The following is a 72,089-nucleotide window of genomic DNA, read 5'->3' on the forward strand; positions in this document are numbered from 1 at the left end:
TTCAAGTTTCACAACATCGTTCTGATAGGAAGGAGACCAGAATTGCACACAATTTTTCAACAATGGCCTAACCAATGACTTGTACAGCCTCAACATGACCTCCCAATTCCTGTACTCAATACTCTGATCAATAAAGGAAAGCATACCAAACACCTTCTTCACTATCCTATCTACCTGCAACTCCACTTTCAAGGAGCTATGAACCTGCACTCCAAGGTCTCTTTGTTCAGCAACACTCCCTAGGACCTTACCATTAAGTGTATAAGTCCTGCTAAGATTTGCTTTCCCAAAATGCAGCACCTCACATTTATCTAAATTAAACTCCATCTGCTACTTCTCAGCCCATCAGATATTGTGCCCAATCAGGTGAATTCAAAAACATTGAAAATAGAAAGACTGGCAGCATCTGTCAAAAGAACATACAAGTTACATTTCAGATGTCAAACCGCGATCAGAATTTTAGCCCCCTAATTCATCCTTCCAGCAGGGAAATTAAAAGGAGTTTAAGATGATTAGGGATTTCAAAATTGTCCAGTCGATCCTCTGACCTAGACTCCTGTCGGATTGGATCCTAAACTGGAACCACACAGTCACTGAATTTATCTTCAAATCCCTACATTATTCAAGCAATTTATTTGTCATATTTTATTCACTATCCTGAACTCTAATGGGTTGCATTTGGCCATTCATTTGAATTTTGCATAATTTATATAAAAGAAAACAGCTTCAGTATACTGTTTTGGGTTACATATAAATACTTAAGTGTTCTCTGTGCTATAAAGATAGACAATCATACATAATCTGTTCAATGTAATTACATATACTTACATGTTAATTTTGTTTTTTTCAAATAGAATTTGTGCAAGAATGCTATAATATACCATTAGAGCAGGTGTTATTTGAACCCATGTCACGAGGCTTAGAGGGAGGGGCACTACTATAACAACCTCTTATTGCCAGGCTAATTGCTTAAGAATTATCAGTGTTCCTGTAATTGAAATAAGGAATGTTAGTGAGTAAGGACAACTGCATCTGAGAATATGTTGTTAAATCAGAGAAGGTTCAATAAAGTTGTAACAAACAATAGAAACTTTCCATCATCAATAGTCATCGAAGCTTATGAATCATTGATTGATTGATTGATTTGATTGTTTTGTCACGTGTACCTTATTAGGTACAGTGAAAACCTTTGTTTACAAGCAGTACAGCCAGATCATAGAAAGCATCGACATATAGATCATGGTGAAAAAGCATTTGGACAGAGTGAGGCTTACAGTTTACACCACACAGGATGTGCACTAGGCAAGATCATCATTAACAAAATCAGTATTATTTGAAGTTACAGAATCCATTCAGCAATCTAATAATGGCAGGGAAGAAGCTGTTCTAGGACCTTCTGACGTGTTCATCTTCTGTATCTTCTGCCTGGCAGAATTGTCACAAAGGTGTAGAAGTGTACCATACCTTTACGTAAGTTAGAAGCTAGCAGAGCTACCTGACAGCACCAAGTGTTCTGAACAAGATAAAACTTTAGATCCAGCAGCTAATGTAGCTGGTTGCCTGAAGACAAAAGAAAAGCAAATTCAAATTAGGCCATTCAGTTTAAATTATAACCCAAAAAAAACCAAACTCCAACCAAGTATGAATTTAGTATATTGGCAATATTAAAAACTGATGACACAATCCTTTGGGGGTATAAGACCAAGAAAATGTTGAACAGTTGAGAGACAACTGCTAAGCCTCCAACATCTGCAAACTGTCCAGAGAATAGCTCTCTTAAAGGTACCTTTATCGATCAGTGACCTGTGAAGCAAAAATCCCTAAGAAGAAGAAAATCTACAGAGGAAGATACCAAGAAAAGATTCAAAAGCTGCCTGGTTTTGAAATATGAATTTTTGGGTAAATCTTAATCGGGGGTTTTATCAGACGAATGTTGTAAAAGGGGAAGGTAAAAGATAGGTTTGAGGAAGGAGTTGTAAATAGTTGTTAGTTAATTATTTTCTGTTATACTTTAAGAAATAAAGTTGTTAATTTTTACTTTAAAGAGTTCTTGGCCTCTTGAATTTTCGCAGATTGTTGCACAGGATAAATCTTTTCTGTGTTGCTGGTTAAATTACCCGGGAGCCTTACTCATGTCATAACAGAATGGAAACCAAGATTTTCAAAAGAAAAACATGGTAACATTTGTGGAAATCACACCACTTAGGAACTAGAACCAGGAATGAATGGTCAACAATAATTTTGAGATAGTCCACAAGGGAAAATCAAAGGATTTAAGAAACCTTTTGAATGATTCAACCCTCATAATATGAGACATGTCACTACAATATGAATGTGCACAGATGAGGCAAAATTGGAAAGGATTCAGAAAAGATTATCAAGATGTTGCCAGGAATGAAGGGTTTGAGATATAAAAGTAGCCTGGAAAGATTAGATTAGATTACTTACAGTGTGGAAACAGGCCCTTCAGCCCAACAAGTCCACACCGCCCCGCCGAAGCGCAACCCACCCATACCCCTAACCTAACGCTACGGACAATTTAGCACGGCCAATTCACCTGCCCTGCACATCTTTGGACTGTGGGAGGAAACCGGAGCACCTGGAGGAAACCCATGCAGACACAGAGAGAATGTGCAAACTCCACGCAGTCAGTCGCCTGAGGCAGGAATTGAACCCAGGTCTCTGGCGCTGTGAGGCAGCAGTGCTAACCACTGTGCCACCGTGCCGCCCACCTGGGTATTTTTTAACTTGAGTGTTGGAGGTTGAGTGGTAACCTTATTGAGGTTTATAAAATCATGACGGGCTCAGATAAGGTGAATGATAAGGGTCTTTTAAGTAGGGTGGGCAAGTTCAAAAATAGCAGGCATATTTTAAGCTGAGAGGGAAAAGATTTAAAAAAGGACGTGAGGGACTACTTTTTTGTTGCACAGAAGATGACTTGTGTGTGGAATGAGCTGCCAGAGAAAGTGATGGATGCAGGTAGAGTTACAACATTTAAAAGACATTTGGATAAGCACATGAATAGGAAAGATTTCGAAGGATATGGGCCAAATGCAAGCAGGTGGTTCAAGTTTAGTTTGGGAGCATGGTCAGTATGGGTTGGTTGGATGAAGGGTCTGTTTCCATGCTGTAGACTCTCTGACTCTTTCAGTGAACCTTACTTCTGTGTAAACCAGCATGAATCCAATTGTAGCAGCTGCAACAAAGGCACAATAATTATTCCATAAGAAATGAATGGTTTTTTTTTAGATGATGGGGATCTCTTCTGAGACAGAAGTTGCCTGTTCAAAAGGGACAAGTTTCACCTGAACTGGAGGGGGACTAATACCCTGCAGGAGATTTGCTGGTTCTATTCAGGAGCCTTTAAAGTAGTCGTGGGAGTTGGGGTGGTGGAGGGGGAATCTAAGTCGTCATGGAAATAGACAGATAGACGAGGATGATTCTGAAGTTAAAGAGATCAAGTTAATTAGAAAGGTTCAAGAGAGCAAGTTAATTAGAAAAGACAGGAAAGACCAATCAGAGAACAAGGTAACGCTGAAGAATTCAATTGCATTACTTCAATGTAAGGAGTCTTCCAGGTAAGGCAAATGAACTCAGAGTATGTATGGGGACATGGGACAGCATGACTATTTTAGAAACATGGCTGAGGGAGGGACAGGACTGGCAGCTCAATGTTCTGGAGTTTCAATGCTAGAGGAAGGATAGAAAGGGAAGCAAGAGAGGAGGCTGTATTGTGTTTTTGATGAGGGAAAACATTACTGCTGTAGTTAAAGAGATTATTTCCGAGGGATGGTCCAGAAAAGCCATATGGGTGGAACTCAGAAATAAGGAGGAGATGCTCACCTTGATGGGATTGTATAACAGCCCCCCTCCCAATTGTCAGGGGAAAACTGAGGAGCAAATATGTCAATAGATCTCAGATGTCTGTAAGAATAATAGGGTTGTACTACTAGGGAATTTTAACTTTCCAAATGCAGACTGGGATTACCATAATTTTAAATGCTTGAATGGTGAGGAATTTGTTATAAGTGTTCACAAAAGTTTTCTTTATCAATACGTACATGTACCCACCAGAGAAGGAGCAAATGTTAAGCTTCTCTTGGGAAATAAGGCAGGGCAAGTGACTGAAGTGTTACAGGGGAAGTACTTTGGCACCAGTGATCATAATTCTATTACTTTTAAAATAGTTATGGAAAATAATATGCATTGTATAAAAGTTAAAGTTCTTAATTGGAGTAAGACAAATTTTGACGGTATGAGACAGAGCTTTCAAAAATTGATTGAGGTAGACTATTCACAGGTAAAGGGACAACTGGCAAATGTGAGGCTTTCAAAAGTGAAATAATGAGAGTTCAGAGGCAGTGTGCTCCTGTTAGAGTGAAAGGTAAGACCAGTAACAATAAGGAACAATGGATGAATAAAGATATTGAGGCTCTGGTCAAAACTAAGAAGGAGACATATATTAGGTACAGACAACTGGGATCAAGTGAACCTCTTGAAGAGTATATGTGGTGCAGGACTATTCATAAGAGGGAAACCAGGAGAGCAAAAGGGGGATAGCAGATAGCCTTGGCAGATAAGTTCAAGGAAAATCCAAATAGATTCAACATTAAGAGCAAAAGAGTAACTATGGAGATAATAGGGTGCCTTAAAAATCAATAAGGTTATCTATGTATGGAACACAGGAGATGGAAGAGATATTAAATGAATATTTCAGGTCCATTTTCACTGTGGTAAAGGCATGGAGGATGGGGACCTGGGGAAATAAATATTGACGTCTTGAAAGCAGTGCACAGTACAGAAGAGGAGGTGCTGTTGGTCCTAAAAAACATAAAGGTGGATAGATTTCCAGAACCCGATCAAGTATATCAAGGACATTATAGGAAGCTAAGGAAGAAATTGCAGGGCCCCTAGTCAATATATTTGTATCATCTAATGTCACAGGTGAGATTTTGGTGGACTAGAGAGTGGGTAAGGTTGTGTCTTTAAGAAAGACTGTAAGGTGAAACTGGCAACTACAGATGGGTGAAGCTGTGGGTTGGTAAGTTTTTGGAAGGCACAGTGAAAGACAGAATTTATGTGTATTTAGAGATGCATGGACTAACTAAGGATAATCAGCATGGCTTTGTGCGTGAAAAGTCATGTCTCACAAATTGATTGAGCTTTTTGATGGCATAACCAAAAAGATTGATGATAGCAGAGCAGAAAACATATTTTACATGAACTTTAGTAAAGCTGTGACAAGGTTCTGCATGGCAGACTGATTAGTAAGGTTAGATCACATGGGATTCAGAGGGAGCTTGTCAATTGGGTACAAAATTGGCTTGATGGTAAGAGATAGAAGGTAATGGTTAACAGTTGTTTTTCAGACCGGAGACCTGTGGTCAGCAGTGTTCTGTAGAAATTGGTGCTGTGTCCATTGTTGTTTATCATTTATGTAAACGATTTGGATGAGAATGTCAGAGGCATCGTTAGTAAGTTTGTGGATGACCCCAAAATCGATGATATAGTTGACAGTGAAGAAGGTTATCTATGATAGCTTCGGCGGGTCGGTGTGGACTTGTTTAGCCGAAGGGCCTGTTTCCACACTGTAAGTAATCTAAATAATCTAATCTAAGTAATCTAATCTAATTACAAAGGGATCTTGATCAATTGGGCCAATGGGCTGAGAAGTGGAAGATGGAGTTTAATTTGGGTAAATGCGAGGTATTGCGTTTTGGTAAAATAGAATCATGGTGATGTACAGCACGTAAACAGACCCTTTGGTCCAACTTGTCCATGCCGACCAGATATCCGAAATTAATCAAGTCCCATTTGCCAGCATTTGGCCCTTACCCTCTATCCAAAAGCCTTTTAAATGTTATAGTCGTGTCAGCCTCCACCACTTCCTCTGGCAGCACATTCCATACATGCACCACTCTTTGTGTGAACAAGTTAGCCCTTAGGTCCCTTTTCAATCTTTCCCCTCTCACCCTAAACCTATGCCTCTAGTTCTGGACTCCCCTCCACCAAGGAAAAGACCCTGTCTATTTATCCTATCCATGCTCCTTGTGATTTTATAAATAACTATAAGGTTTAAGAAGGGCGATAAAGACAAGCCAGGGAACTATAGAACGATCAGCCTGACCTCGGTGGTGGGCAAGTTGTTGGAGGGAATCCTGAGGGACAGGATGTACATGTATTTGGAAAGGCAAGGACTGATTCAGGATAGTCAACATGGCTTTGTGCGTGGTAAATCATGTCTCACAAACTTGATTGAGTTTTTTGAAGAAGCAATGAAAAAGATTGATGAAGGCAGAGTGGTAGAGGTGATCTATATGGACTTGATTAGCAAGGTTAGATCTCATGGAATACAAGGAGACCTAGCCATTTGGATACAGAACTGGCTCAAAGGTAGAAGACAGAGGATGGTGGTGGAGGGTTGTTTTTCAGACTGGAGGCCTGTGACCAGTGGAGTGCCACAAGGATCAGTGCTGGGCCCTCTACTTTTTGTCATTTACATAAATGATTTGGATGCAAGCATAAGAGGTACAGTTAGTAACTTTGCAAGACACCAAATTAGAGGTGTAGTGGACAGTGAAGAGGGCTACCTCAGATTACAACAGGATCTGGACCAGATGGGCCAATGGGCTGAAAAGTAGCAGATGGAGTTTAATTCAGATAAATGTGAGGTGCTGCATTTTGGGAAAGCAAATCTTAGCAGGACTTATACACTTAATGGTAAGGTCCTAGGGAGTGTTGCTGAATAAAGAGACCTTGGAGTGCAGGTTCATAGCTCCTTGAAAGTGAAGTCACAGGTAGATAGTCTAGTGAAGAAGGTGTTTGGTATGCGCTCCTTTATTGATCAGAGTATTGAGTACAGGAGTTGGGAGGTCATGTTGCAGCTGTACAGGACATTGGTTAGGCCACTGTTGGAATATTGCGTGCAATTCTGGTCTCTTTCCTATCAGAAAGATGTTGTGAAACTTGAAAGGGTTCAGAAAAGATTTACAAGGATGTTGCCAGGGTTGGAGGATCTGCGCTACAGGGAGAAGCTGAACAGGCTGGGGCTGTTTTCCCTGGAGCATCAGAAGCTGAGGGGAGACCTTATAGAGGTTTACAAAATTATGAGGGGCATGAATATGATAAGTAAACAAAGTCTTTTCCCTGGGGTTGGGGAGTCCAGAACTAGAGGGCAAAGGTTTAGGGTGAGAGAGGAAAGATATAAAAGAGACCGAAGGGGCAACCTTTTCACGCAGAGGGTGGTACATGTATGGAATGAGCTGCCAGATGATGTGGTGGAGGCTGGTACAATTGCAACATTTAAGAGGCATTTGGTTAGGTATATGAATAGAAAGGGTTTGGAGGGATATGGGCCGGGTGCTGGCAGGTGGGACTAACTTGGGTTGAGATATCTGGTCAGCATGGACGGGTTGGACCGAAAGGTCCGTTTCCATGCTGTACATCTCTATGACTCTATGACTCTAAGGTCACTCCTCAGCCTCTGACGTTCCAGGGAAAACAGCCCCAGCCAAAATGAGCAAGGGCAGCACTTATGCAGTTAATGGTAGGGCCCTGGGTAGTATTGTTGGGAGACCTAGGGGTTCGTGTACATAGTTCTTTGAAAGTTGCATCACAGGTAGATAGGGTGGTTAAGAAGCCATTAAGCACACTTGTTTTCATTGCTCAGACAATTGAGTATAGGAGTTAAGACATCATGTTGAGGTTGGAGAGGACATTGGTGAGGTCACTTTCGGAGTACCATGTACAGTTCTGGTTGCCCTGCTATCGGAAGGATATTGTTAAATTGCGGAGAATTCAGAAAATATTTACCAAGATGTTGACAGGACTAGATTGTTTGAATTATAACGAGAGAATGGTTAGGCAAGGATATTTTTCACTGGAGTTTAGGAGGTCAAGGGGTGACCTTGCAGATGTTTATAAAATCATGAGGAGCACAGATAAAGTGAAGAGCATATATCTTCACCCTTGGGTAGTGGATATCAAAGCTAGAGGGCATATTTTTAAGGCAAGAGGAGAAAAATTTAAAATGGACCGAAGGAGCAACTTTATCACACAGAGGGTAGTTTGTACGTGTAATGAACTGCCAGAGAAAATGTAGATGCAGGTACATTTACAATATCTTAAAGACATTTGGATAGGAAAGGTTTAGAGAAATATGGGCCAAACACAAGCAAGTGAGACTAGTTTGGGAAATTTAGTCAGCATGGACAAGTTGGATCGAAGGGTCAGTTTCTGTGCTGTATGACTCTATGATTCTATGATTTCATTCTACAAATGAAACATGCCAATGTGCAACTCCAATGGAATGTTTGATTCCTAAACAAAAGATTAGCATTGGGCTGATTCTTACACTTTTTTGGCGTAAGTGTTAACTACCTTAGGTTTCAAGGAGGTTTCTCTCTCCAAATGTTCCAGTGAGCTTGTTGTATCTTCCCAAATCCACTTCATTAATGCCACTAAGATGTCCATCCCATCTGATTCTAACCCAATTCTCCCACTTGTCATACCCACAACGACTCGCCACTGTTGGGTTATCCAAAGATTGACTGCCAGTCCTAGTAACGTTGCCAACTTTTTGCTGTTTTGCACACGGGCAACCACTTTCAGTCAGGGACTGCCCTGCACATTCCTTGAGATTTTCCCTGAATGTGGCAGAGTAGGGGAAACTGGCACCTTGTTTTGTTCTGGTAGATGGGATAGTGACATTAAAGGATGTCCTCTCCCCTTAGATTGGCAGAGGAGGCCAGCCTGCTCTGGGTTTGCCAGCTGGGTTGGTACAGCCTCAGCCATCTTGAGGAATTCGAAACAATGTTTTAAAAAAAGTCCCACTCTCAAAGAACACACAATAACAAATTGGGATGAAACATCATGAGTATAATCTGATATCCATCGAACTTTCATGAAAGTCAGGAACCTGTAAATTAGATTACTAATTTGGCAAATCTACCTTGGTGATGTTTAACATGTATACACATACAGAAACATATGCACACATACACGCATGCATACACACGCATGCAAACATAGAGTCATAGAGTCCTTGCACGGGAGACAGGCCCTTCGGCCCAAATTGGTCTGTGCCGACCAAAACGTCATCCACACTAATCCCATTTCCCTGCACCTGGCCCCATATCCTTCTAAACCTTTCCTATCCATGTATTTGTCCAAATGCCTTTTAAATGTCATTAATGTACCTGTCTCAACCATTCCACTGGAAGCTCATTCCATATGCGTACCATCCTCTGTGTAAAAAAAAGTTCCCATCTATTCTTTCCCCTTTTACATTAAACTGGTGTCCTCTAGTCCTCAATTCCCCAACCCTGGTAAAAAGACAGTGCATTCATCCTATCCATGTCTCTCATGATCGTATACACTTCTTTAAAATCCCCTCCTCAGTGTCAGCCTGAAAGAAAAAAGTCCTAGCTTGTCCAACCTCTCCCTATAACTCAATCCCTTGACTCCTGGCAACATCATTGTAAATTTCTTCTTCATTCTTTCCAATTTAATAACATCTTTGCTACAGAAAGAAAGTTTCATACATACATATGCAAATGGAATTATTTTGAGATTCCAATGCAAGTCTGGTAGAACACATTTCCCTCACAAACATTTCAGTGACTCACATGCGAAATGTTTGCAGTTTTTGTGACTGATTATATTGTGTAAGTGTAATTTGCTGCATTGTGCAAAGGTACTTTGTTATTTTATAATATTTTCCTCTAATTAGCTATGTAAGGATTTCTTATAAAGCCACCTACACTGTAAAAAGCCAGCACAGTCATAGGTTTGATTCCTGGTATTTGTGTGTAATGGTGGTCTGATGAGAATTCTTGTGAAGAATGTGATCCTTATCTCTGTCTGGAGAACACACACCCTGTAAAAGATAAGGCTGCCCTTCCAGAGTGAGAACATTGTAAGGAACAAGTCTGGTGATAACAGGAAGTGATCACATTAAGATGATTACTGCCATTAAGAGAACACTCAGAAATTGGTCACACACCTACTAGCTAATCATTACAGCCAATACAGGGAAGGGCAACATATGAAACAGGGCTACAGGATCTTTTACATCCACTTGAGTAAACAGATAGGCTCATATTTAAAAACCATATGCAAAAATAAGACCACCCAGCATTCCCCTGCATCATCAGCCAGGATTTTGCACTCAGTCAGGGTTTGTATCCAGAACTGTCTGAGTTAGATGTACAAGCACTCCCAACTGGACTCTCCAAATGCAATTCTGTTTTCCAGCAGCAGCAGCAGCAGCTCGAAGGGCAGGAGCTTGGACCAGGAGCTTGTCGGGAGCAGTGAGTCATTGATTTGAACCTTTAAAAACTTGCCTCGAGAGCGGGAGTCCTCCATTTCTGTTTTTCAGCAGCAGCTCGAAGGGTGGGAGCGTGGACCAGGGGCCTGTCAGGAGTGGTGAGCCACTGATTTGAGCTTTTATGTTTGACATCAAAGAGCAGAGGTTTCTGGGAAAGGAGGGACTTTTTTTATTTCTGTCCAGCTATATAAGTAAGTGTTTTCTAAAACCAAGGCCCTACCTTTGTAGGGCCTCCACCTAACTACCTCCTCTAACCTTAAACATCATGGACACATCAGGTAAGCTTCTTTTCGTTTTTACTTTCTGATAAGGGAATGAGCAGGGATGGCAGTACAGGGAGAGGAATGTTCCTCCTGCATGATGTTTGAGGTGAGGGACACCACTAGTGTCCCATCCAAGTACATCTGCAGGAAGTGCACCCAACTCTCACTCCTCCAAGACCATGTTAGGGAACTGGACCGAGAGCTGGATGAACTTCAGATCATTCGGGACGTAGAGGCTGTGATAGATAAGAGTTACAGGGAAGCAGTTACTCCTAGGCACAAAGAAAGCTGGGTGACTGTTCAAAGGGGGAGCAACCAGTCAGTGGAGAGATCCCCTGTGGTCATTCCCCTGAAAAACATGTATACCATTCTGGATAATGTTGGTGGAGGGGGGGACATACCAGGGGCAAGCAGTGGGACCCAGGTCTCTTGCACAAAGCCTGTCTCTGTTGTACAGAAGGGGAGGAGAGAAAGGAGGAGAGTGTTAGTCATTGGGGACTCAATAGTTAGAGGGTCAGATAGAAGGTTTGTTGGGAACAATCAAGACTCATGGTTGGTGTGTTGCCTTCCAGGTGCCAGGGTCCATGATGTCTCGGATCGAATCTTTGGCATCCTGAAGGAAGAGGGTGACCAGCCTCAAGTCGTGGTCCGCATAGGTACCAACGACATCGGTAGAAAGAGGGATAGGGATGTAAGGCAGGATTTCAGGGAGCTAGGGTGGAAGCTGAGAGCTAAATCAAACAGAGTTGTTATCTCTGGTGTGTTACCCGTGCTACGTGATAGCGAGGCAAGGAATGGGGAGAGATATCAGCTGAACGTGTGGCTGCAAGGATGGTGCAGGAGGGAGGGTTTCAGGTACTTGGATAATTGGGGCTCATTCTGGGGAAGGTGGGACCTGTACAAACAGGACGGTTTTCACTTGAACCAGAGGGGTACTAATATTCTAGGTGGGAAATTAGCTGGTGCGATTCGGGTAGGTTTAAACCAGCTCAGCGGGGGGATGGGAGCCGGAGGTGTAGCTGCAATGCACAGGAGGATAAGAATAGGGAAGACAGGGACAGGATTTCAGGGTCACAGGATGTGCTGACAGACAGCAAGCTGGTTTAACATGTGTCTACTTCAACGCCAGAAGTATCCGAAATAAGATAGGTGAGCTTGCAGCCTGGATAGGTACCTGGGACTTCGATGTTGTGGTCATTTCAGAGACATGGATAGAGCAGGGTGAGGAATAGATGTTGTAGGTTCCAGGGTTTAGATCTTTCATTAAGAACAGGCAAGGCGGTAAGAGAGGGGAAGGTGTGGCCTTGTTAGTCAAGGATAGTATAATGGTGGCTGAAAGAACTTTTCACGAGGACTCATCTACTAAGGTAGTATGGGCTGAGATTAGAAACAGGAGAGGAGAGGTCACACTGCTTGGAGATTTTTATAGGCCTCCGCAGAGTTCCAGGGATGTGGAGGAGAGGATTGGCAAAATGATTCTGGGTAGGAGTGAAAGGAACAGGGTGGTCATAATGGGGGGCTTTAACTTCCCCAAGATTGACTGAAATGCTATAACTCTAGTACGTCAGATGGATCAGTTTTTGTCCAATGTGTGCAGGAGGGTTTCCTGACACAGTATGTCAAAGGGCCAACAAGAGGGGAGGCCACACTGGATCTGGTACTTGGTAATGAACCAGGCCAGGTGTTTGATTTAGTTGTAGATGAGCACTTTGGAGAGAGTGACCATAATTCAGTTACATTTAGCTTAGCCATGGAAAGGGAGAGGTACATGCCACAGGTCAAGAGTTATCTATGGGGAAAGGGCAATTATAATGCAAATAAGCAAGAATTAGGATGCATAAATGGGGCAGCAAAGTGCAGGGGATGGGGACAATGGAAATGTGGAGCTGGTTTAAGGAACAGATATTCTGTGTCTTTGATAGGTATGTCCCTGTCAGACAGGGAAGAAGTGATAAGATAAGGAAACCATGGTTTACTACAGAAATTGCATCTCTTGTTAAGCAAAAGATGGATGCTTATGTGTTGATGAGACAAGATGGTCCAGATGAGATGATGGAGAGTTACAGATTAGCTAGGAAGGATTTAAAGAGAGAGTTAAGAAGAGCAAAGAGAGGACATGAGCAGTTTTTAGCCGGTAGAATAAAGGAGAACCCTAAAGCTTTCTATGGGTATGTGAGGAATAAAAGGATGACTTGGGTAGGTATAAGGCCAGTCAAAGACAGAAGTGGGAAGTTGAGTGTGGAACCTGTGGAGATTGGAGAGGTGCTAAATGAACATTTCTCATTGGTTTTCACTCAGGAAAAGTAGAATATTGCAGAGGAGAAGAATGAGGTACGAGATATTAGACTAGAAAGGGTCGAGGTTAGTTACACACAGGTGTTATCAATTCTAGAAGGAGTGAAAGTAGATAAGTCCCCTGGGCCGGATGGGATTTGTCTGAGGATTCTCTAGGAAGCTAGGGAGGAGATAGCGGATCCTTTGACTTTGATATTTGGGTCATGATTGTCCACAGGTTTAATACCTGAGGACTGGAGGATTGCAAATGTTGTGCCCTTGTTTAAGAAGGGCAGTGGAGATGACCCATGCAATTATAGACTAGTGAGCCTTACTTCTGTTGCAGTAAAGGTTTTGGAAAGGATTCTAAGAGATAGGATTTATAATTATCTAGCAAGCAACAATTTGATTTCAGATAGTCAACATGGTTTCGTCAAGGGCTGGTCGTGTCTCACAAACCTCATTGAGTTTTTGAGAAGGCGACCAAGCATGCAGGTGAGGGTAGGGCAGTTGATGTGGTATAAATGGACTTCAGTAAAGCCTTAGATAAGGTTCCACTTGGTAGGCTGTTGGAGAAAATGAAGAGGCATGGAATTGAGGGTGATTTAGCTGTTTGGATTAGAAACTGGCTTTATGAAAGAAGGCAGCGAGTAGTGGTTGATGGAAAATATTCAGCCTGGAGTCTGGTTATTAGTAATGTGCCGCAAGGATCTGTTTTGGGACCACTGCTGTTTGTCATTTTTATAAATGACTTAGACGCAGGCAAAGGTGGATGGGTTAGTAAGTTTGCAGATGACACTAATGTCGGTGGAGTAGTGGACAGTGTGGAAGAATGTTGCAGGTTGCAGGGGGACTTGGATAAACTGCAGAATTAGGCTGAAAGGTGGCAAATGGAGTTCAATGAAGCTAAATGTGAGGTGATTCACTTTGGGAAGAATAACAGGAAGGCAGAGTACTGGGTCAATGGAAAGATTGTTGGTAGTGTGGATGTGCTGAGGGATCTTGGAGTCCATGTACATAGATCCCTGAAAGTTGCCACCCAGGTGAATAGTGCTGTTAAGAAGGCATACAGTATGTTAAGTTCATTGGTACAGGGACTGAGTTCCGGCGCCGCAATATCATGTTGCAACTGTACAAAATGTTCGTGTGGCTTCACTTGGAATATTGTGTCCAATTCTGGTCATCCCATTTCAGGCAGGATTGGAAAGATGCAGAGGAGATTTACCAGGATGTTGCCTGGTCTGGAGGGAAGGTCTTATGAGGAAAGTCTTAGAGACTTGGGTCAGTTCTCATTGGAAAGAAGAAGGCTAAGAGGAGATTTGTTAGAGGCATACACAATGATCAGAGGATTAAATAGGGTAGACAGTGAAAGTCTTTTTCCTAGGATGATGACGTCAGCTTGTACGAGAGGGCATAACTACAAATTGAGGGGTGTTAGATTTAAAACAGATGTCAGAGGCAGGTTCTTTACTCAAAGAGTGGTAAGGGCGTGGAATACCCTACCTGCCAATGTAGTTAACTCAGCCACATTAGGGATATTTAAACAATACTTGAGTAAGCACATGGATGATGATGGGATAGTGTAGGGGGACGAGCTGAGAATAGTTCACAGGTCGGCACAACATTGAGGGCCGAAGGGCCTGTTCTGTGCTGTATTGTTCTATGTTCTATGTTCTTCCCTTTGTTTTTGTGGGATGCAGGTGTCACTGGCTAGGTCATCATATAATGCCCATTCCTAATTGCCCTGTTAAGGTGCTGGTGAACTGTCTTCTTGAATTGCTACAGTCCGTGTAAAGTGGATACCCCCACAGTGCTGTTGGGTTCTAGAGTTTTAACCAAGTGACACTGAATGACTGGCAGCATTGTTCCAATCAGAATCTGTGTGACTTGGAGGGAAACTTGCAGATGGTTCACATTAAATTTTACAGCTAGTCAGAGCATAAAATCCTCTCCTGATAGTAAAATATCCTTAAATCTATTTTTTTAAAAAGCCAGAAGATTTCTTGTTTGTTATTTGGAGAAAACAGATTAAGATTGTAGTGTACAACTTTATGGAAAAGGGAGGAAATATTTCCTTGCATGTCTGAGGGAATTTTTCGATATTCTCTGCCTCCTCCACTTCTTGTTTCTGATGAGGAAAAGTGCAACTTAAAGTTCCATCAGTCATTTCACCAATAGCCACTAGGTGGTGCAGACAAATCAAGATTGGTACATGCATATTACTTTGGTTGTCCATGCAAAGAGCTAAACAGCTTCGACATAGAGATATGAGTTAAATGTCAAATAATGCAATATATGCCATTCATTAACATTTGAATGAAAATCAGTCCAGTGAGAAGAGTAAGTCATTGTCCAAGTTCTTCTGGTCTCCAGATCATTGGAGAATAGACACATGATCCAGTGGCACCCCACAGAAAACCTAATGCCCTCACATTGTGGAAATTGCCTTGGTAGTTTAAATTTCTGAGGGCAATTCTGCTCACTCTGACCCTCCAATAGCTTTTACAACTTGAGGTGGAATCAGACAGTTCCGAGTCACTTGTCCTGACGGTTACCTAAGACATCTTAAACAGAAAACTTTCCTGGGTACATCACAATCAACCATCACACCCCCAGCCCAATTACTCGCAGACCCCTCCCATGCATCTTCCTTAACCCCTTGATGGCTACCCCAGAACCCCTTAGTTTTTCCACTCTCCCACCCTCCTCAGTGACTCACCTAACTACCCTACTCACCTGGAACCGACTCACCTGGCACTCTATCCACTTGGCACCCTACCCACCTGCCATCCTACTCAACTGGCACTCTACCTAACATTCTACTCAGCTACCACCCTGCCCACCTGCCACCATACCTACTTCCCCACTCACTCATTCACACAGTCACCAACTCTCTCATCCACTCGCTGATCCATTCACTCACATACCCACTCACTGACTCACTGAGAAGCTTAGAAATGTTTCAACAATGACCAGAACAGGGTTACTGGTGCTGTGGAAAAGGGGTTATCTTCTCTGATGAGCCTCCTCCCTACTCTCTCTATCAATTCCTCCACTGACGGAGCTCTTCTGGACTTTTTAAATATTTGCAGGTATGCAGTTAGTTTTCTATCTCAACAATATTGAACATGGGGTTCCAACACACAAGAGAAGATATGGACAAATATTACTGGGCTTACTTAGATGCCTCATTCTAATTCAGAATACCAATCCAGCAGTCAAACCTTGATTCTCCATCTCATTGAAGCCAAGGTTGCATTTTTATTTATACTTTTTTATTTATTTTTGTCTGGTTTGATTTTTGCTGACTTTGAGTCACTCACTTTCTTAAATCCTCCATTTGGTCTGTGCATTTGAACAGGTAAAGTTTCAATCTTCAATCGCCTCTCTAAAGGCTTTACACTACTCCCCCTGAAGTCTTTCCTACAGACCTCTTTGAGCAATATCTTAGTCCTCTATCCGAAGAACTCCATTTCGGCACAGTGTTAATTTTTGTACCATGATGGTGTGAAGGACCTTTGCATATTTTACTATATTTGGGGCACTATGTCAATGTAAGTTGTTAGGTGGAAGTGGGTACTGCAAATGCTGGAGATTAGAGTGGTGCTGGACAAGCACGGCAGGTCAGGCAGCATCCAATGAGCAGGAAAATCGATGTGATGGGCATTTGCTGATGAAGGGCTTTTGCCCAAAATGTCGATTTTCCTGCTCCTCAGATGCTGCCTGACCTGCTGTGCTTTTCCAGCACCACTCTAATCAATGTAAGCTGTTGTTGAGGTTTGGAAAGGTCTGCTTTTGGCACTGCTGCCTCAGTGGTGGTAGCAATTCTAAAACATCAAGACCAGTTTATATAAAAACGCTGGGAAAAATGGACAAATATGGAATCTAGATACGGCAATTGGGAACTCCTCCCAATATCCCCTTTTCACAGGGGTGCACTGAGGACTCACCCGAGGCTGGGAAGGTGAGCAACTCAAAGAGAATTTACTCGAGTATGACAAGAGTATTCTAGAGTAGTCCAATAGTCCTTTCTAGCAGTAACACTAGTGTGTGCATCTTGACCCAGTGGGTAGCACTCATCATTGAGGCAAAAAAGGTTATGGAACAAGATTCAAGCCAAAGACTTGAAAGAATCTGGACTGACGCTCTAGCTCTGTACTGAGGGAATGCTGCATTTTTGAAGGTATAGTCTTTCAGATGGGACATTAAACTGAGGCACTGCAGGCTCTCAGGTGAATGTTAAAGATCCAGTGGTACCATTTCAAAGAGCAAGGGAGTTCTCCTTTATGATCTGATGAATATTTATCCTTCAACCAACATCGCAAAAACAGGATAACATCTGGTTATATTCATATTGCTCCATGTGGGAGCTTGCTATGCAGAAATTGACTGTGCCATTTCCTCCTGGCAATACCACAAAAGTGCTCCATTAGCAAGAAAGGGTGTTAGGATATTTGGAACTTGTGAAAGGGATGTCATGACTCAGTGGGATAGTGCACTGGAAATCAAGAAAGTCATATACCGAAATTTGCTGACGACACAAAGTTAGGCAGTGTATAGACAGTGTAGATAATTGAGGTATAACATTGCAAAGGGATTTTGATAGACTAGATGAATGGGTAAAATTGTGACTGATGGAGTTCAATGTAAATAAGTGTGAGGTTATACATTTTAAGCTGAAAACTGATAGATCAGGGTACTGTCTAAATGATATGAAGTTCAATACAATGAATGTCCAAAGAGATTTGGGGGTTTTGGTGCATAGATCTTTCAAATGCCACAAACGGATAATAATCAAGAAAACTAATGGAATGTTGGTCTGATTCAGAAGTTATGCTGCAGCTATACAAAACCCTGCTTCGACCCCAGGTGGAACTCTGTGAGGAGACCTGGGCATCACACCACAGACTAAAATTAAAAGAAAGCATTCACAAGTTTCCTGACAAGAAAATAACTGTTGTTGAGAACAAATTTTCTTTAACCAATGACTGTTGAGAAATATGAATTGCTTACTTACAATGCTGTGACTTCAATTCTCTCCTTCCCTCCTGCCTTGCTCTCACATTGCTTTAGGTCCAGGAGAAAGCAACATTGTATACAACTCTCTTGATTTCCAGCAAACATGATATTTAAAACTTGAACCATCCCTTTGCATAGTCTGCTTCGTTTAAACCAACATCTCTTCTTTTTCAGTCCTCTCCTTTTTGGCTTATAAAGGCAGTGAAAAGGGCAGCATGGTGACACCATGGCTCAGTGGCTAGCACTGCTGCCTCACAGTGCCCAGGGCATGAGTTCAATTCCAGCCTTGGGTGACTGTCTGTGTGGAGTTTGCATGTTCTCCCTGTGTCTGTGAGGGTTTGCTCTGGTTTCCTTCCACAATCCAAAGATGTCCAGGTTAAGTAAGTTGGCCATGCTAGATTGCCTGTAGTGTTTAGGGATGTATAGGTTAGCTGCATTAGTCAAGGGAAATGTAGAGTAATAGGGTAGGGGGAATGGGTCGAGGTGGGATACTCTTTGAAGGGTCGGTGTGGACTTGTTGCGCTTGTTTCCACACTGTAGGGATTCTATGTATTTCTTTACAGGAGCCAATAAATTCAAAACCATCTTTCCACCAATGTTTGTGTATAGCAAGCAGAGGAATATATTGTGGAATAGTGGTGCTGGAAGAGCACAGCAGTTCAGGCAGCATCCAAGTAGCTTCGAAATCGACGTTTCCGGCAAAAGCCCTTCATCAGGAATATGAAGGGCTTTTGCCCGAAACGTCGATTTCGAAGCTACTTGGATGCTGCCTGAACTGCTGTGCTCTTCCAGCACCACTAATCCAGAATCTGGTTTCCAGCATCTGCAGTCATTGTTTTTACCTAGAGGAATATATTGCCCTGCATGGAGAATTCATCACTGCACATTCAGTACCAATTCTAGTCACATGGTGTCGGCTGACTCCTTTTCTGATAACACTGCTGTAATTCTAGTCATACCACTAGGAAAATAATCAGATTTAACTATTCATATATTAGTCACAATATATGATGAGACTCAAACTGAGATGTATCTAAGGTTAAGATTTCTCTTAAGAGCATCCGAGCACAGCAACTGCAATTATTTAATCATGAACAAAGCAAAAGGTTTTATTTCAAACCATGATTCAATGGATACCGAATGAATTGATTAACAAGATCAATGGAATGGATAACTTTGGTTTTATTCTAGACTTCTGCCTCAATTCTTCTCTTTTTGGCTTCTCGTCGCTCCTCCTCCCAAACAACAAATCACTCGTTCTTCCAACAGCATCTGGTGGCTGCAATCTTAAACTTGCATGCCGTCATGTAAGAGTGAGAGATGGAAAGGACTTGCACCTCAAGATTTCATTAAAACTCTTTACAGTATATGGATTACCATTTGCCATTCTAGTGGCAATAGGAGCCAGGACAACAATCAATTTCCGCAGAACGACATCCCATACATTAACCAAGAGGCAGAGAGTAAGAATAAATTGATCTTTTTTTCCAAGTGACAGCCAGTGAATAGTGAGAAACTGTAGGAATCATTGCTACAAGTCCAGCTATTCACAATATACATATATTAATGATATAGATGAGGGAACTAAATGTAATATCTCCAAGTGGCACAAAACTGTGAGGAGGATATGGAGTTGCTTAGGTGTAATAGGACAAGTTGAGTGAGAGGGAAAACGCATGGCAAGTGATGCATAATGTGCTAAATGTGAGGTTGTCCACTTTGGGAGCAAAATCAGGAAGGCGTTTGTTATCTGAATGGCAATAAATTCACAGAGATGAATGTGCAACAAGATCTTCTTGTACAACAGCCACTGAAGGTAAATATGAAGACACTTAAGAAAGCAAATGGTCTTCATTACAAGAGGATTCGAATATAGGCGCAGTTTGGTCTCCCTATCTGAGGAAGAAAGTTCTTGTGATGGAGGAAATGCAGCAAAATTTTACCAGACTGATTCCTGCGACATCCAGACTGACATATGAGGAGACGTTGAATTGTTTAAGATGATAATCACTAGAGTTCAGAAGAAAGAGGGGGATCTCATTGAAAGCCCCCAAAAAAGACATTCAGACAGGTTAGATGCAAGAGGGATCCTTTTGATAGTGGGGAGTCTGGGACTAGGATTCATAGTTTAGGGATAAGCATTTAGGACTGAGATGAAGAGAAAATTCTTCACCCAGAGAGTGGTGAGCCTATTGAGTTTCCTATCACAGAAAACAGTCAGAGCCGAAGCATTGTATGATTTCAAGAAAGAGTTGCATGCACTTGAGATTAAAGGGATCTGCTACAATTCTTTGAGGATGTAATGAGCAGGTGAGACAAAGGAGAGCCAACGGATGTTATCTATCTGGACTTCAAGAAGGCCTTTGACAAGGTGCAGTACAAGAGGCTACTGAGTAAGATAAGTGCTCATGGTGTTCGAGGCAAGGTGCTAGCATGGATAGAAGCCTGGCTGTTTGGCAGAAAGCAAAGAGTGGGGATAAAGGGAAATCTATGGACTTCATTGCCACAAAAGGCTATGGAGGCCAGGTCATTTAGTATATTTAAGACTGAGATAGATAGGTTTTTGATCAAGGGTTACAAGGAGAAAGCGGGAGAATAGGGTTGAAAAATGTATTGGCCATGATTGAATGGCAGACTTGATTGGCTGAATGGCCTAATTTCTGCTCATGTGTCTTATGGTGTTCTGGCCTTATGAAAGGATATGGGAGAGATGATTGAGTTGGATGATTATAATGAATGGTGGAGCAGGTTTGAAGGGTCAAATGGCCTCCTCCTACTCCTATTGTATGTTTCTATATTTAACCTAAAAAGAGATTTGTAACCAAATTAGACTGATGGCAATGTTTGAGTCAAGAAAGTTAACAAAGTCATCAGTAAAAATCTCTATTTTCCTTCAAATAAATTTCAGCATATTCTATCACAGCCAATAGAAGTGTTTAAAGCGTATTCATTGTGGAAAGTAGGAAATCTGGCAGCCAATAAATGCTCAGCAAGCTTCCACAAGTAGCAATATCAGAATGATGAGAAAAGCTGTTTTTATGAGATGGATAGTGGGATAAATCTTGGACAGGACATTGTGAACACATCTGCCTCTTTGCATTCTGCCACTGAGTCCTTTTACACCTCCAATTAATGTGAGAACAACCTTGAATCAATGGCTCGCCTGCAAGAAAGCGTCTCCTACTGTGTTGCACTCCCTCAATATTGCATCAAAGAGCCTGGATTACATTTGATAAGGTTCCCCATGGTAGGCTAATTCATAAAGTCTGGAGATATGGGATACAGGGAGATTTGGCTATCTGGATTCAGAATTGGTTGGCTGACAGAAGGCAGAGAGTGGGTGTAGATGGAAGGTATTCTGCCTGGAGGTCAGTGTTGAGTGGTGTCCCTCAGGGCTCTGTTCTTGGGCCTCTGCTCTTTGTAGTTTTTATAAATGACGACTTGGATGAGGAGGTTGAGGGTTGGGTTAGTAGATTTGCAGATGGCAGGTGCTGTTGATAGTATCAAGGGCTATTGCAGGCTGCAGCATGATATAGACAGGATGCAGAGCTGGGCTGAGAAAGGGCAGATGGAGTTCAACCTGGATAAATGTGAAGTGATGCATTTTGGAAGGTTGAACTTAAATGCTGAATATAGGATTAAAGACAGGATTCTTGGCAGTGTGGAGGAACACAGGGATCTTGGTGTACAAACAGATAGATCCCTCAAAGTTGCCACCCAAGTGGATAGGGTTGTTAAAAAAGCATATGGTGTTTTGGCTTTCATTAACGGGGGATTGAGTTTAAGAGCTGTGAAGTTTTGCTGCAGCTCTACAAGTCCCTGGTGAGGCCACACTTGGAATATTGTGCCCAGTTCTGGTCGCCCTACTATAGGAAAGATACAGAGGCTTTGGAAAGGGTGCAAAGAAGGTTTACCAGGATGCTGCCTGGACTGGAGGGCTTGTCTTATGAAGAGAGGTTGACTAAGCTCAGACTTTTCTCTCTGGAGAGAAGGAGGAAGTGACCTGATCGAGGTATCCAAGATAATGAGAGGCATGGATAGAGTCAATAGCCAGAGACTTTTCCCCAGGGCAGGATTGACTGGCACAAGGGGTCATAGTTTTAAGATATTTGGAGAAAGGTATGGAGGAGACGTCAGAGATAGGTTCTTTACACAGAGAGTTGTGAATGCATGGAATGCGTTGCCAGCGATGGTGGTAGAAGCAGAGTCATTAAGGGCATTTAAGCAACTGCTGAACATGCACATGGACAGCAGTAAATTGAGGGGTATGTAGATTAGGTTATTTTATTTTACATTAGGATTAATCCTCGGCACAGCATTGTGGGCTGAAGGGCCTGTTCTGTGCTGTACTTTTCTATGTTCTATACTTTCTTGAGTCTCTCGAGAAGGACATGCATTGACAAATTTCTGATTCTAAGGTGAGAGTTCTATCTGTCCAGCCATGTAGCAACCACTGCATGTTGTTCACAGCATGGTGGCTCAGTGGTTAGCACTTCTGCCTCACAGTGCCAGGGACCTGGGTTCAATTCCCACCTCGGGCAACTGTCTGTGTGGAGTTTGCACATTCTCCCCACGTCTGCGTGGGTTTCCTCCCACAGTCCAAAGATGTGCAGGTCAGGTGAATTAGCTATGTAGTGTTAGGTGGATTAGCTAGGGGGGGAATGGGTCTGGGTGGGTTGCTCTTCGGAGGGTCAGTGTGGACTTGTTGGGCCAAAGGGCCTGTTTCCACACTGTAGGGAATCTAATCTAATCTATAAATTTTCAACTTGCATAATCTGGTTTCACTACCTCAGACTTACATGAACTGAATTGGTTTTGAAAAGGAAAAGTGTTGTCTAAAAGACTGGCCTCAGTAATCATGTGACCATGGCTTAAGCCAAGTGCCTTAAAACCAAAAAAGTCAGTCTGAATCGAAACTAACATGCTTCTGTCAAAGGAGATTGAAGCCCGTAGACCCAACCTACAATTCTTGTTTGATTTATACCTTTTCGAGAAGTTCACATGCTAGAGATCAAAAAACACCAGCAATTATCCAGCCTGAAAACAAGGAACACAGACATGAGAGTAAGCATGGCTTTTTTTCAGAAGCTACTTTTGGAAGAAGCAAGGAAAGAGGGATTTGTAATGGAATGAACTAAAAACATTGTTCTATGTGCATCTTGCCTTTAAGATAATTCAGTTTGACGGACTCCATATGATTTGTGTATTCAGTGTTACAACTTTTCCTCATAGTTCATCTGCTGCGGCAATGCAAGCTTTATACACACACATCAGTTGGTTTTCTGTAATGCCTGTTTCATACCTTGCCACGTGTTTTACTGTGGTTTGTAAACTAAACACAACATGAATCAATCTCTGATGATCAGATGATTATTAGTCCAATATCATTAACATGTTAATGCTCTCCCTCAGCTTCTCAAAAACAAAGCACATGGTGATAATGCAATCAGGTGAAGAACATCCAAACACAGAGTACTCAAAAATATCTGTAATCAATCTTATGTTAAAACGTAACACCTAAAGAGCAAACTAAAGAATTTAAACTGCAGATTCATTCATCTTTCTATATGTACTGGGCGCTCTTCCCTTTTTAACTTTGTCAGAACATAAGGACTAGGAGCAAGAGTATGCAATTCAGTCCTTTGAGCCTGCTCTGCAAGGGCTCATAGAGTCATAGAGATGTACAGCACTGAAACAGACCCTTTGGTCCATCTCATCCATTCCAACTGGATATCCCAAATTAATCTAGTCCCAATTGCCAGAACTTAGCCCATATGCCTCTAATCCCTTCCTATTCATATACCCATCCAGATGCCTTTTAAATGTTTAATTGCACCAGCCTCCAGCACTCCTTCTGACAGCTCCTTCCACACACGTACCACCCTCTGCAAGAAAGAGTAGCCTCGTCGGTCCCTTTTAAATTTTTCCCCTCTCACTCTAAAACTTAGCAATTTAACATGATCATGACTGATCTCAATCAGCCTCGACTTCACTTTCCTACCCACTTTCCATAACCCTTCAAATTAATGCTGACTAAAAATCTGTCTATTTGCTCCTTGAAATTATTTAGTGTCCCACCATCCACCACATTCTGGGGTCATAAATTCCACACAATCACGACCCTTTGGGGGAAGTATATTTGTCCACATCTCAGTTTTAAATCTGCTATGGCTTCTCCTAAAACTATTCTCGCATTTTAAATTGCCCCACGTGAGGAAGCATCCTCGCTGCATCGACTTTGTCAATCCCCTTTAGGGGATACTTCAATTAGATCGCCTCTCGTTCTTCAGAGTATATAGGCCTAAATTGCTCAATCTCTCTGCATAAGAAATATCTCTGGAACCAAACTAGTGAACCTCCTCTGAACTGCCTCCAATGCAACTATATCCCTCTTCAAGTCAGGTTACCAAACGTTTACACAATATTCCATTTGTGGTTTCACTAATGCTTTTTACAGTTGCAGCAATACTCCCCTATTTTTATACTCTCTTCATAGAGTCATAGAGTTACACAGCACAGAAACGGACTCTTTGGTTCAGATCATCCAGGTCCCTTTTAAATCTTTCCCGTCTCACCTTAAATCTGTGCCATCCAGTTTTGGACTCTTCCAACCTGAAAGAAAACTTTGATTATTCAAATTCCTTAGCAATGAATGTCAAAATTACATTTACCTTCTTTATTACTGTATATTTGTGTTTGGGTGAGTATTTGACAGGACATGTTGAAAAATAATAAAAATTCCTCTGCCTTTTACAAGAAAAAACTTGTAATATCTCCTTATTCCTTTCTGCCAAACTGCATTCTAAATAAAGTGGGGTATAGCTACTTACTAAAAAAAAAGTAAGCTTTTTAATTTTGACCAGCTAAAAAGGTTGAAAAGCAGTTAAATGATTCAGCCCTCAGCACCTAGTTATAGCAACATATGTGAACAAAAAACCCAAGAATCCCACCCAACTGCCTCTTCAGACATCAGCTGCTCCATCTATGACAGGGTTTTGCCAATCCAGGAATGACTATTTAGTCATGTCTGTGCCAAGGGCTAGGCCAGACCATTCACAACATTGAGAGAAATAAGGGTTGAGGGGAAGGGTGAGAGCAGTAACAAATTAAAAATTCTATATATGAATGCACGAAGCATTAGACACAAGGTGGATGAGCTTGAGGTTCTTTTGGAAATTGGCAGATACGATATTGTGGGGATAACTGAGACGTGGCTTCATGGGGACAAGGCCTGGGAAATGAATATTCAAGGCTACACGTGCTATCGTAAGAACAGACTGATGGGCAGAGGGGGTGAGGTGGCCTTGTTGGTAAGGGAGGATATTCAGTCCCTTGCGCGGGGGGACCTAGAGTCAGGGGATGTAGAGTCAGTGTGGATAGAGCTTCGAAACACTAAGGGTAAAAAGACCCTCATGGGAGTCATCTACAGGCCCCCAAACAGTAGTCTGGATGTCGGATGTAAGTTGAATCAGGAGCTGAAATTGGCTTGTCGCAAAGATGTTACTACAGTTGTTATGGGGGATTTTAACATGCAGGTAGACTGGGAGAATCAGGATGGTATCGGGCCTCAAGAAAGAGACTTTGTGGAGTGCCTCAGAGATGGATTTTTAGAGCAGCTGGTGCTGGAGCCGACCAGGGATAAGGCAATTCTGGATCTGGTATTGTGTAACGAACCAGAATTGGTCAGTGACCTCGAAGTGAAGGAGCCATTGGGAAGTAGTGACCATAATACAATAAGCTTCAATCTGCAATTTGAGAGGGAGTGGGTACAATCGGAAGTGACAATATTTCAGTTGAATAAAGGGAAATATGGAGCTACGAGGGAGCAACTGGCCAAAGTTCAATGGTGCAATACCTTAACAGGGAAGACCGTGGAGGAACAATGGTGGATATTTCTGTGTATAATGCAGAAGTTGCAGGATCAGTTCATTCCTAAAAGGAAGAAAGATCCCAGGAGGAGACATGGGCGGGCGTGGCTGACGAGGGAAGTAAAGAAACATATAAAGTTAAAAGAGAAAAAGTATAACTTAGCGAAGATAAGTGGGAAAACTGAGGACTGGAAAGCTTTTAAAGAACAACAGAGGATTAGTAAGAAGGAAATACGCAGAGAAAAAATGAGGTACGAAGGTAAACTGGCCAAGAATATAAAGGAGGATAGTAAAAGCTTTTTTAGGTATGTCCAAGGCAAAAAAATGGTTAGGACAAAAATTGGGCCCTTGAAGACAGAAACAGGGGAATATATTACTGGGAACAAAGAAATGGCAGAGGAATTAAATGGGTACTTCAGATCTGTGTTCACTGGGGAAGACACAAGCAATCTCCCTGAGGTAACAGTGGCTGAAGGACCTGAACTTAAGGGAATTTATATTTGCCAGGATTTGGTGTTGGAGAGACTGTTAGGTCTGAAGGTTGATAAGTCTCCGGGACCTGATGGCCTGCATCCCAGGGTACTAAAGGAGGTTGCTCGGGAAATCGTGGATGCACTGGTGATTATTTTCCAGAGTTCAATAGAATCAGGGTCGGTTCCTGAGGATTGGAGGACGGCTAATGTTGTGCCACTTTTTAAGAAGGGTGGGCGGGAGAAAGCAGGAAATTATAGACCAGTTAGTCTGACCTCAGTGGTGGGAAAGATGCTGGAGTCTATTATAAAGGATGAAATTACGACACATCTGGATAATAGTAACAGGATAGGACAGAGTCAGCATGGATTTATGAAGGGGAAATCATGCTTGACTAATCTTCTTGAATTTTTTGAGGATGTAACTCGGAAGATGGACGAGGGAGATCCAGTTGATGTAGTGTACCTGGACTTTCAGAAAGCTTTTGATAAAGTCCCACACAAGAGGTTAGTGAGTAAAATTAGGGTGCACGGTATTGGGGGCAAAGTACTAGATTGGATAGAGAATTGGTTGGCTAATAGGAAACAAAGGGTAGTGATTAACGGCTCCATTTCGGAATGGCAGGCAGTGACCAGTGGGGTACCGCAGGGATCCGTGCTGGGACCGCAGCTTTTTACAATATATGTAAATGATATAGAAGATGGTATCAGCAATAACATTAGCAAATTTGCTGATGATACAAAGCTGGGTGGTAGGGTGAAATGTGATGAGGATTTTAGGAGATTACAGGGTGACCTGGACAAGTTAGGTGAGTGGGCAGATGCATGGCAGATGCAGTTTAATGTGGATAAATGTCTGGTTATCCACTTTGGTGGCAAGAACAGGAAGGCAGATTACTACCTCAATGGTATCAAATTAGGTAAAGGGGCTGTTCAGAGAGATCTGGGTGTTCTTGTCCACCAGTCAATGAAGGCAAGTATGCAGGTACAGCAGGTCGTGAAGAAGGCTAATAGCATGCTGGCCTTCATAACAAGAGGAATTGAGTATAGAAGCAAAGAGGTGCTTCTGCAGCTGTACGGGGCCCTGGTGAGACCACACCTGGAGTACTGTGTACAGTTCTGGTCTCCAAATTTGAGGAAAGACATTCTGGCTATTGAGGGAGTGCAGCATAGGTTCACGAGGTCAATTCCTGGAATGGCAGGATTGCCTTACATGGAAAGACTGAAGCGACTGGGCTTGTATACCCTTGAGTTTAGAAGACTGAGAGGGGATCTGATTGAAACGTATAGGATTATGAAAGTATTGGACACTCTGGCAGGAGGAAACATATTTCCGCTGATGGGGGAGTGCCGAACCAGAGGACACAACTTAAAAATACGGGGTAGACCATTTAGGACAGAGATGAGGAGAAACTACTTCACCCAGAGAGTGGTGGCTGTGTGGAATGCTCTGCCCCAGAGGGCAGTGGAGGCCCAGTCTCTGGATTCATTTAAGAAAGAATTGGATAGAGCTCTTAAAGATAGTGGAGTCAAGGGTAATGGAGATAAGGCTGGAACAGGATACTGATTGGGAATGATCAGCCATGATCATATTGAATGGCGGTGCAGGCTCGAAGGGCTGAATGGCCTACTCCTGCATCTATTGTCTATTGTCTATTGTCTATTGTCTATTCTTAAGCCGGCAGCTCAGACCATAAATTTGCAATTTGTTTCGGTAAGTGTACAGTGAAAATTACCCAGAGTAAGATATCGAGGTTGACTACCAGGTTTTAAAACAGACAAAAGTTTATTCACAAAATTACACAATGAAACACAAAGAATAGAAGAAAGGACCCCTACAGAAATTAGTCTATCCAAATTAGACTTAATTATGCTGTTCTGAATATACACAGCAGTCCCAATGAGCAAATCCCCTCTAAATAAAAATAAGAATGGAACAAATGCTTACAGGTTGAAATTAGAAGGGGAAAAGGAGAGACAGAGAGCCTGTTTCCACACAGTTGAGCTCCTAACTCGTTCTGGACTGAACTGCTCAGCTAGAGAGCTGACCACTCTCCTTTCATTATGCAGGTCACTTCTAAAGCATGACCACTTTGGCCTGAAGTCTCATCTGTTTACGTATAAACAAAAAGGCCTCTCAATACCTTTTAATCTCCACACCAAACCAGTCTAATTGGAACCGGGAGCTGATTATGACTCCTCTGAGAAAAATCAAGGACACAGTATCCTTGAGAAAAGGAATAGCTTTTCGAAAAAAAGGTACAGCTTTGTGATACCTCCCTGCTTAAAGAAAATGAGCCATCAATAACACAAGATGGCTTCATTTAAAAACTCTTCAAAAACGAATTGGTTAGTAGTCTAAAAGACACATGTACACTATATTAACTATGTACATGCAGACATGCGCAACCACATGCGAATTCAGACCGTGGCATACCCGCCACCGAACACCTCTGTATCTCATTCAAGTCTCGATAATGCATCAGCAATCGTGCTTTCGCAACCTGCCACATATACAATTGTCAAATCGAATTGCTGCAACAACAAGCTCTATCTAAATAGTCTGCCATTTTTGTCCTTAAATTTTTTCCACAAATGTCAATTGGTTATGATCAGTGTATGCAATTATCTCAGATGCATTGCTGGTACTACAAACACCAAAATGTTGCAATGCCAACACCAAGCTCAAAGTCTCTTTCTCCACCATTGAATATTTCTGTTGATAAATGTTCAAATTCCAGGAAAAATTGACTGAATTTGGTCCAATCATTTGGTGCATCTCTGATCGCAAAACGGACAAACAGAATTCTCTTATCCCAATCATCTGGATAATCCTGACCATAAGCCCTCAACATCGTCTTTAGTATTTGACACCATCTCTCTATCATTCCCTATGACTCTGGATGGAACGTAATAGATTTGAATCGCTTTATTTGCAATTTGTCCATAACCTCCTTGAATACCTTCGATAGAGTCTTTGAGATGTACAGCATGGAAACAGACCATTCAGTCCAACCCATCCATGCCAACCAGATACCTTAACCCAATCTAGTCCCACCTGCCAGCACCCAGCCCATATCCCTCCAAACCCTTCCTATTCATATACCCATCCAAATGCCTCTTAAATAATGCAATTGTACCAGCCTCCAGCTCTTCCTTTGGCAGCTCATTCCATACCCGTACCACACTCTGTGTGAAAACGTTGCCCATTACGTATCTGTTATATCTTTCCCCTCTCACCCTATGCCTATGCCCTCTAGTTCTAGACTCCCTGACCCCAGGGAAAAGACTTTGCATATTTATCCTATCCATGCCCCTCATAATTTTGTAAACCTCTATAAGGTCACCCCTCAGCCTCCGATGCTCCAGGGAAAACAGCCCCAGCCTGTTCAGCCTCTCCCTATAGCTCAGATCCTCCAACCCTGGCAACATCCTTGTAAATCTTTTCTAAACACTTTCAAATTTCACCACATCTTTCCGATAGGAAGGAGACCAGAATTGCACGCAATATTCCAACAGTGGCCTAACCAATGTCCTGTACAGCTGCAACATAACCTCCCAACACCTGTACTCAATACTCTGACCAATGAAAGAAAGCATACCAAACGCCTTCTTCACTATCATATCTACCTGCAACTCCACTTTCAAGGAGCTATGAACCTGCACTCCAAGGTCTCTTTGTTCAGCAGCACTCCCTGGGACCTTACCATTAAGTGCAAAAGTCCTGCTAAGATTTGCTTTCCCAAAATGCAGCACCTCACATTTATCTAAATTAAACTCCATCTGCCACTTCTCAGCCCATTGGCCCATCTGGTCCAGATCCTGTTGTAATCTAAGGTAACCCTCTTCGCTGTCCACTACACCTCCAGTTTTGGAATCATCTGCAAACTTACTAACTGTACCTCTTATGCTCGCATCCAAATCGTTTATGTAAATGACAAAAAGTAGAGGACCCAGCACCGATCCTTGTGGCACTCCACTGGTCACAGGCTTCCAGTCTGAAAAACAACCCTCCACCACCACCCTCTGTCTTCTACCTTTGAACCAGTTCTGTATCCAAATGGTGAGTTCCCCCTGTATTTCATGAGATCTAACCTTGCTAATCAGTCTCCCATGGAGAACCTTGTCGAACGCCTTACTGGAGTCCATATAGATCACATCTACTGCTCTGCCTTCATCAATCCTCTTTGTTACTTCTTCAAAAAACTCAATCAAGTTTGTGAGACATGGTTTCCCATGCACAAAGCCATGTTGACTATCCCTAATCAGCCCTTGCCTTTCCAAATACATGTACATCCTGTACCTCAGATGTGAAGTTTGATCCGTGATCTGACTGCTTCTCTACTGGTAGTCCATATTTAGTAAAACATTTAAGTAATTCTTCTGCAACCCTTTTAGCTGTGATGTTTTATAATGGGATTGCCTCTGGAAATCTAGTCGACAATCCATTATTGTTAATAAATACTTATTTCCACATTTTGTTTGAGTTGGGGATCTATGCAATTAATAAAGACTGTTGTAAAAGGTTCCTTAAATGCTGCAATAGGTATTAAAGGTGTAGATTTTATTACTGCCTGTGGTTTTCCGATTAGTTGTCATGTATGATGCATCTGGCAAAATCCAACGACATCATTGCATAGTCCAGGCCAGTAAAATGTCTTTGTATTTTAGCTTGCATTTTCCTCATCATTAATAACCTCCAAGTTGTATCTCATGCGCCCTTGCAGCACCACCTTTCTATACTCTAATGGCAAAATAATTTGATGAATCTCTGCCCATTTCTCATCTGCTTGAGCATGTGATGGTCTCCATTTCCTCATTAACACATCATTTGTTGAGTAATAACACACAGGGATGCATTCACTCTCTTTCTGTGTATATGCCTTTTGATACAATTGTTTTAAGCTCTCATATTTCTACTATAACTCAATAAGCAAAACAGAGCTAAAGATATTTGCATGCTTACCTATTTGCTCGTGCTCTGTCCCATTTATCTGATCAAAAAAAGTCTCAGATAAAGCTATGTAAGCTTCCTTATCTGTGCATTTTGATCTTTCCTGCAGCAGAATGTGCCTCTGTGATCTTGTGATCACACAATCTGGGAAAATTCCTTCATTTCTTCAGTTGCCTGCGTCTCCACTGGCTTTTCAACTAGAGTAGGCAGCATGCCTACCGGTGACTCAGCTATATCATTTGCAAGGACAAATTGTTTTCCTGGAGCTGAGAGTTTGGCCAGTACTTCTACCATAAATTCCCCACTCTTCTCTGGACTCTCTACCTCACTAACATAATTGAGCACTTTTTGTCTCACCATGAATTCCTGTTACCAGTACCTTTTCTGACAATAGTCCCTCAGGAGTACAGATCTCCTCATCCTTCAGCATTATAGACTGAGAGGATCCTGTGTCTATAATATTGAAACTTCTTTACCTCAAAGTTTGGGAGAAGATTTGTAGTTCGGGTGCTCATTGTTGTGGTTCTGTTCGCCGAGCTGGGAATTTGTGTTGCAGACATTTCATCCCCTGTCTAGGTGACATCCTCAGTGCTTGGGAGCCTCCTGTGAAGCGCTTCTGTGATGTTTCCTCCGACATTTATAGTGATTTGTACCTGCCACTTCCGGTTGTCAGTTCCAGCTCTCCGCTGCAGTGGTCGGTATATTGGGTCCAGGTCGATGCGCTTATTGATTGAATCTGTGGATGAGTGCCATGCCTCTAGGAATTCCCTGGCTGTTCTCTGTTTGGCTTGTCCTATAATAGTAATGTAACACTATTATATAGCACACACAAAATAAGTTGCATCAAGACACTATTCAAAGGGCCACAACACACTGCAGCACACCAGAACTGCAAAAAGAGGAAGAAGAACACCTATCCAACGTATTCACCAAAAACGGATACCCGCGCAATTTCATCAACAGATGCCTAAGGAAAAGACAACGGAATGAGGACATGCCACAGCCCAAAGGACTAGCCACACTACCATACATCAAAAACATTTCAGAACTGACAGCCAGACTACTGCGACCACTAGGACTCATAACAGCACACAAACCAACAGCCACTCTCAAACAACATCTCACCAGGATGAAGGACCCGATACCCAGCATGAGCAAAACCAATGTAGTGTACAAAATCCCATGCAAGGACTGCACAAAACACTACATAGGGCAAACAGGAAGACAGCTAACGATCCGCATCCATGAACACCAATAGCCACGAAACAACACGACCAGCTATCCTTCGTAGCCACACACTCAGATGACAAGCAACATGAGTTTGACTGGGACAACACTACTATTATAGGACAAGCCAAACAGAGAACAGCCAGGGAATTCCTAGAGGCAAGGCACTCATCCACAGATTCAATCAATAAGCACATCAACCTGGACCCAATATACCGGCCACTGCAGCGGAGAGCTGGAACTGACAACCGGAAGCGGCAGATTCAAACCACTACAAATGCCGGAGGAAACATCACAGAAGTGCTTCACAGGAGGCTCCCAAGCACTGAGGATGTCACCTAGACAGGGGACAAAACGTCTGCAACACAAATTCCCAGCTCGGCGAACAGAACCACAACAACTTCTTTACCTGCTACTCCTTGCCTACGTGAATAATCTTTATCCTTACATTGTCTTTTTGAAGCAGATCTGGAATTTTCTCCTTATTCAACTTCAAATCATCTTGTACATTCTGAGGCAGTTGTCTAACTTCCCTTGTTATTTTTGTTACTCGTCCAACAAAACTTCCAGTCTTGTCTGGTTTTCCTACGTCTGGCTTTCTCCTTGCCCACCAACACTGATTTTGTGTGACCCACTTTATTACAATGAAGACACCGGAGCTTTTTAACTTCTTTGTCCCCCTCAAGGGTTTCTTTTTTAACCTTTGATAAGTTATCCTTATGATCTTTCCTGAGATCTACCTTTCCCTTTCCACATGAGGATTTCTCTTTGCTCAATTTCTATCCTTCATGGATTGAAATTGATTCTGGGAGCCAAACTGTGTTTTATGAACCAGTTCATAATCATCAGCCACTTCAGCTGCTAACCTTGCCATTTGAACTCCCTGCTCTTCCACGTGAGTTCTTGTTACTTCCTTGCTGAGGTTACCTTCAGCCTTTGTCTCCAGCCTTTTAAGCTGAATTTCCTTTTAAACTGTCAGTTTTTGAAGTTCAAAATCTCACTTTTTCTTTCTCTTCTGCTGCTCTCTATTTTCCTCTCTGTTCTGCTGCTCTCGTTTTCCCTTTCTCTTCTGCTGCTCTCTCTTTTACCCTCTATTCTGCTTTTAGTCATAACTCAAACTGATTCATTTCTGCTGCCCTTTCCTTATCTCTCGCCTCTGACTCAAGCTGCTTCATTTGCAATTGAATTCTTGCCCACTCGATAGATTCTGATGGTTTCTCCAGCAAGTTTAAATACTGAGTTACTGCTGTAACTATCTCTCCTTCCCTCACAGAAGCAGGCAGGTCCAATCCTAGCTCCCCTGCTCATTCTTGCAGCTTGGTCTTATTCACCTTTTGCAAAACTTCCAATGTCACCGCATCCACTTCCAGAAACCTTTTGGTGACTGAAAGAGCCAATACTGCACCAAGCTTTGTCCAACCAACTGAACCAACACCCGAAATAAAGACACTAGCACCTACCACTCACCATTTAAAATCTTGCAAAGAGCCCCACTCTGTTATGGACTATGCCAGACCACTCAAAACATTCTGAAGCAGATTGCCCAGACAATAACTTTGCAATTTGCTTCGGTAGTGTATGGTGAAAATTACCTGGAGTAAGTTAGCTAGGTTGACTACCAGGTTTAAATACAGACAAAAAACTATTCACAAAATTACACAATTGAAGACAAAGAACAGAATAAAGAACCCCTACAGAACTCAGTCTATCCAAACTAGATTTAATTATACTGTTCAAAGTTTGGGAGAAGATTTGTAGCTCGGGCGCTCGTTGTTGTGGTTCTGTTCACCGAGCTGGGAATTTGTCTTGCAAATGTTTCGTCCCCTGTCTAGGTGACATCCTCAGTGCTTAATTATACTGTTCCGAATACATATAAAAGTCCCAATAAGCAAGCCCCCTTAAAAAAAGGCATAGAACAAATGCTTATAGGTTGAAGTTAGAAGGGCAAAAGGGGAGGGAGAGCCTGTTTCCACACAGCTGAACTCCTAACTAGTTCTGGCCTGAACTGCTCAGCTAGAGAGCTGACCACTCTCCTTTCACTATACAGGTCACTTCTAAAACATGACCACTTTAACCTGAAGTCTCACCTGTTTGCATATAAACAAAAAGGTCTCTCAATACCCTTTAATCTCTGTACCAAACTAGTCTAATCAGAACTGGGAGCAGTTTACAATCCATCTGAAAAAAACCAAGGAGACAGTATCCTTGAGAACAGGAACAGTTTTTAGAAAAAAGGAAACGGCTTTGTGACATCAGGGTCCATGACATCAAGGTGGACAAAAGTCATCCTTGATCCCAAGGGACTACCGAAGAGAAAGACTGACATACAGTCATAATACATTCTAGATATTGTAATTTATACTTTCTACAATCTTTCCATCTCTTATTATGAATATCTATTATGAATATCAAAATAATCCCTCAATTCAAGCTGCAAAAAGCATAATACCTGAAACTGATACAGAAATCTACGATAAGCATGTTGGAAGGCAGGTTTACAAGGCATGTATCATTTAAAATTATTTTTTATTGTTTTTGACAGTTCTGATATCTAAGTTAACTTTACATACCATCCTTATTATGTAAGGTACTGTCAGTAGGAAGGCAAAATACCAATTGGGCTTTGATTGTCATTCCATGATTCCAGCTCTCTGTTGCATGGCTTACTGCAACTTATCTCTTCATTAGTACACATTCGAGTATTTCAATCTGTTCCTTTCAAAAGAAACTAGCCTCTTTTCTCTGAAAGAAAATCAGAAGATTATGTACAATGCTGTGAATCTATGGAAAGGCAGTTGCTCCCTTGTAATACAATGAATAATTACCGCATTGCACCATTGAAATCCTTCCACCAACCATAATCACAATTTTACAGGTTACAGACAATAGAAGAGACATGCTTTTGTAATACCATGTCACAATACTAGCCTTTGAAATCTATGACAAGTGCATTGTGCTGCCACTGTACTCACTTCCTCTAGACATGTCTCACATGTAATGCCACATCATTCTTCCAGGATGCTCCTTTCAGTTAACAGGAACTCACAATGTGAACTTCTTATTTTCTTGTTTTCCTTAGAACTTAGAAGGTTAAGGAGTGATCGAACTTTTCAAGGTATCAACAAGAAAAGGCAGGGTAGATAAAGATAAACTATTTCCATCGATTGAAGATGCAAAACTACATTCTAGGTTAGAGTGGTGCTAGAAAAGCACAGCAGTTCAGGCAGCATCCGAGGAGCAGAAAAATCGACATTTTGGGCAAAAGCCTTTCATCAGGAATATTCCTGATGAAGGGCTTTTGCCCGAAACGTCGATTTTCCTGCTCCTTGGATGCTGCCTGAACTGCTGTGCTTTTCCAGCACCACTCTAATCTAGAATCTGGTTTCCAGCATCTGCAGTCATTGTTTTTACTGGTGCAAAACTACAGGATATTGTCTGATAATTAGGGCCAAACCATTCACGGGAGATATTAGGAAGCACTTCTATACACAGAGTGTGGTAGATGTCTGGAATACTCTTCCACAAGTGGCAGTGGATGCTCAGTCAGTTGTTAATTTTAAATCTGCTATAGTTAGATTTTTGTTAAGCAAAAGTATTGAATTGAATTGAATTGAATTTATGGTCACGTGAACTGAGGCACAGTGAAAGACTTTCTCTTGCGAGCAATACAGGCAAATCACAGAGTTAAGTAGCATAGATAAGTAAATAATAGGTAAACAGCAGCAAAAACAAAAACACAGGTACAGGTGAATGTTAAGAATGTTAATGGATTGTGAATCCATTCAGGATTCTAACAACAGTAGGGTAGAAACTGTTTTGAAACCAGCTGGTGTGTGTGTTCAGGCTTCTGTACCTTCTCCCCGATGGTAGAGGTATTAAGAGATATGGGCCAAAGGCCATTATATGGAGTTTGATCGAAGATCAGCCATGATCTCATTGAATGGCAGAACAGGCTGGAGGGGCCAAATGGCCTACTCCTGTTTCTATGTTCCTATTGGTTAGATTTTCATCGGTACAGGTAAAGGTCACAATTATAGTTTTTCTTATTTGCCCTGAGATAGCACTTGTAGTCCTAACAATTGAAGTGGTTGCTAGGCTATTTCAGATGGCATTAAGGGTCAAACAAATAATGAATGACTGGAATAGTATATGGGACACGCTATTCCGAGATGTTCTGATGGTCAACCATAATATTCAGTAATGGTCAAATTTAGGTATAGGTGATAAGGTCACTGCCCTGGCAGACATTAATGAGTGTTTTGGGATTTTAGAACAATCCAGCAGCTTTATTTAAATTCATTAGGTTTCCATTGTTTTTGAATTGCCAGTCTGTTGTGTTATGTCTCACAGTCAGTATGTCAGTCTACCTTTAAAAGACATGCTCTCGATATTATTGCTATATCACAACATGTATGACCTGAGTGCAAAAAGATCTCAGACTGCATCTTATCCAAGTCACTTGATGCTTGACACGCTAATGGAAGCATATTGGTTTGTAAATCAATAGCTTAATATGAACCCAGTCACAATGTGGCTGTGAATGTACTATTTGTATATATTAGTAAGCTGTAATAAACTGCTGGTGGTTAAACCATGCTAGGTTCCTTACTTTATGAGGAATGACATAAGCATTGTCACATCAGGTGAAATATCCTGTTGGAGGCAAAACCCCTACTACAGTCCTGAACGATAATCATTGTAAGCCAAGAGCCAAATTTAACCCTTTATACTTCATATTTATCCACTGGCTGTCATTCTGGAGTTACATCCTAATGCCTCTCCATCTCTATACTTCAGTCTCTTTCTTTAAAGGCATTCCTTAAAATTATCTTTTCCTGACTTAACATAAAAGCAAAGCACTGTGAAGGCTGGATATCTGAAATTATAAACAGAAAATGCTGGAGAAACTCAACAGGTTTGGCAGCATATATGGAGAGAGAAATAGAGTGAATGTTTTGAGTCCATTATGACTCTACTTCAAAGAAAAATTCAAAGCATTAACTCTGTTTCTCTCTCATTAAATGCTGACAGACCTATGGATTTCTCTGGCACTTTCTGTTAGTATTTCTCCCTGTCTTAAAATCTCCTCACATGGCACTGCATAATTTTTTATTAGTGTTCCTGGTGAAACATCTTGGAACATTAGGACTTTTAAAACATATTATGATTGTAATTGTTTCCATTTTACTATGTCAAAGGGTCTACATAAAAGTTAATTGTTGGTGTTGTTAGACTCATGGCAGGAAAAAGGCAAGTCAATGTGCATGACATTGAGATATCGATATCAACATTGGATTTTGAATTGGAGATGCCGGTGTTGGACTGGGGTGTACAAAGTTAAAAATCACACAGCACCAGGTTATAGTCCAACAGGTTTGATTGGAAGCACACTAGCTTTTGGAGTGACGCTCCTTCATCAGGTGGAGGACCACCTGATGAAGGAGCATCGCTCCGAAAGCTAGTGTGCTTCCAATCAAACCTGTTGGACTATAACCTGGTGCTGTGTGATTTTTAACTTGGATTATGAATGTTGTATCAGCTTTGAGTGTTGCCCTGGAGCCAAATCAATACTCCTCAGCAACCAAAATAATTTTTTATGTGGGTTTTGTGCCAGTGTTGTTATTAAATATGTGGTAAAACTGACAGCTTTATTCAGTAATGGCATGTACTCAATATGGAAATGAGAATAAGGCCAAAAGAAGTGAAGCTCATCAGAACATTCCATCACTGGTGGATATCTCAACAATAACTTTAACCTTAGCTTCTAACAACTATTCACCAGAGTACCGAATGAAATATTACTGGTTAATTTAGGTCACTGGATTAATATAATTGAACATAACTTGGAAATACATAAAAGTTAGTAATGGTTAGGAAGCAATATGCATTGTTAAAGAGGGTCTCCTTTGGGTAGGTTTGCAGCCATTTAGCTATCTCTTGTTCATAATAGATAAGGGACTCACTAAACTTAAGTGAAGACAAATGGCCACACAAAGTCTTGATGGAAAAGTTTCATTCTTAAGTAACAAGAATAATTTAGTATGTAGCAGCAAGATAGCAAGTTGGCAGAGTCTACCTCTTATGAGATGCCAAGCTAACATAGCTCACCTTTTTGTTAAGAGTAGGGTCAGACTATAGTTTAGAACCCACTAGAACGGAGCTAGCTTCTCCCAGAGATGCACACTTTTAGACTGGTGGACAGATCTATACAAAGGCTTCAGAGTCATAGAGTTTTACAGCATGGCAAAATGCTGTTCAGCCCATCAAATCCAGATTGGTCATCAAGCATCAATCTATTCCAATCCCACTTTCAGCACTTGCCCTGCAGCCTTGGATAAGTTATAAATGCATTAATATGAATAGTAGGTCAAAGGCTCCGATCAAAGCTAAAGAATGGCAAAGAATGACTAAAAGATGAATTGAGAAAAATATATCAGAGTATGAGAGGATGTTAGCTAGAAATGTAAATGTAAAAGATAACAAGAGTTTCTACAGATATGTAAAAAGGAAATGAGCTAATATAATGAGTGCTAATCCTCTAAGGAGTGAGAATAGAGAGTTAGTAGCAGATAAAGGGTATAGTTACTATAGTTGGACCGAAGGGTCTGCTTCCATGCTGTACATCACTATGACTCTATGCTGTTCTCTTATTAAAGAATGAGAACTGGTGGTGGCTTAACCTAAGGGTCATCACACCTCAGGAGCACAGAGAGGCTGAAATAGGGAATTCTTCGTGGTACCTTGGCCATGCTGTTGGCATTACACCTCATTGTAAACCAGCCATGCAACGGAGCTAACCACCCCCCAAAGAAAGTAAAAAGATATATATGCAATATTAAATATGAAGTGCAGTGAGAAGTTTTTTTTTATTGTTGAATGTTGTATAATTGTGGACTAGACAGAGGTAATGACTGAAGTAGTGACTATTTGTGAATAGATCTAATAATTTGTCAATGGGAAATAGGATAATGCAGCAAGAGTAAAGGGATGTGGGGACTAGTCTGATACAACTATGGGGACGGTACAGGTCCTGATGATACAGATACAAGGATGACATAGACACCATGATTAATACAGGTAGTGAAATTGAAACATGATAAAGCAGTTAGTGAAGAAACAGATATGACAGTGGTGCAGGTACAGTATAGGGATAATACAGTTAATGATGGCAGAAACGCAGGATGAGACAGGTAGTGATGACCCAGGTACATTGGGGATTCAGGTACAAGTAGCAATACAGACAAGGAGGTGATACAGAAACAATGCGGACCGCACACAGTGGTGCTACAGGAAACATGATAATATAGATATAGGGGATGACAAGTGCTCTGTGCAATAAATACCAACATATTCTGGTTAGGTGAGCGAAACCCTTTCCTCGTGAAGGTTCACACAGAAAGCACTTTGTAACAACAAACCAAGACTGAGGATAGCTTCGTGAGATCAACATAATTTACAAAGAAAATCACAACAGACAAAAGCAACGCGATCCAATGAATAATAAAACATAACCTTTATCCTTGTAAGGAAAGAAGGTTTATGAACATCGAAAGAATTATTTCATACCCGTAACATTTGTTTTACGTACAAATAGCGAGGCGGTTTTGAAATAGCGTCGGAACTTCTTCCGAATCAAGAAACAGTTTTATTTTATAAATTGGAGACGGAGATGAGGCAGTAGGTGATCGCCGAACTCTGCATCGTTTTATTTGCCACCTGGCAGTTCGGAATTCAGACAAATCCACGGATTCATTCATTTCCAAACAGACCTCCACCTCTTTCGCCCCAAACTTCTGTCCATCTGTCCGAATGTGATTCAGAGCCAAGACGCTGGTCTAATATCCCTCTCCTTCCCCACCGCTGCCCAGCGCCTCAGGATGCGTTAGTGCCACAGAGATGTGGTGGGACTGCAGGTGTGGAGTTGGAAGCAGTTGTCCCTTTTTCAAAGGTACGTCCACAACGAGGTCAAAGCGCTGCACTGTACTGAGGTCGGAGTAGCTGATCTTCGCTCTATTCTGGACTCAGCCGTTTCGTTTATACTGCAGGTGTTGACTTTCTACTGGAGAAAGACTGTTTTAAGAGACAACACCGTCCTTTTTTTCAGGCGGTGTAAAATCTGACTTCAAAGACTTCCTCTATTGTTAATGTCTAAAATGATTCGTAGCTTATGTTTTGAAGAAGTCATATTAGACTTGACATCTCAAACATATTCTCCTCTGCATAGATGTTGAGTTTCTCCAGCACTTTCTGTTTTTACACATAAATATTGTGGGTATCTCCTCGTTAATTTGCCACAGATTCAAATTTCCTTTCTGATCGTTACTAGAAGCGGCGCTTTCACGTTAAGCTCCGGTTTGGGAAGGGCATTTTAAAGTGTTGCCTTATATTTCGTTTCTGATCGCCTACAGAATTGCAAACATCCGCAAATTGAAGCAAATTTCATCCCAACGTGAAAATAAAACGAAGCGCTGTGGTGGCTGGCGATCCAAAACAAACAAAAACAGAAATTGCAGCTGTTCTGGTAGACATTAAAGTTTGGATCTAGAAGCAGGGTGCGGGGGGTGGTAGGGGGTTATGTTTGGATCTGATTGTCAAATTGATTTAATTGGAATCCTTTGCCGGGTGTGGAATCCAGTCCAGAGTTTGTGCTGTACCGGACCATAACTCCATCCATCCCCCCCACCCCTTACCAATGGGACGTCTGGGGCATGTTTATTTAAAGTAGTGAGCATACAAATGATTGCCCGTTTACAACAAATCCTTCTTGCATTTGCTGGAGCCGGTGATGCCCCAGCCACCGAGTTGCTGTGTTGAGTCTGTCGGAGCCATCCATGCAACATGAAGACCCCGAGGGACAGCTCGACGCCCCACTGCCCCAAGAAATCACCGCCTTTTCCCCGGCTCTCTTCCTATCTCATCGACAGCATCTTGGGGCGTAGCAGTCCGCCCATCAAACGTGAGGTTTTCCCTTCCTCTGCTCCACCGTCCGACAAGGAGCCCGAGGGAGAGACGGCCTCTCTTCAATTGAAGACGGGGAGTGAATTTTCGCCAAGGGTGCAAGTTGAGGGTAAGGTGACAGCTCCTTATCGTTTGATTTAGCACAAAGTTTGACGTTGGCCGTTGTAGAATAAAACATTTTGGCTCGGGAGCAACTCCACATAAAACCATAGTTAACATTATGACTTACTTAGAACTGAAAAATTCTTCATTTCTGACTTATCAAACTCAAAACATTAACTCTGTTTCTCTCTCACAGGTGCCACCTGACCCGCGGATTTTCTCCAGCATTGTCTGTATTAGATTTCCAATATCTTCACCAACATTTCATGTTTCTCATTTCTAGAATATCATTAAATAAGGAAATAAAGCACGCCACTCAGTCCGTAAACGGCGGGGAAAATGTCAAAAATTAAACAACGTTTCCTCAGAAACAACAGAAAATGTTGGAGAAACTCAGCAGGGCTGGCGGAAACTGTGGGGAGAAAGTGTCAGTTTCATTTTTTAAAAATTTCCTCCACAGATGCTGCCAGACCTCTTGAGTTTCTCCAGCAATTGATCGTTTTTGTTTCAAATTTCCAGAATCCACAGTTCTTTGTTTTACGTTCAGACAGAAGACTTTTTTTGAAAAATAAAAAAAATCTGGTCAAGTTAAGTTTGTGTGCAGAGGTTGCTGAAAAAGCTCAGCAGCTCTGTGCAGAGAAATCAGACTTAACGTTTCTGGTCCGGTGACCCTTCTTCAGAACAATAGGTGTGTATAGATGTTTGAGTTGATGTTACCCCTCAGTGTTTTAACTGCAGGTCGTGTGTGTGTGTTTGTGTGTGTGTGTGTGTTTGTGTTTTTATGCAGGTCAATCCGAAGTAGGGAGGGTTTGCGGGTTGGAATGGTATCAATCGAGTCGTTCCAAACGGGAGGAATCGAGCAGAGGCGAACCTGAGAATTGGTTTAATGAACTTACTTCAAGGGAAAGCGATTCGGGCTCCGGTTTAATGAGTGGACCGGACCCAGTGAAAGCTCCGCCGAAAGACGGAGGGGACAATGCGGGGAGTTGTGGGGAGAGAGAGGCCTCGGCGGACAACCAAGTTCTGGAACAAGGAGGAGGGGTAGACCAACCGAGTGAGGACACGGAGCAGAAAGAGAGCACCAGGGAGAACCGGACCCTTCAGTATTACTCTTGTCCAGGGGACCAGGAGCACGGCTCGTTCAAGCGCAAACAGCGCCGCTACAGAACCACTTTCACCAACTTCCAGCTGGAGGAACTGGAGAGGGCTTTCAGGAAAACGCACTACCCCGATGTCTTCACAAGGTAAGACTCCCGCAGCAAACTGTGGCTGTTAGCCGCGTATCACCCAGACAGTGAGTGTCTCTTCTGGAGCTCCTGAAGTAAGTAACGTTCGGGCTTTGTAAGGATCTAAACCCCATCTAAATGAAAGAGAAGGGCAATCATTTAGACTGAACTGTTGTCAGTGTAAAAGGTTCCACGATAAACCTACCTTTTTGCAAACCAAAATGCACAGCAAATAGGACAGATTGTCACTGCCGCGCGAAATAACATTTTTGATTCGTTCAGAAATTTAGAGCTGAAAACAAGATTAAAAACACCATTCTAATATGCCTCGTTGGAACACGATTTAGTGCAACATGTTAAAGCAGATAATCCCTCTTCCTCTGGAGACTCATTGCCCGAAATCTCGATTTCGTTTTGTTGAGGGACCTCAAAGGTGTTCCCAAAATTCGAGTTCCTTAAAGCTGCAATTCGTTCTGTTAGTTATGGCGAATGCTAATACTCATTCTTCTTTCTTTCAAATGTACTTAAGAAAATCTTTTTCCAGCCGCGAAATGTATAGAAAAAGGGAGTCGCACTTTTTTTTTCTTTGTCATTATAACGAGACAACGGCAGGCTAAAAAAAAAATTGTCCAGTTCAACTCAGCTTTTTGTTTTGCTTGGTCAATAATGGTCTGTGTTTGTTCACAAGGGAGGACTTGGCCATGCGACTGGATTTAACCGAAGCAAGGGTGCAGGTATGTGGATCTTTCTCGGCAGGAGTCTTCATCGGCAGCCCCAGAGAGTGGCAGGGGGCAGAAGGGGAGGTTTAATAAGCTCTAATAACGACCAGATTGCACTCTCCGCTCTGAACTTCTGAATCAAAGCAACCCACATGAAAGCGTTTGAGGGAGAGAATCTATTTTAGATTAAATGAGCAGAATTTAGATTTAGTCATCGGCTCATTCATTGCTAAAGTGATGGATTAAACGTTCCCCTTATCATTGGTTGTTGCAGATCAAAGTTAAATCGCCCGGATTCCGTATACTCAACGCTGAAAAGTTTCTGTTCTCTGGGGGCTGGTGAAATTACAAAAGGCCTTGGGGAGTGTCGATGAATAGAAACCATATGGTGGACACTAGCGGGACTGGGTGGCCCTGTGTGCGTTTATCAAAAAAAACAAAAAAAAACACTCGATCCTTGACAATGTGCCATTTTCTAACATGGTGCTCATCTTTAGATCTCAAACCATAACCGTTCCAAATCAATAAATCAGAGCTTGGAAGTTTATATATACATATAAAGAAAATGTATATACATCCCAAGGTGAAATTCCCGAGCCCGAACACCATTTTCTGTCCAAAACATTGATTCTAGCAGAATCTGAAATAAGAAAGATACAAGGATACGGCGCTCATTTACATGTTGTTTAGTTCCTGTCTCATCCAAATGTTGTGTCTGAAGTATTAATTGGGGCGTTCCGTTTAGACGCTTTCTGATTGCTGTAGAATAGAGACCTGATCCGCTGTGAGTCTTGCTCTCAGTGTCGACTGTCTGGGCCATAATTCGACCAAACTATGAGGTTTCTGAATGTACTGTACCTGAAGAGCTGTAGGTCTTAACTATAATCGTTCATGATTCCCCAGCCTTCGTAAGGACCGTAGGAAACTTTCTGTCACTATTTTACACAGCCAAGCGGTGCCAAAGGTGGAGCTGTTTAACTATCTGACCTTGAGATGTCGTTTGTGTTACATCATTAAAATGGGACGAATTCAAAGTGTGAGTGAGAACTGATACTTAAAGAAACTTAAAACGCATTGATTTCAGTCCATTCCACCGTGGGTTGGAAATAAATCAGAAATTCGAGGTTGCAAATCTCCCAACAGTTTAGCAAAATTGGGATACATGATTTTATATCGTAGTATATTGTTTTAAGTTTCACATGCACACAACTCTCTTTCGATACATGTGATGGTATAGAAAGTTTTTTAAAGGCAGTTTTTGTTTGAAATCGTTTAACTGAATCCACAGACTGACAGTTCTCGATCTGGATTATTCGGTAGAATTAGTGTGAGAGACAACTAATTGCCCAACTTCATCTTAATTGATTCAATCGTATTTTTCTTTATTCATTCGTGGGGCGTGTGGATCGCTGTCTGGGCCAGCACATATTGCAAAAACAGAAATTGGTGGAGAAACCCAGCAGGTCTGGCTGCATCTGTCCAGAGAGGGAAACAGCGTTAACGTTTCGAGTCCGGTGAAGATTTTTTTTAGAATTGGCATGTATTGTCCATCCCTAGTTGCCCTTAAGATGGTGGTTGTAAACTTCTTTCCTGAACCGCTGCAGTCCTTCTCATAATATCTGAAATCTAACTAACTTCAAATTGAAGCAAGACGTGTACAGCTGTTCCGATTATGCTTCGTTTTATAATAATTTAAACCTACCTTTCCCACTCTTTAGCAGTATGCATAATCCCAATTGCTCGATCAGTGGTTATTCCATCATTGTTCATAATCGATGCTGCTCAGTTTTAAAAGGCTATTCCGTTTATGTATCCACTCTTGGGATGTGGGTATGGCTGGGCGGAGCAATCAGTTATTGGCCTCCCCAATTGCCCTTGAAGAAGTGGCGGTGAGCGGCCTTCTTGAACCGCTGTAGTCCCTGTGCTGTAGGTGCCATGAGGGAGGCAATTCCAGGATTCTGACCCAGGACCGTGAAGGCAAGGTGATACATTTCCAAGTCAGGATGGTAAGTGGCTTAGAGGGCTTGCAGGTTCTGGAGTTCTCATGTACCTGCTGCTCTTGTCCCTCTAGATGGAAGTGGTCATGGGTTTGGAAGGCGTTGTCTTGGGCGAATATCAGCAGTGCACCTTGGAGATGGCACATACTGCTGGAGTCATTGATGGTTTGTGGAGGTTTACAAAGCTCTCAAACTGCCCTGTTCCCTCTGTTCCTCCCCAGGTTTGGTTTCAGAACCGTCGAGCCAAGTGGAGGAAGCGGGAGAAGGCTGGAAACCTGGGTCATCCTCACGCCCTGTCCTTGGCCAGTCCACTGGGGCTGTACTTGGATGTACCAGTGGGCCATTCCTCAGGCGTGGAGCCAAGCTGGAGGTCAGCGTCTATCCCATCCCTTGCTGCACCAGCAACTGCCAGCGCCTACAACCCTGCAGCCCAGTTAGGCATCAGCACTTTCATCGGGACCACTTTCTTCAGACACCCGTTGCTCAGTCCACACTTTGGGAGGTGAGTTGCAAACGACCTTCAAGCTGATATCTTCATGCAGTGAAGAGAAATTCCTTCCAAAATCTGGCCACGAACCTTCCTCAATAAAAGGAAAGTACTGCGGATGCTGGGAATCTGAAACAAACACGGAAAAAAAAACTGGAGAAACTCAGCAGGTCTGGCAGCATCTCTGTAGGGAGAGACAGAGTTAATCTTCTCATCCCAAATGACACCTTCCCTGTCGGTTGCAGAAGCGAATGCCTTTAATGAAAAAAAAAACGCAGCTCTCAAGTTTTTTGGCAGCGCTGGTGGAGAGAGAAACGGCGTTTAAATATTTCAGTTCGATAGCCATTCTCCACAGATGTTGCCAGAACCACTGAGCAATTAGATATCCTGCATTTTTCTTCTGCATTAATATGACATGATTTGGAGGTGCCGGTGTTGGACTGAGGTGCACTAAGTTTTAACTATCAATATAACACAGTTCGTTTCCAATCCCAACCTGCCTGTTCAGTAATTGTCTTCGTTTACCGCTGCCTTAACACTGCGTGTCACTTATTTATTTAATTATATAGCGAAGGAAATCTGACCTCCATGTGACTCCTACCCAACGCAGCGTGGGTGACTTTTAACTGCCTTCTGATGTGAATTAGCAAACCAGACAGTTCAAGGACATTTAGGAATGGGCTACAAATCCTAACACGGTGCTGTGCTCTTCCAGCACCACTAATCCAGAATCTGGTTTCCAGCATCTGCAGTCATTGTTTTTAGCCCTTTATAAATCCTAACATAGCCAGTGACGCCACGCCCAACGAAAGAATAAAACGCGTGAGAATGTTTATATTCCTTTTCTTAACCAACTGTATCCTCATATCCAAGTGAGCATTTGCTGATGTTGGAGGGGATGTCACGATGTAACTTCCCAAAGCGAGAGAAATATAGGACATTCACACTGGTGATGTATTAAACTATTCAATTTCAGATTATTCAAGTTAGGGCAACTACTCCAGAGAATATCCACAACTAACTTGCCATTTCAATTCCCTCCTGACAGACTTCATTCTGTTAGAGAGACGTAAACAGTTATATAGTTGGAGGGCCATCACTCCATATTAAGCATGGGGCAAGATGATGAGCCATAGTTCCCACATACTATTTCAGTCGATACAGCAATTAAACCCGTATTCCTGATGTCATACTGTACCGTGAGCTGACTATCTAGCCATAGTCAAACCCTTATAATGTATCGATTGAAGAATTCACAATTCTACCATAGCTTCTCCCCCCTATGCCTATGAGAAGAGAGTGGATGGATTTCGGAAAACGAGCAAAGTCTGTGGCTAAGAGTTGCTGGAAATTCGTCGAAATATACTTTTCAGCCACAGAAAAAAAAAGTTGGGATTAGATCCTGAAAACAGAAAGACTCAGTGCTGAGAGTCCTAAATGATTTCTTCAGAACTGAATAGACTTGGCATGGCAGTGTTGTTTCCCTCTGGACAGATGCTGCCAAACCTGGTTAAAAACAATAACTGCAGATGCTGGAAACCAAATTCTGGATTAGTGGTGCTGGAAGAGCACAGCAGTTCAGGCAGCATCCAACGAGCAGCGAAATCGACGTTTCGGGCAAAAGCCCTTCATTCAGGAATGAAGGGCTTTTGCCCGAAACGTCGATTTCGAAGCTACTTGAATGCTGCCTGAACTACTGTGCTCTTCCAGCACCACTAATCCAGATGCTGCCAAACCTGCCGAGTTTCTCCAGTACCTTTTGTTTTTATTTCAGATTTCTAGCATCGGCAATATTTCACTTTTATAAAAACTGAGAAACTCAGCAGGTTAGGCAGCATCTGCGGAGAGAAAACAGAGTGAATGCGTCAAGTTGCGGTATCACTTTTTCTCTGGTATCCCGCAGTGCATTCCTTTTACGCTCCAGTAGCACATGGCCCGCCTCTGGAAGATCATCTCTTGGTAGTTTAAGACCCCTCAATAGGGGTAGACTCGCCAACTTTAAGGGCATTTAAATGGTCATTGGATAAACATATGGATGATAATGGATTGGTGTGGGTTAGATGGGTTTCAGATTGGTTCCACAGGTCGGCGCAACATTGAGGGCCAAAGGGCCTGTACTGCGCTGTAATGTTCTATGTTCTAACACTTCTCACAAGTAGTGTCCCCTCCCCGCCTCCACACAGACACATCCCCGAAGGTAACCCTACCTTCTTTTGAAATGGCAATGATGTTTTGCATCCTGCACAGCTGAGCCATCATTGCAAATATTGTATCATTCCTCCAGCACTCAAAACAGAATCAATCTGTGTTGCTTATGCATTTAATTTTCGTATACTTCATCTAAAGCCTTCCACCCTACTTTCTGGACATTTCTGAATAGTCTGTATTTAATGAGATCGATCATGTCATATTCAATTTATTTTAATCAGCTTGTCACACTATCAATATTTTTATTCGTTCATGGATTGTGTATGTCTCTGCAACTCGAACAGGGTCCACAAGCAGTAAGGTTATATACAGTATTGACCCATTTCCTGTCCTGAACAACTTCGTTGAAATAATTAGTTTTCTTTAAGATTAGATTCCCTAAAGTGTGGAAACCGATCCCGGCCCAACCAATCCCCCTCTGACTAATGCACCTAACACTGTGGGCAATTTAGCATGGCCAATTCACCTGACCTGCACATCTTTGGACTGTGGGAGGAAACCCACGCAGACACGGGGAGAATGTGCAAACTCCACACACACAGTCGCCCGAGGCTGGAATCGAACCTGTGGTGCTGTCAAGCAGCAGAGCTAACCACTGAGCCACCATACGGCCCTTAATCTACCCGAGGTGGCGGGTGATCACAATCGGACAATTTGAATACATTTTTGGTGGTGGGAGTTGGTACGGGGCGAAAGGGTTAGGGGATTGGGCAGGAGGAAATGCCCGAGGTATTCAGCAGTCCGCAGTATTTGTGGACAAACAAAAACAGAAATTTACTGGAAAAGCTCAGCAGGTCTGGCAGCGTCTGTGCAGAGAAATCAGAGTCATGTTTCAGGTCTAGTGAGGGCCACTGAAGGGTCACTCGACTCTAAACATTAACTCTGATTTCTCTCCACAGATGCTACCAGACCTGCTGAGCTTTTCCAGCAATTTCTGCTGTTGTTTCCGATTCGCAGCATCCGCAGTGCTTTTTATTTTAGAATTAAGACCGCTTCGTCTCTTCACGGGGTATTCAGCAAGTTCTTGTGCCTTTTTTTATCGTTGATTTTGCAGATTTTTCACCATGAATCCGCTGATGGCAGCCTCGCTGGTAGTGAAACCTTCGATTCCCAGTCTGGACCCCAGTGTGTTTCCAGCCCAGCCTCAGTCGACTGTCTTGGACAGGAAATCCTCCAGCATCGCCAGTCTGAGGCTCAGAGCGAAAGAACACTCGGCGCCGAGCCCCCCAATCGCTCTGCTCCCGAACCTAGCAAGTGCAGGCAAAGAGGTGTGCTGAAAGATAAAGCTGCCAATTCCTCGCCACCTCCCAACTCCCCTCCAAACTCCCACCCAGTCAGTCCCTTAAAAGGGGTTGGCGGTCACTGAGCACACACAGTGTATCTCGCTCAGCAACAGAGCAGAGACTGCCAGAGTGAAAGCAGCGTTTGGACCCAAGTGAATCGCTTTTTGGGGGGGTGGGGGTGGGGTGGTGGGGGAAGAGTTCTTATTGTTGGAGAGCTTGTCCCCGTGAAATGGATGAAACTTTAGTCGGTAGGGGCAAACAAACAACAAAAAAAGTCACTCGTCCTTCTGTGGCAAAGCTGCCTGTCAACATTTTATTGTAAACAAACAGAAACCAAAGCCAAACAAGTATCACCTGCTTCGCCATCCCCTTCCTCCCAAAACAAAATCCGCTACAACTCTGTTTAGTAGCACCCACAGGCTGAAAGACTTCCGCATTCAATAACGTGTAACCGTGTAGATAGATGTACTGAGACCGTGACTCATAAATGATCTATGTAATTTATAAAATGGCTATCAGATGCAACAGAATATATAGTATTTTAACGTTAAGTGATGCGTCTCGTGTTATCTCCCACCTTATTCTATGAGATTTATCCTCTGCAAAGTGTATTTTATGATGCTGTCAGGTGATTATCCGCTGCGCTCTACTTTGGAACCGACTAATCTGCTCCACGATCAGAGAAATGTGGAGTTGACTGGAGCAGAACAGACGGATTTGTAAGATTCCCCCCGCAGACTGCGGCACTTAGATGTCAAGAAGTAGGAAAAGGAGCCCGCCGTTCGGCCCTTCGAGTCCTGCTCCGGCTCGGACAGGATCGGACTGTGTCTTAACAATGGGCAAAAAAATACATTAACGCTTCATTAAGCAACTCAATGGTACATCAGTGACTAGCGCCATGCTCTTGGGAGCTAATTAATCTTCATCGTTATCATTCAGTCCAATTTCACGGCCTACAAAACACTAACAAAGACTAACAAAATTTAAGGGAACAAACCATGAAGGCGTCGAGATCTACAGCACAGAAACGAGCTCTTCGGCCCATCAAAAACAACTACCTAACTATTCTGATCCCTGCATTTTCTAGCTCGTAGCCCACAGACTGTATTTCATGGCATTGCAAGCGCACATCTATAGTTTATTTGCAAACTCCTTGTAAAGTCACCCTGCCCTGCTTGATTATTTTGGAAATGGGTGGGGATGATTTCTTTTTCAGAAGTGTCGAATTGGGCAGATTGCTAAAGGAAAGATCGAAATATTGTATCCCGTGTTTTCTAAAAGACAAAAGACGATGAATTGTTAATAAGATCGCGATAAAGCCAAATTCAGAGTTCAAGTCCTGACCCATTTTTATAAAAAAAATACAATGGGCAGCTCAAACATTTATTTAACAAAAGGAAAGACCCGAAGGAAGATGCTAATGAATGTATTTATCGAAATAATTGAGCGGTAATATTGTGAACTGTTTAATGACGAATCAACAAGTTTATTTCATGCTGAACTTCAACAAACTTGGGACGTTTGAAGTTTCCTTGCTTCCCAAGTGAGCGGGCTCATTTCGACAGCGCTCTGCAACTAAACGGATGCTGTTTCTGAAGGGAAGCTTAGACAATGAGCTGAACCATCCAGGAGGATTTGATCAGCAGCTGATAAAACAGCTCCATCACAAACTGAGTGACGACAGGATTCTGATACATTGACAGACTCTCAAATACACACACACACGGACACACACATACACACACACACGGTCACATAAAAAGTACACACACCATCGTTAGTCACAAAAATGTCCCGAGCTAATGCTGCTCCTTTAAGAGCTGAGAGGCAATGATTGGACGTGAAAGGGGCAGTGATTCACGACTGGTGGAATTTTACTAACTGTTGTCTTCAGATGAAAGCATGCCTTCCCGACTTGATACTGGTGTAATGGGACTAAATAGTTTGAGAATCAGGGCCAGACCATTCAGGAGAGATGTCAGGAAGAATTTCCACACACAGAGAGTGTTAGATGTTTGGAACTCTCTTCCACAAATAGCGGTGGATGCTGGATCAATGGCCAGTTTTAAATCTGAGATAGATACATTTTAATTAATCAAACTATGGGCCAAAGGCAAGTATATGGAATTAGGCCATACACAGGCATGGTCTCGTTGAATGGTGGAACAGGCTCGAGGGGATAAATTGCCTGCTCTTTTTCCCATGTTCCTAATCAAGATCAGTTCAGCCTCAGAAATTCAGACTCATGAAAGTTGTGGGGTCAAGCCCCCATTCTGGAACCTTGAGTACAGGACCCTGGCTGACACTCCCATTGCTTTGCGAAAGTGAGGACTGCAGATGCTGGAGATCAGAGTCAAGATTAGAGTGGCGCTGGAAAAGCACAGCAGGTCAGGCAGCATCCGAGGAGCAGGAAAATCGACGTTTCGGGCAAAAGCCCTTCGTCAGGGTTTTACCGTTCAAGAAGAGTCTTCTTGTTCAGACATTTAAACAATACCTTCACTGCTTCAAAATGTCCCTTGACACTAGTTGAAAGAACTGTTGTGCCGGATGTTCTGTCCAATATCAAACACTTTTAGATTTGTTACTTATTAATCACGTTGCTATGTTTGAAAGTTTGCTGAACGTAGATTGTCCTCAATGTTTCCTACCATACAACAGTAATTACACTTCCAAAGTTAAAGATCTCAAAACATCCTAAGGTGCTGATGGTCGCTATATAAATGCAACTTCCACCCATCATTTACTTTCAAATGGGCAGAACTACTGCCAGCTCTACCTTAGAAGCTAAAAGAATCCCAGGGATGATGTCTGTCAAGGAGATTGTGAGACATGTTAATGGACGTTAGTAATTTACAGTAATGGTACTGTTAATCAAATTTTCTTTACATATTGCAAGCTCCAGAATGGTAACATGACAGCTGTTGTATAATTACATGCTTACGTGATAATAGTAATTAAAAAAAACTTGAACACTTTTTTTTGTTTTTTTCTTTGACTGAGTTTTAGTACATTTGATTAATTACAAGCTCACCCAATGTCTCTTCGAGATAGTGATTGGCCAGTTTGGATAGGTATAAATAGTGCAGAATGAATCATTTATGACAAAGCAGTAACAGAAACTTGGTCAAGATGAAAGAAAAGCAATTTAATGAATAAATGGTGACAAGATTGCAGCATCCTGCATGTGTTAGTCCATCCCACCTGTTCCCAATGTAGTACCTCTCTTTTCCCCTACTCTTCAATTTTTTACTTTTCAAGGTTTTAGTGCTACAATGTTTATAAGACGCAGCAACTTGTCAAGACTTCTGCAACAACATTTCCCCAAATCTGTAACCTCTGCTACCTAGAAAGACACAGGAAAACCACCACATTCAAGTTCCTCTTCAAAGCACGCATCACACGTATTTAGAATTGTATCGGCCATTACCTCGTTGTCTCTAAGTCAGAATTGTGGTGTTTCCTCTCGACACTATTGTGAGACCAACGTCATCAGGCGGACTTCTTCAACAAGAGAAAACCTCTCACTGTCACCTTCTTCAATTTAGCTGGGGATGGGTAGCAAGTGTCAGTAACCAAAGAATGAATAAAAATTACAATTTAATCTTCACTGCTGTCTTTGTCTATTTGCCTCAATACTCACTTGCGATAATGCATTGGATATTCCAATAATTCTTCAATGAAAACTTCGCTTAATTGGCCTTTCCGTGTTGCTAATAAACCTTCTTACCATTTCAAATTGTAACATATAAAAGGCTTAGCCCAACATAGAAACCAGCTTGCAGTTTTTCCATTTAATTTACATTTTTATCTTAACTGTGCAAACTGAATCTAATCTAAAATTAAATTGGTCTCTATTTTGCGAACTAGAAACTGATGATTACAGGTCACTGATAAAGCCAATGAAAATAATCGTAAACAATAATGATACCATGATTCACTGCATTTTAAGAAGCTCTTTGAGGGATTTGAATTTAACTTATGTTGGCCACATCTGTTAACTAATTCTAGAATTTGTCTTGTGCATTTTATTCACTTTATACGCTCTCCGCAGATTATAACAGCAAGAGACTTGTTCAACAAAAATTGAAAATTTTTAAAAATAAGATAGAACCTAATATCAACAAGAAATAATTAACATATTAAATCATTGCCTGCTACACGTATTCATTTGCGGTGACACTGGTAGTGTACAACTAATTGCCAGTGATTCTAGAGTGAAGGTTGGTCAACTTCATACAGTTTACATAAAGATCTACACAGATTTAAGTGGCTGAAAACAAATAAATGCTGAGGAATTGGTTCTTTAAATGCAAGAGTGCCAAGAAGGAATAAGGAAATGTCCTGTATATAATAATGAGGGAGGTAATGCATACAGGAGAATTCCTATTACATGCAATCAGAAGAGTTGTGGTCTTATGGTCTTAAATGAAACTAGATAGCTACAAACCCAGTCATCACATCAGTAACTGGGAGAATAATGTAATTGATGAACAAGAATACAGCTGAAGGAAAATAACCTCATTATTAGTAATTAGTTTGGTTTTAGGAGCAATTCCTACCTGACCAACCTTTCTGATTTTCTAGAGGAATCAATTGGGAGTTACATTTCTGATATTTCTTCATTATTTCACTCCAAAGTTTTGTTTAAGACACCTTTATCACTCATCTGTCATGGGAGTCAATTTTTTTGATTGCTAATCAAGGGAATAAAATGTTATGGGGGGAAATGGGAATGTAAAACTCAGAACCCAAACAGATCAGTCAAGACCTTATTAATTGATGAAGCTATCATGAAGGTTTCAAAGGCCAACTTTCACTCCTAATTTGTACATTATGTTGCAAAGAAATATAGGGTTAATGGGAATCAATGAGCAAATTTTCCACACATTGGAGTCATACCCAGCACAAACAAAAATGGTTCTGGTTGCTGGAGGGCAATAAATTCAATGAGAAGTCATGTTGAACTTAAACAGAACATTGGTGACACCTTTTCTGGGGTGCTATGTCCAGATCTGGTCACCCTGTTATAGGACGGACATTACCAAGCTGGAGAGGGCTCAGAAAATATTTACCAAGATGTTGCCAGGATAGAAGTTTGGGTTATAAGGAGAGGCTTCATAGGCTGGGACTTCTTCCATGTGAGTGTCCTAGGTTGAGTCATTACCCTATAGAGGTATATAAAATCATTCAGGGTATAGATGAGGTGAATGGCAGGTGATTTATTTCCTATGGTGAGGGATTTCAAGACTTGGGGGCATACAGAATCATATGAGTCATAAAGATGTACAGCACGGAAACAGACCCTTTGGTCCAACTCGTCCATGCCAACCAGATATCCCAACACATTCTAGTCCCATTTGCCAGCACCTGGCCCATATCCCTTCAAACCCGTCCTATTCATAGACCCACCTGGATGCCTTTTAAATGTTGCAACTGTACCAGTCTCCACCACTTCCTCTGGCAGCTCATTCCATACACGTAGCACCCTCTGCCTGAAAAAGTTGCCCCTTAAGTCTCCTTTTATATCTTCCCCCTCCCACCCTAGACCTATGCACTCTAGTTCTGGACTTCCTACACCAGGGAAGAGACTACATCTACTTACCCTATCCATGCCCTTCATGGTTTTATAAATCTCTATAAGATCACCCCTTAACCTCCAACTCTCCAGGGAAAACAGCCCCAGCCTATTCAATGTCTCCCTGTAGCTCAAATCCTCCAACATTGGCAACATCCTTGCAAAACTCCTCTGAACCCTTTCAAGTTTCACAACATCCTTCAGATAGGAAGGAGACCAGAATTGCATGCATTATTCCAAAAATAGCCTAACCAATAACCCATACAGCTGCAACATGAACTCCCAACTGCTGTATTCAATACTCTGACCGATAAAGGAAAGCATACCAAATGCCGCCTTCACCATCGTATCTACTTGCGACTCCACTTTCATGGAGCTATGAACCTGCATTCCAAGGTCTCTTTTTTCAGCAACACTCCCTAGGACCTTACAATTAAGTACATAAGTCCTGCTAAGATTTGCTTTCCCAAAATGCAACACCTCACATTTATCTAAATTAAACTCCATCTGCCACTTCTCAGCCCTTTGGCCCATCTGATCAAGATCCCATTGTAATCTGAGATAATCTTCTTCGCTGTCCACAACACCTCCAATTTTGGTGTCACCTGCAAACTTACTAACTATACCTCTCAGGCTCACATCCAAATAATTCATATAAATGACAAAAAGTAGTAGACTCAGCATTGATCCTTGTAGCACTCCACTGGTCACAGGCCTCCAGTCTGAAAAGCAACTTTCCACCACCACCCTCTGCCTTCTACCTTTGAACCAGTTCTGTATTCAAATGTCTAGTTCTTTCTGGATTCCATGAGATCTAACCTTGCTAACCAGTCTCCCATGGGAAACCTTGTTGAATGCCTTACTGAAGTCCATTAACATCACATCTACTGCTCTGCACTCATCAATCCTCTTTGTTACTTCTTCAAAAAACTCAATCAAGTTTGTGAGACAGATTTCCCACGCATAAAGCCAAGTTGACTATCCCTAATCAGTCCTTGCCTTTCCAAATACATGTGCACCATCTCCCTCAGGAATCGTTCCAACAACTTGTCCACTACAGACATCAGGCTCTCTGGTCTATAATTCCCTGGCCTATCCTTACCACCTTTTCTTAAATAGTTGAACCACATTAGCCAACTTCCAGCCTTCCGGCACCTCACCTGTGATGATCGATGATACAAATCTTTGAGGTGGGAGGAGAAAAATTTAAAAAGGACATGAGTTGCAACTTTTTTAGATAGCGAGTGGTTCATGTGTGAAATGAATTTCCAGAGGAAGTGATGGATGCAGGTACAGTTACAATATTTAAGTTATTTGGATAAGTTCATGAATAAGAAATGTTTGGAGGGATATGGGCCAAACATAAGCAGGTGGGACTAGTTTAGTTTGGGATTATTGTTGGCATGGAATGGTTGGACCAAAGGATCTGTTTCTGTGCTATATGATTCTCTGACGCTATGACTATATAACTACATAACTCACTCCTAATGTAAATGTTGCTGCAGGACTTCCTCAGGTAGATGCCCTAGGCCCAATCACCTTCAACTGTGGCACCACACTGGTGCCAGTCAATGACCATCTTGAAGGAGAGAGGATCAAACTACCATCCTTGATGCTCAATGGCTATACCATTACTGAATCTCCCATTGACCAGAATATATCCTGAAGAGATCCCCAAGAAAGTACTGATGCAAGATCATTGACTGAAAACATTACCCCTTTTCTCTGTCAACAGATGCTGCTAGACCTGCTGAGTTTTTTGAGCTATTTTTGCCCTTGCTTCACTCAAGTTTGTTTGATTACAAATGGTTTATCCTCACTAATTTGATATTGATGGTGTTGGTGTATGAGCTTGATACTTTGTTGGAACAGGCATGGTATCAGGAAAACTTATTATGTAACATAACAGTGCACCATTCTTGGCTTTCTGAACTCCTTTACAACAACTTCTTGCTGTCTCATCAAGATAGATTCCATCAAAATGGCCCTCCCTGTCACTGCCTAAGTTTTGAGACTGAAAGAATTGAAGTGATTAAATAAGCTTTGTTTTCACATTTGGGATCAACTCAATAAAACACATTTCCTTTTTCAGTGTGTTGCTATCATTTTCCTTTTTGTGCTCTTATTTAATCCACCCTTTCCATTAAACTATCAGAGGTTGGTGGAAGTCAGCTCTTTGTGCGTGTGCTCACCTGCACCACAAGCTCAAACTCTTATTTATAGAGTCTGGGGACTCTCGGTGCAGAAGGAACATAATATACTGGACAATGTTAGTCAGCTTGTGGGTTTCAGTCCTAGTGGGCTTTTGTTTGGTGACATTAGGCACTTTGTTATCTACCTGGAATTCCCATTGACTTGAATATATCCTGAAGAGATCCCCAAGATGGTACTGATGAAAGATCATTGACCTAAAACATTACCTCTTTTCTCTGCCAACAGATGCTACCAGACCTGCGGAGTTTTTTGAGTTATTTTTGTCCTTGTTTCACTTGACTTTGTTGGAATGGGCATGATATCAGGAAAATTTATTATAAGTGCCGAAATTAGATCCACAGACAGAAAGGAAAATCTGGAAAGTAGCGAAATGGTGGAGTGAGTTGGGGCACAGGTGTAAGCAGAAGTGAAGTGATTCTGGAAAGCTTGACATTACAGCTACAGAACAGGAAAAAGGCAGTTTTAATGTAGAGGGCAAATACTGAAATCTGTCATTACTTTGCCATTAGCTGTTCAGCAGATATCTTGAGATACACCAATTACCACCGGTATATTGAGAAAGAAAGAAAAATGATACACACAGGAAGACTACCCTGCACCTCCCAGACAACATAGCGCATGGGAACACATCAGTAGTTGAGTTTTAAAATGCAATGATTGCTTTGCTCAACCGGGCAAATGCAATTTATAATCTACCTTTCAATTTCAAGGAAGCAAAACTGAAATACAAATTACAAAATGTTTATTGCATCACATCGACCAGAAACAGAAGACATGAGGCAGTTTGTATATCATCTTGATAAAATAGGTAATGCTTTATTATCCTCTTCTCAAAACCTATCCATCAGGCTCTCAGTTAAATAATAAAGGTGAAATACTGTGGATGCTAGAAATCTGAAGCAAACACAGAGAACACTAGAGAAAGTCAGGAGGTCCGGCAGGATCTGCAGGAAGAAATAGAGTTAATATTTTGAGTCCAGTATAATTTTTAGATTACTTACAGTGTGGAAACAGGCCCTTCGGCCCAACAAGTCCACACCGCCCCGCCGAAGCGCAACCCACCCATACCCCTACATCTACCCCTTGCCTAACACTACGGGCAATTTAGCATGGCCAATTCACCTAACCTGCACATCTTTGGACTGTGGGAGGAAACCGGAGCACCCGGAGGAAACCCACGCAGACACGGGGAGAATGTGCAAACTCCACACAGTCAGTCGCCTGAGGCAGGAATTGAACCCAGGTCTCTGGCACTGTGAGGCAGCAGTGCTAACCACTGTGCCACCGTGCCTGCCCTTAAATTTAAGAACAAATTTCTGTAAAACAAAGATAATGGGAATGCCAAGGTACAACTCTACAACAACAATGTGCATTGATACAGCACCTTTAATGTGGGAAAACATCCCAAAGCACTTTACAGAAGCAATGAGTAGGCAAGTTACACTAGTGCACAACTGAGAGAGGAATGTGGTTGCAAACATAGTTTCTTCAAGGACTGCAGAAGTGATAGACACTTTGACAATCTCATCCTTTACAACTCTTCCTTAAAAGTCCCTCCTTCAAAGGTGACTTTCATTTTTACACCTTTAACCATAACTTTAGCTACGTTCCCTAACCTCCTTTCCACTGTTTTTCATCTGCCTTTAGCTTTGTAAAGAACAAATGGTGTTGTTTAGCCATGTGTCATCTCCTTTCTGTGCTGATGTCTTTGACTAACAAGATTAATATCCTTTCATAGTTTACTTGTGGTGTTGTTTCATGATGTTTCTGAAGGCAATGTGTGAATCACCATTAATTGTGCAAAGTGGGATTCCTTTCTTCAAGAAAAAAAGCTTTTATTTGTGAGCTGGAAATATATGGGTGAAATATTACCTTTGTCTAGTTGGGAGAAAGCTTGCTAACCGCTGCCTTATTGGACGATTCTCCACAACAATTCTTGGGATGATGGGATTGTCCTCCAAAATCATTTTTCTCATTTACACATTGACAATTGACCATTGTGATGTGGAGACGCTGGCATTGTACTGGGGCGGACAAATTCAAACACCAATTTATAGTCCAACATAATTTATTTGAAATCACAAGCTTTTGAAGTGCTGCTCCTTCATCTGGTGAAGGAGCAGAACTCATTATTGTGTTTATACTTTGCACTTTATGAGGGAAACCTTCATACTACTGTCACCTCCAGAACTGAAAAGAGCAAGGAATTTGATGTCAATAGCTATGGAATGACAATGATGCTGAATCTCTTCAGGTCAGGATCATACCAGGCTGAAACAATCAACATGCCACATGAAATTTTAAAATTCATTCAGGGGATGTGGGAATAGCTCACTCGGCCAACAGTCATTGCCTGTCCCTGGTTGCCCTTGAGAAGGTGACAGTGAGCAGTCTTCTTGAACTCCTGCAGTCTATATGATGTGGGTACACCCACAATGCCTTTAGGGAGGGAATTCCAGATTTTTGATCCAGTGAAAGTGCAGAAATAGTGCTGTGAAGGAAGTTGTGAAACTTGAAAGGGTTCAGAAAAGATTTACAAGGATATTGCCAGAGTTGGAGGGTTTGAGCTTTAGGGAGAGGCTGAATAGACTGGGGTGGTTTCCCCTGGAGGGTCGGAGGCTGAGAGGTGACCTGATAGGGGTTTATAAAACCATGAGGGGCACGGATAGGGTAAATAGACAATGTCTTCTCCCTGGGGTGGTGGATGCTTAAGGTATAGGTTTTAAGTGAGAGGGAACAGATTTAAAAGGCACCCAAGGGGCAACTTTATAATGCAGAGGGTGGCGTGTGTATGGAATAAGCTGCCAGAGGAAGTGGTGGAGGCTGGCACAATTACAGCATTTAAAAGGCATCTGGATGGGTACATGAATAGGAAGGGTTTAGAAGGATGTGGGCCAAGTTCGGGCAAATTGGACTAGATTAGTTTCGGATATTTGGTTGGCATGGACAAATTGGACCAAATGGTCTGTTTCTGTGCAGGACATCTCAATAACTCTATGACGCCATATATTTCCACATCAGGATAGTGAGTGTCTTGGAAGGGAACCTGCACCTCCTAGTTTGCCAATTCATTGTAGCTTCAAAGAGGTCGAAAAAGGCTCTTCCTGGCAAGACAGGACATTTCGTGATGATCTCTCTGAGGTGAATAAGGTGCACACTTGGCACAATCTGAATAGTGAGTTTCACCATGCAACAAGGTGCCACTGATAAGACAAGAGACCTTGGGTGCACCACAGCCCATGTATCCATTCACTCAATTGCCACTCACTCAATGCACAGTGAGTGTGCAATCACATTGAATATACTGTTGAATGGTGGCAATATCACTGCCATGGCAGTGGTATTGATCCTTGCACTCTTCAGAGTACTGTTCCTTCAATATTTGAGAAACAGCTTTAACCCACAGGCTGGCACAGGGTAAAAAGGGCTATGCTCTTCATATGATTCTTGACTCTGCAGCACAATACAGGCACACGAGGCCAACATATGCACAATAATGAGACACAGTGCCACGTGAAGCATCACAGATCAGACCACTGCTCCATTGAAGCTGTGATTCCTCTGCCAGCACCACTCTGGGGCGCACTGCATGTACTGAAATGGGAAGCTCTCACGGGGTCTTATTGAATCCCCTGCAATCTGTCCATCATGTGGGCACAGCGCTTTCCACCTTCAATGTGGTGAGCTATTCCTGAGGAGAAGGTGACTAGCTCAATTCCTTGTCGAGACTGTGGTGCTGGAAAAGTATAGCAGGTCAGGCAGCATCCGAGGAGCAGGAGAATCGAAGTTTCGGGCATAAGCCTTTCATCAATTCCTTGCTGACTGGACTCTCTGTGATCACCTCATTCACCTGCAATCCCAATGAATGTAGGGCCAAGTCCCCATTCAACAACATGTCTGTACCTTCCCAACCCTCTGTCACTGACCATCACTGCATCCATTTGACATATATGCTGAAATAACACAACCACAAAGTAAACACTCCGAACCAACTCAGTCCAACTAACCATGAAATTAATCATCCTTGTGAATTGGTTCAGTACTTGGATATTTTTATTGTTGCTTCAAGCACATAAATACTGGTACGCCAGTCCACAGTATCCTTTTTCTTCTTCTCGGGCAGACCCTCAATACCAAAGATGATTTTCATCGACTTGGACTTAAGGGTCCTGAAGTGATAAAACAGTCTCATGCTGGATCCACACACCTTGCCACTGAATTGGGGGGAGCTGGTGTTTGAAGTTGGCCGGGATGCTCAGGTTTCCTACACACTTTCTGCTGTTTGCATTTAGTCTCCACCTGGGCCTGACAAAGATGCTGAAGATTATTAGTGTCTTCATGGATGCTTCTTCACCAATGTGGAAATCTTGGGCAAGAGGTTCCCATGAGTTGGTGAGGATGCTGTATTTCTTTTCAAGGAGGTTTTTTTTTGACCGTTTCTTTGATTCCTCGGCCAATACACATATCCATTGCTGAACCACAGAACCAGTCCTTTGGGGTGGCAGCTTATCAGTCACAATAATCTGTTGGAGAACACATTGATGGACTTCGAAGAGATCCTGCAAGTCCCATTGAGCCCACAGTCTGGGAGCAGTCTGAGTCCATATGGTAACCAGTTGTGATATTGTAGCCTCAACACGAACAAACTCCTTTTGGAGCATTCAGGACACTGGACAGTTTCTGCAATGAGGAAAAGGAGTTTGGGATAGTGACTGAAAGATGGTGAAGCATTGTCAGATCCACAAGTAATCCCATGAAGTTAGCCTTCTCTCAGTAATCATTAAAGGTAGGCTTTGAGCTCTGGACATCTGCAGCCCCTACATCAAAAGAGATTATATGATAAAGACATGGGCTCATGAGAAGTAGGTCATTTTATTGATGTATTTATGTTAAAATAATCTGTTTAACTAATATGCAGGAATGCTTTGAGGACACTACGAGAGCAGTGGACAAGGGGGAATCAGTGAATGTCGTGTATTTGGATTTCCTGAAGGCATTTGACATGGTGCTGCACAAAAGGCTGCTGCATAACATAAAGATGCATGGCATTGTGGGTAATGCATTGGATCTAATGCATGGATACAGGATTGGTTAACTAACTGAAGGCAGAGTGGGGATAAATTGGCATTTTGCTGGTTGGCGTTCAGTGGCTAGTGGCGTGCCGCAAGGGTCAGTGCAAACGCTGTAATTGTTTACCATTTACATGGATGATTTGGAGTTGGGGACCAAGTGTAGTGTGTCAAAGTTCATAGATGATACTAAAATGGGTGGTAGAGCAAAGTGTGCAGAGGACACTGAAAGTCTACATAGGGATACAGATAGATTAAGTGAGTGGGCAATGGTCAGGCAGATGGAATACAATGTTGGTATATGTGAGGTCATTCATTTTTGGTAGGAATAACAGCAAAATGGATTATTATTTAAACGGTGAAAAATAGCAGCACTCTGCAGTGTAGAGGGACCTGGGTGTCCTTGTGCGTGGATTAGAAAATGGTAGTTTTCAGGTACAGCAGATAATTAAGAAGTCAAATGGAATATTGCCCTTCACTGTTAGAGGGATGGAGTTTAAAAACAGGGAGGTTATGCTGCAGCTGTACAGGGTGCTGGTAAAGCTACACCTGGAGTCTGTGTACGGTTTTGGTTTCCTTACACGAGAAATGATGTACTGCATTAGAGAGGGTGCAGAGGAGGTTCCTTAGGTTGATTTGGGGGTTGAAAGAGTTGACTTATAGGGAGAGATTGAGTAGACTGGGACTATATTCATTGGAATTTAGAAAGATAAAAAAAGACATATGAAATTATGAAGGGAATAGATAAGACAGAAGCCGGGAGATTGTTTCCACTGGCAGGTGAAACTAGAACTAGGGGGCAGAGGCTCATACTAAAAGGGAGCAGATTTAGGACTGAGTTGAGGAGAAACATCTTCACCCAAAGCGCTGTGAATCTGTGGAATTCCCTGCCCAGGTGAAGCAGTTAAGGTTACCTCATTGAATCTTTTTAAGGCAATGTTAGACAGATTTTTGAACAGTAAAGGAATTAAGAGTTATGGTGAGTGGGTGGGTAAGTGGTGCTGAGTCCACAAAGAGATCAGCCATGATCTTATTGAATGGCGGAGCAGGCTCATATTGCTTATTCCTGTCTCTATTTCTTATGTGGGAGAAAGAGAGGACTGCAGATGCTGGAGATCAGAGCTGAAGATGTGTTGCTGGAAAAGCGCAGCAGGTCAGGCAGCATCCAAGGAGCAAGAGAATCGACGTTTCGGCAGATTCCTGAAGAAGGGCTCATGCCCGAAACGTCGATTCTCCTGCTCCTTGGATGCCGCCTGACCTGCTGCGCTTTTCCAGCAACACATTTTCAGCTCTATTTCTTATGTGCTTATTAAGGCAAATAGTATGTGAGGAGATAGACTATCTGTGTGCATTTTTGGTCTCGTAGTCTGAGGAAGAACATTCTTGCTATTAAGGAAGTACATATCATATTAAACGGTGGTGTAGGCTCAAAGGGCTGAATAGCCTTCAATTGCACCTATTTTCTATCTTTCTATTTTTCTAAAACATCTACTGTGTTCTCATTCAGGCAGCCAGGCATGGCTTGGTCATGATAGCTCCAATGATGGCCAACACTATCTCTGTCAGACGATACGCACAGGTATGTAATAATGGTCACCTACAAGTTAAGTACAGTGACTCCTGATTTGGGTCACTGTGTCTTAAAATATAATGGAGAGTACATTGACAAGTGCAGATCAATGCATTTGGGTGATCTTCATGTCACAGTTGAATGGCTTGTATTTTGTCCAACAGCATGATGTGTGGATGAAGCTTGCAGTATTTTTAAATTTGAATTGTGAGCAATAAAGACTAATGAGGGGTAACTGAAAGGATGCATACAGCATTGAACAGTTTGTGAGGCAATTGTTCAACTGTAAGGAAATGGTGTTTAAATATGTATACATTAGCCAAGACCAAATGTAACCAACATTCTTTGACACTCAGTGGTAGCATCATCACTGAATGTCCTATGATCTAGCACTCCATGGAGGTCATTGACCAGAAACTGAACTAGACTAGTTATCTAAATAGTATAGCCATAAGAGTAGGTCAGAAGCTAGGGATTCTGAGTCAAGAACTCACTCCCTATTGTCATAACTCGATTGGGAATGTGTTCCAATATCAAGTTCAATGGTAACTTGACTGTTAGCTTCAGTTTAAAAGGAATACACACCAGGTACTTGCCATCAACAAAAAAAAGCTGTTAATTATAAACAAACTGACTTTCATTATGAATAGCAGAACAAAAGTTAATTGCTAATTTATGATGACACAACTTAAACTTCAACCCTTTAATTTTCTAAAAGCTGGTATGAGATATGGCCATTGCTGGCATTTGTTACCAAATGTCTAGTTGTTCTTGAATAGCTTGGCTCTCTAGGCAACTTCAGTGGGCAATTCAGAGTTAACTATGTTGCTGTGGGTCTGGAGTAACATGTAGACCAGCCCAGGCAAGGATGGCAAAGTTCCTTCCCTCAAAGACATTAATGAACTAGATCGGTCCCATGTCAATTGACATTGGTCACGCAGACGTCAGGAGAGTAGCTTTCAATTCTAGAATTTATTGAATTCAGATTTCACCAGCTGTCATATTGGGATTTGAAACCACATTCCCAAAACCTAAGCCTGTGTTTCTGGATGACTAGTTCAATGATACACCAAATAGAAACAGGCTCATGCCGCAGAAATTCATCAAAGCTTCTCAAACAATACCTTCCAAACCCACAAGCGTCTAGAAGGACAATGGCAGCAGTGACAGGGGTCACCACCACCTGTAAGTTCCCCTCCTGACCACTCACCATCCTGACTTGGAAATATATCACCATTCCTTCAGTGACATTGAGTCAAAATTCTGGTATTCCCTCCCTAGTGGCGCAGTGAGGGTCCCTACAGCATATAGACAGCAGCAGTTCATGAAGGCAAGTTCACCAATATCTTTGCAGGAGCAATTAGGGACAGGCAACAAAATACTGTTCCAGCCTGTGCACCCACATCCAATGGTAAACTATCTTTACTATTTTCAATGAGATTGCTTTTTCCTTTAATACACAAGGATTTCTCTTTCCCCAGTGTCTATCCCTCACAGATTGATTTTTCTTATTCATTTGCCGTATTAGGGTGTCACTGGCTTGGCCAGCATTCATGGCCCATCCCTAGTTGCCCAAAGATCAGTTAAAAATCAATCACATTGCTGTGGGTCTGGAGTCACATGTAGGCCAGACTTGGTAAGGATGACAGCTTAAACCTATGCTCTTAAAGTTTGGACTCTCCCATTCTCAGAAAGAGACCTTGGCTATTCACCTTATCCATGTCCCTCATGATTTTATAAAGGAATTTCCACAAGGTCACCCCTCAGCATCTGATGCTCCATGGAAAAAAAGCCCCAACCTATTCAGCCTCTCCCTACAACTCATGGCAAAGATGTTGTGAAACTTGAAAGGGTTTACAAGGCTGTTGTCAGGGTTGGAAGGTTTGAGCTATAAGAGAGATTGGAAAGGCTGGGGTTATTTACCCTGGAGAGTTGGAGGCTGAGCGATGACCTTATAGAAGTTCATAAAATCGCGAGGGACATGGACCAGGTGAATAGTTGAGGACTTTTCCCCAGGTTAGGGGAGTCCAAAACTAGGCAGCATAGATTTAAGGTGAGCGGGAAAGATTTAAAAAGGACCGAAGGAGCCACCTTTTCACACAGAGGGTGATACGTGTAAGGAATAAGCTGCCAGAGGAAGTGGTGGAGGCTGGTGTACAATTCCAACATTTAAAAGGCATCTGGATGGGTATATGAATAGGAAGGGTTTAGAGGGATATAGGCCAAGTGCTGGCAAATGGGTCCAGATTAACTGAGAAAATCTGGCTAGCATGGATGAGTTGGACTGAAAGGTCTGTTTCCATGCTGTACATCTCTATGATTCTATGACTCAACTTGCTGCACACTCTTCCCACACTTAGAATAATATTGCCTTTCCTTCAATATGCCTCCATCAAAATCCTGTAACTCCCTTCCGAACAGCACTGTGGTTGTAACTGTATCCCATGGACACCTACAGTTTGAGGAAGCAGCTCTACAGCCACTGACTTCAGAGCAATTAGAGATGGTCAATAAAAATGAATCCATGGTCAAGGATGGCGATATCCTATGAATTAATAAAAATAAAGCTGCCATCTTTATTTGGTCTGGGCTACAAGTGAGTCCAGAACCACAGCAATGTTGTTGTCCATTAACTGCTCTCTAGAATGGTCTGGCAAGCCATTCAGTTCAAGGACCATTAAGTTGGATGAGAAATGCTGACGTTGCCAGTGATGCCCACTTCCTATGAAAGGATAAAGCAATGGTAAGGACACAGAAGTATGAACCAAAATGGAACCAGTATAAGCAGCCACATAAAAATGAGATAGAGAGAAAGCAAATGAAAACAGAAAACTTTGATGGTCCCTGATACACACTGAAAATCCTGTGACCAGAAGGAATTCAGTCTACCAAAAGAAGTTTAAATTGAATGGGGCTAATTATAAGCTCTAAAGAAAAGTGCGGGTAGCGATATAAGGAATGTTGATGATGAATAGCTGCTGGATGATCAGGTAATATGAGTTCATAAGGCGACTTAAAGTAAAATGCAAGTGAGTGATTTGAATATTGGAGTTGTACAGTTCTGTGAAAGCTAATTTTAATGCTATTATTTTCACACATTTTTTCCTGGCACCTTATGTGCGTGGGTCCATATTATTCCAATGCTTCATTTACCCAATTCAAATCGTAACTGCTAGCTCTGCAGGTGGAGCATTTAAAATAATTATCTTTCCTATAAACGCTTTATCCCATGATAACAGCGCTGATTCCTTTGGGGTCCACCTAATCCAGCTGCAGGGCATGCTAACATGTTGTAAATACATAAATAGAGATGGAATCGGGAGAAGGCAATGATCATAGTGGCAATTTAGACTGTGTTCATGAATATTGCATAAGAGATTATTTTACAGCAAAAAGCATTTTAATCAATTCATTGTGCAACACATCAAGGTTTTATTTATGGAGATTTAAATTACAATTGTTATTTCTCTTTTTCAATTGATTACACAATTAAGTTAATGGCTCTGATTTTCCTCTTTTTGGTGTTAGCTTCGATTCTGATGGCTGGATCCAGCGCTTGACTTCCGACAGAGAACAAAAAAGGCTCGCTTTTATCCTCCAATCCCAAACTTGTTCCAGACAGATAAAAATCCTTTCATCTTGCTCCCGTCCACATCATAACCATTTCAAATTTGCATGCAAGGAACAAAAGGACAAAGCAAGAATTTATTTATAAAGATTGTATTTTGTTTGAATTTCTACAAAAATATTTCTGTTTAAATCCTCTGGCTTTATCTGTTTTGTTTTTACCCAAATGGTGTGAACCTTTGGAATTCTGTACAACACAGAGCTATGGGAGTCTATTCTTCAAGTACATTGAAGAGAAAGATTGATGGATTTCTGTTTACTGGCTTGCTGCGATGGTCAGATAACTGGCATTTGAAGTATTCAATCAGCAATAATAGAGTTGAATAACAGGACAGGCTTGATGGGCTGAATGGGCTTCTCCTTTTCCTGTGTTCCTATGCAGCTCACAGGTCACATTCTCACTCAAATCCTGAAAGTAGAAGAAAATATTCAAGGCCCATATCCAAAGGATGAATGAGAATGGTACAACTTGACATACAGACATTCAGATGAAACATTAAGATCACTCCCTTCTCAGCTGGGAGTAAAACATCCCTGGGTAGAGGTGATTAAATACAATAAGTGTTTTACTAACATTCATCGTTCCACACTGCTGGTTGTTGGAGATTGCTATGTGCAAATTGCATGTGGTATTTCTTACATCACATTGATAGCTACACTTCAGACCTACATCAAAGTTTTTTTTTCTTTCTATCTGATTATGCTATATCTTGGTCTAATATGTGGCACCCTGGATATTTTTGTCATAGTTGGTAGCAGGGATCTATTGATTAATGGGCTAAGGAAAGAAATCACAGGTCCTGGTGCTTTTCCTATTTTGAGGTACTTTATTCACATTCTACCGTTCATCTCTAGCCCACTCCCTTAAATCCTTCAGATGCCCAGAATTAGGGATGATACCCACAGTGATGTTGAATCATTTCGTATCAGTTTAATAAAACATCTTGCTTTTTGTAATCTATGCCTCTCTATGTAAAAGCCCATTGACAGTGGAGATTTCAGTGTGATGTACTATACATTTACAGCTGTGTCAGACGATTACACAAAACTTGATTGCTCATAATGTGCATCCAACTCTGCTTTTCTGAACCAGAATAATGGAACATTAGCGATTTTTGAAAAGATTTGTAGCTCAGGTTGAGGTTCTGGTTGTAAGTATGCCCGCTGAGCTGGAAGATTTGTTTTCAGATGTTTCGTCACTATACTAGGTAGCATCATCAGTGAACCTCCAGTGAAGCACTGGTGATATGACCTGCCTTCTATTTGGGTGGGTGATGTCATTTCCAGTTCACTTTCTCAAGAATGGTAGGTGAGGTCCAAATTCATGTGTTTATTGATAGAGTTACGGTTGGAATGTCATGCTTCAAGGAATTCTTGTGCATGTCTCTGTTTGGCTTGACCAAGGATAGATGTCTTGTCCCAGTCGACGTGGTGTCCTTCTTCATCTTTAAGTAAGGATACCAGTGATAGTGGGTCATGTCTTTTTGTGGCTTGGTGGTGTTCATGTATCCTGTTGGCTAGCTTTCTTCCTGTTTGTCCAATGTAGTGTTTGTTACAGTTCTTGCAAGGTATTTTGTAAATTACATTCCTTTTGCTTGTTAATTGTATAGGGTCTTTTAAGTTCATTAACTGCTGCTTTAGTGTGTTGGTGGGTTTGTGGGATACCATGAAGCCAAGAGGTCTCAATAGTCTGGAGGTCATTTCAGACATGTCTTTGATGTAGGGTACAGTGGCTAGGGTTTCTGGGCACATTGTGTCAGCTTGTTTGGGTTTGCTGCTAAGGAATTGCAATTAGGTGTCTAATTATAGAATCTCTTGCGTGGAAGCAGGCCGTTCAGCCTATCAAGTCCACACAGACCCTTTGAAGAGCAGCCCACCCAGACCCACCCCCTACCCTCTTCCTGAAACACTTCCTTTCCTATGGCTAATCCACCTAGCCTGCACATCCCTGGACACTGTGGGCAATTTGGCATGGTCAATCCACATAACGGGCACCTCTTTGGCCCGTGGGAGGAAACCTGAATACCCAGAGGAAACTCACCCAGACATGGGAGAATCTGCAAACCCCACACAGATGACCATCAAACCATTGTCAACTGCTGGAAAAATCTATCTGCTTCACTAGTGCCCTTACTGGTCTAGCAGCCAGACCTACAGCAATGTGCTGGGCCCTTAACTAGGGATAGGTAATAAATACTGGCCTAGCCACTGAAACTCTAATCTAGAAATTAATAAAAAAATGAAGCTTATAAGCACTGAAAACAAAAATCTGATTTATTGTGTACTAACCATCCCCTTCTATATAACTCTGGTTTCTTTTCCAAGTTTAAATATGGTAAGAATGTCCAGTCAATTAGCATAACAAATTCATTGACAATAATATATTTTTATCCATATAAATGGGCTTAGATAACAGAAAACCTTCAATTGAGGAGTAAACATTTTACTGTTTTAAATTGAAACTAACCACACTTGCAAATAACTAGCATGGAGCATAATTCAGGAGATAAAGCATTGCAGCTTGTGAACACAAAGTCCTGAAAATATTCAGCAGCTCAGACAGTAGCTTTGAAGAGAGAAATAGTGTCAACATTTCAGGCCCATGATCTGCAGTTATTCTGAGGAAGGGTCACTAATCTCTGTTTCTCTGCAATCAAATGCCAAATAATTTCAATATTTCCCATTTCTGCTGGAATGAAAATAATCCCTTTTGCTTCCAAAAAACACTCAGAGCTCTGTGAGCACACACATTACCTTTCAGCAAGAAACCCAGCAGTAGGTACCTGAGAACCAGTTTGGCGAAACATTAACTACGAATGTTAAAGAAAAGGTAAGTTATGGATAAAACATGGACAATGTTAAGCAAACAAAAAATACACAATAAATGGATATGTAAAAGAAATGAGTAATTAATAAAAATTACCATTAAATGGTACCAAGCAGCAGAGCTATGTAATAGAACTATGTTTGCCTTTTTGGTAAAGAAGTTGAATTGGAATGAGACAGACTGGACTCTGAAACTGGAAAAACAGTGGGGTGTGGATTCAAACTAAGAGGTTACATTTAAGAAATAATAACCTCCATTCACCTTTGATGGTGTACACTCCCAGCTGGCCTCAGTGAAATCGTGGTAAATTAGGGTCAAGGCAGGTTCCCTTTCAGGTCAGGATTTTCCTTTGAGGATTGCTACAGTGTGGAAACAGGCTAGTTCTACACTGAACCTCCCCCATCCCATCCTCACATTTCCTATGGCCATGGCCAATCCACACATAGAGCATAGAACATGGAACAGTACAGCACAGAATAGGCCCTTCAACCCACGATGTTGTGCTGACCATTGATTCTCATGTATGCACCCTCAGATTTCTATGACCATATGCATGACCAGCAGTCTCTTAAATGTCCCCAATGACTTTGTTTCCACAACTGCTCCTGACAATGCATTCCATGCTCTCACAACTGTCTGTGTAAAGAACCCGCCTCTGACATCCCCTCTATACTTTCCTCCAACCAGCTTAAAACTATGACCCCTCGTGTTAGCCATTTCTGCCCTGGGAAATAGTCTCTGGCTATCGACTCTATCTATGTCTCCTACTATCTTATATACCGCAATTAGGTTCCCTCTCCTCCTCCTTTTCTCCAATGAAAAAAGTCCAAGCTCAGTCAACCTCTCTTCATAAGATAGGTCCTCCAGTCCAGGCAGCATCCTGGTAAACCTCCTCTGAACCCTCTCCAAAGCATCCACAACTTTCCTATAATAGGGCGACCAGAACTGGACGCAGTATTCCAAGTGCGGTCTAACCAAAGGTTTATAGAGCTGCAACAAGATCTCACGACTCTTAAACTCAATCCCCCTGTTAATGAAAGCCAAAACACCATATGCTTTCTTAACAACCCTGTCCACTTGGGTGGCCATTTTAAGGGATCTATGTACCTGCACACCATGATCCCCTCTGTTCCTCCACAGTCAAGAATCCTATCCTTAATCCTGTACTCAGCTTTCAAATTCGACTTTCCAAAATGCATCACCTCACATTTATCCAGATTGAACTCCATCTGCCACCTCTCAGCCCATCTCTGCATCCTGTCAATGTCCCGCTGCAGCCTACAACAGTCCTCTATACTGTCAATGACACCTCCAACCTTTGTGTCCTCCAAAATCTTTGGACTGTGGGTGGAAACCCACACAGACATGGGGAGAATGTGCAAATTCCACTCACTTGCCCAAGGATGGAATTGAATCTGTATTTCTAGTGCTGTGAGACAGCAATGCTAACCACTGAGGCCACCATGCCACCCCAAAGTCCTCTCCTGGCTTAGTGTATGGATAGGGAGGACAGATGACAGGAAGTTTGGGTCTGTGTGTCCAATTCACTTGTAGTCTCAGGATTCAACACTCTCTCACACTTTTCTCATTCATTCACGCAATCATTCACACACTCACTTGCATATTTACAAACACTTGGAATAAAACAAAAGACTCTGGATGCTGGAGATCTGAGAAAAAACCTTTTTCACTCGTAGTCACCAGTCTTGAAATGTTAATTTTGATTTTTCTCTCTCTGTAGATGCTGCCAGAACTGTTGTGATCTGCCAGCAGTTTCTGCTTTTGTGACATATACATATCTCTCTTGTCACACTATCAAGAGATA

At 42.0% G+C, this 72,089-nt stretch overlaps 1 protein-coding gene across 2 annotated transcripts; it reads left to right on the forward strand.

Moving 5' to 3' along the window:
• The first annotated feature begins 41,049 nt into the window (after positions 1-41,049).
• LOC140496069 (aristaless-related homeobox protein-like) lies at positions 41,050-49,546 on the forward strand. 2 transcript variants are annotated; one of them, XM_072595578.1, is made up of 5 exons: positions 41,050-41,469; positions 42,250-42,706; positions 43,377-43,422; positions 45,626-45,906; positions 49,154-49,546. In XM_072595578.1, the coding sequence occupies exons 1-5, from the start codon at positions 41,241-41,243 to the stop codon at positions 49,374-49,376; spliced, it is 1,236 nt and encodes a 411-aa protein (XP_072451679.1). In that variant the 5' UTR covers positions 41,050-41,240; the 3' UTR covers positions 49,377-49,546. The 2 variants fall into 2 exon arrangements, with proteins under 2 accessions (XP_072451679.1, XP_072451680.1); XM_072595579.1 differs by having other exon boundaries at positions 41,371-41,469; positions 41,659-42,706.
• The last annotated feature ends 22,543 nt before the right edge of the window (positions 49,547-72,089 follow it).

The sequence above is a fragment of the Chiloscyllium punctatum genome, chromosome 25 (genome assembly GCF_047496795.1).
Source record: "Chiloscyllium punctatum isolate Juve2018m chromosome 25, sChiPun1.3, whole genome shotgun sequence".
NCBI lineage: Eukaryota > Metazoa > Chordata > Chondrichthyes > Orectolobiformes > Hemiscylliidae > Chiloscyllium > Chiloscyllium punctatum.

Excerpts from the sequence above, each read along its gene's own strand:
- LOC140496069 (XM_072595578.1), top strand. The coding sequence starts at position 41,241 with ATGAAGACCCCGAGGGACAGCTCGACGCCCCACTGCCCCAAGAAATCA. Across the intron at positions 41,470-42,249 it reads GCCAAGGGTGCAAGTTGAGG|GTCAATCCGAAGTAGGGAGG; the intron begins GTAAGGTGACAG and ends GTTTTTATGCAG. Across the intron at positions 43,423-45,625 it reads TAACCGAAGCAAGGGTGCAG|GTTTGGTTTCAGAACCGTCG; the intron begins GTATGTGGATCT and ends GTTCCTCCCCAG.